The sequence below is a fragment of the Mytilus californianus genome, unplaced genomic scaffold (assembly GCF_021869535.1).
Source record: "Mytilus californianus isolate M0D057914Y unplaced genomic scaffold, xbMytCali1.0.p SCAF_4, whole genome shotgun sequence".
Classification (NCBI taxonomy): domain Eukaryota; kingdom Metazoa; phylum Mollusca; class Bivalvia; order Mytilida; family Mytilidae; genus Mytilus; species Mytilus californianus.
The window spans coordinates 19752607-19824695 of NW_026262690.1; the positions used below are offsets into that span (position 1 = coordinate 19752607).

The window sequence follows — 72089 nt, forward strand, 5'->3', positions numbered from 1 at the left end:
ACCCTGCTGACTGCCATTGGCGATTGCCAAATAAACGAATCACAAGATGTAACAAAATGGATCTTATAAATAATTTATTACTAAACAGAAAACAATAAACTTGCGGAAAAGTATATATATATATATATAATCTTCAGAAATAATTTTGTTCCAGGTTGTTGCATTCTACTCACTTGCTGTCAGTTCGTGTTCTCTCTGTGGAATAAGCATAGGTTATACAATAGCAGGGTTAGTTGCGTGCAGTGGAAAGGACATGCAAACCTGCGGACATCATCACAGGGCTGAAAACTACGCTAATGCATTCGGAATATTCTTTGGAGTGTTCCTACTTGTGACCAGCATTATAGTTTGCGTTATGTTTTGTTATTACAAAAAAGCATTCAAGTTCTTTTCAGCCAATGACCGCCTAGAACAAATGCAATATTTGATAAGCCAACAACAACAGCACATAACATCTCTGAGTAATTCTCTAAGTCCGCCTGCTGGACAGACCCTACCTGTTGGATATGGAACATACACACCATCTGCTCCTCCACCCCCATATACTGAAAAGCAAAATGTCTAATGAAATAGTATGCCAACAGCATTTCTGCTTTTATTTCAAAATTTTCTCTAAAGGATTTCATCTATATGTAAGGGTACTAGTAATTTGTAACTAAGACAAATTCTCATTGTGACATTTTGAAAACGCAGAGGAGACGGTGTGACTAGATTCCTAGTACTTAAAAATAATAATGGTTGTAAATTCATCAAATAACATCCTTTTGTACATGTACACAAAGCCTATATTGGGATAACCGTCGATTCGTTTGGTTTACAGCAAGACTAACAGTTTCGTAAATTTGTGGTCTAACTTAAAAAAAGATATACTTTGCTAAAATGTACTTTATATCATGCTGCTTTCAAAAATTTTCAATAATGTAATAAAATGTATGAGTCACGAACGTTATTTTCAATCTATAGGTTGTGCAAAATGTTCATATGTTGTTAAGAAATTACTATGAATAAATATAACTTGTAGACCTTCTTGTCGATGTCTTCACTTCTATATTTTGTTTTGATATCTCCAAAACGTTATTTTGCGAACTTACATATTGAACTGTGCAGTTGATGACAAACTATGTTTTCTAACAACAAAGTTATAGGTGAATTAAAAGGGAGGGGATATAAACGTGCTAGAAAAGTTATAGGTGAATTAAAAGGGAGGGGAAATAAACGTGCAAGAAACAGAATGCATTCTGGAAAATACTTCAATCATGGAAAGAAAACTGAAATCAGGACCTTCCAAAATGATTTATATTTACATTTATTTGAAAGAGAAAAACCATACTTCCCCGGTATGATTGGATTTCTATTTGCAGATGATCACAAATAAATCAAAATGGTTTCTGTTGGGTTCATATATTGCAATGTACGACAGTGTGTGTTATATTTGATTGCCATGACCGGTAAGAGATTCTAATAAGACTGACATTACTAGGATTCAATTTGTTTGTATATACAATGTAAATATAAAATACATGTATAGCATTAGTTTCACATATTTTGATTTTTTTTTTGTAGCTCACAATGAACGAAAATGGTCTTCTAATTGAAAACAACAAAAAAAAAAATAATAATATAATTATATTTTCCCAAACGAAACGCAGGTAAGTTTAATAGAAAGTTTCAAAACATTTCTTACGTGTATTGGAGTTATTAGACAATTATTACCAGATTATCCATGGATTATAAGTTCTGTAAACAGTAACTGTTATATGCTTGTTTGTCAAATAGAACCGGCATTTAAAACTTTAGTAGCACTAACATTACTATTGGCTTTACAAACTGTGGTAGGGTACTACGAATCTGTTCAAAATGCAAACACAGTAAGACTACAGTGTACTAGATGAATATGTGCCTCGAAGTGCCGACTTAGAACTTTTGAGAGTTGGGGACTTTAAGAGATAAGGTACAAAATGAAAGTCCGTCGCGTGTCCACGCAACTTGGTTAATGATAATCTAAATAAACGTAATATTTTTTTTATAAAAAGGCGACGACTCGCTGCTTACATGTTTAGTTCCGTTTCTATAAATTTTGAACTATTGTCATGTATTTCTGAGATCCAGTCGATGTTTTTATTATCTTCTTTAATACTGTTTCTTTCTTTTTAACTTGCTACTTAATTCATAAGGGTTGCTCTTTTTAACCTGCTACTTAATTCATAAAGGGTTGCTCTTTTTAACTTGCTACCTTATTCATAAGGGGTTGCTCTTTTTTACCTGCTATCTAATTCATTAGTATTTGCTCTTTTTTACCTGCTATCTAATTCATAGGGGTGGATCTTTTTTACCTGCTAACTAATTCATAAGGGGTCGCTCTTTTTAACCTGCTACTTATATCTTAAGGGGTTGCTCTTTTTTAACCTGCTACCTTTTCATAAATGGTGGATCTTTTTAACCTGCCCCCTAATTCTTAAGGAGTGGATCTTTTTAACCTGCTACCTAATTCATAAGGGATTGCTGTTTACACTGATTGGGTGCATGATTACACATATACATGTACAGTAGATGTTTGTATGTTGGTCTTACTTGTGGATCAGTTTTATTTTATGCTTTCATGTCTTATTTCAACAGAATTTTGTATTTAAAAATTTAATTTAAATATAATTATGTAAAAACTTACATAAAAAGCAACAACTGTGACGTATCTAACGGTGTTGCAGTCATTTGAGAAGCAACAAAAGTGAAGTAATATGTATATATAGAATACATAATATATTATAATCCTTGAAAATGCCTTTGGTCCACACGTTTGATTTGGGCTGATCCTAATAATTTGAAAATAAATTCCATTTGGAATTATGACTTTTTGAATATTCAACTGTGGTTAAAATTTCATAACCTTAAATACTTTGGATTTAGTGTGTGTGTGTGTGTGTGTGTGTGTGTGTGTGTGTGTGTGTGTGTGTAGTTCATAAAATGTTGTAACCTAAAGATTTAACCTGCTAACTGTTGTTTATCGGTTACGACGTATATGAGAAAGGATTAGAATGTCATTGACACATCAATTCACCCAAATACATAAAATACACGATTTCCAATGACAGACGAGTGTTCATATTAATAATTAAACCACCTACCATTCATATCTTGAGGGGTATGGGGTTTTTATAAATAAATTTCAAGAAGGAAAATGAGAAAAAAAATTAGGGAAAAACTAAATTTAACTCTTTTTTTTTTAGTTTTAAAAAATGAATCTTATTCGTGTTTGTTAATTAAAAAATGGCTTTATCTTGATTGAAGTCGGAAAGAAAATCTGAGAGAAAAAAAAATGCCTAACAGTAGACTCTTTTAAAATTAGGTTGCAATTTGTGTCTATGCAACTTGTAAATCAACTCAACCGAGGTTACACAAGAACCTCTTTCAACGTTCATTATGTGTGTAACCTCGTAACCAAACGATTGTAAGTTATTAACAATTTTTGTACGTTTATAAATAGTAACCTATGAAGCACTTGTCTGGTTACATTTATGTGTACACGTCTTTTTTAAAGTTATTAACTATCTGTTATTTGATCTATATATGATCATTTAAATCCATTGTGTCTTTGTTTAAATAACCCCGAAACGTATACCAAATGTGCAATTTGTAGTTTAAATTAATGAATATCCATAATGGCGGCAGTAAGTTTTTAACTATATTATTGTAATACAAGGTAAAACATTACTGTTTTCCTTTTTATGTATATTTTTATGATGTCAAATAAAAATTAACCGTTTACATTTTGCTCAGTTTTATTTAATGTTTTTTGTATTATTAATGAAATATTGAAGAAAAAAAAACATACTTAGTAGTTGAGACCAGAAGTACTCGAACTAATTTCATTTTGAAAGAGGTACATGTAAAACCTTTTGCCTTCCTTTACGGACAAAACGAAGTTTTTAAAACCATTTATACTTACAATATAAAAAACTCTACATAATACACTTAAACATTTTTTATTAACCATATTACATATTTCGATGACGTTAAATGTCATTCAGTTCCGGATATTTTGGTTGTAGATCAAATAGAAAATTGACATGCCTTTGTAAAAATAAATCAGGGAAAAAAATCTTAAAACAAAAATAAATTAAAATGTTTCTGAAAGGCGAACCATGTAATGAGCATGCGAAACAAATACATTGTGTAACTACCAAAATCTGAAAGTAGCAGTTTCGAGTTATCTTTAGGCATGTTCAGTTTGTTCAGGAAAACGTCAAAATGTTGTTAAAACCCTAAATCTATAATACTGTGAATCTTAATAAAGTTTGAAAGACTTATTTCTTTTGAAATTGCACGACATACCAATGTAATATTTGCGAACGCCAGGTAGTTACAGAATTCCAAAAACGGTTTTCCGGTGTTTGTGTGATATTGCTCTTCCTGTGTTTACGATTTATCATATTGCATTTTAATGTGTTTGTCAATAAATAGACAATATCTCAAGTATTACGTTTGCGTATTGATATACGGGGATCTTCTTCCTTACGGAAGAAGTCCTCGCAACAAAGAGGTTTATGTAACTATACTTCCTTGTTAGAGAACTAATAACATAAAACCTTTATAAGGATTAGTCTGTTTATTTGTAGCACATTATTATTAGAGGTTGTCCTTGTTATGATAATAAGAACATGTGGTGTGATAACCAATGAGAAAACTATTCATTACCAACTATTGAAACGGTACTGCCTTCGATGAGCAGAACTTACACTGTATAGTAACCTATAAAAGGTCACAACTTGGGACAGGCACATACATAATGTGTCCGGGTAAAACATGTTTGCGAGTGTTCATACCTCCCCCAACCTGCCCCCCCCCCCCCCCCCCGGGACATTGGTGTAACATCACAAAATAAGAACAAACTGTAAAAATCAGTTGGAATGGTCTTGCCCCATCAGATTGACACGAAGCACAAAAACCAACTAACAAAATAAAAACCATAGCCAAAATATGAAAGAATCACTCTAAGTATACTGACAGTTGCCAAAAGCTAGTTTAAAACCTATTACTCATGTTTTCGTTTTCCAAGACTAAAATATCAATTAGTACACATAAAATAGTTTAGTATGAAGACTTCATAAACAACATTGAAAAGCATAACCTTGAGCAATCTCCTGCTATGATTACGCGATTCTAACGAATTTATTGTTTTTTAATTGTTTTAGTAGACTGTTTTGCCAAATATGTAGTCTTTTTAGCTTTTGTTTTTAACAGACTTTTATAAAGAGGCCAAAACAAACTTTTGTCCATAACGTTCGAGATTGAACCAATGGCCCCCACCCCTTGTCATTTTGTTTCGCCGCCAATGAATAAAGTAACAATCAGTTACGCTACGATGTCTATAATTGACACTTAAGTAAATAGTGAAAACCGTAAAGATTGCATGCTCACAAGGTATTTACCTTTCAAAAGCTCTTAAATTCAAATTTAAAGAAATAGATACAGTATTATGCTATTTCCATTTTTTTATTTGTATATCACGATAAGATGTAATTCAAATATATTCGTGTACCAATAAGAAATTAATACATAATTTGAATGATTCTAGCAACCACCACCCTATGGCGCACCTCCTGGTGAACCTCCAGGTGGATATGGTCCTCCACCTGCAGGATATGGCCCACCTCCACCCGGACAACCTCCAGGTGGATATGGTCCTCCACCAGGAGGATATGGTCCGCCAGCAGGAGGATATGGTCCTCCACCTGGTGGATATGGACCACCTCCTCCAGGATATGGACATCCGGGACCCGGATATGGATATGGAGGTAGGTAACATTTTCATTAAATTCTAGATTTAAGTTTGAGGTTTATTTATAGACGTTTTTCACATCCCGGGTGATCCCCAATTATCGCGACAAAACAAATGAAATAACTTTATACTCTTATTTTGTATGGGGTACATGGACTCGCGAAGCTCGCTTTAACAGTTTCAATTCATACAGAACATCGACTTTAACAGTGCTTGTTTGTTTTCAAGGGGGGTTCGTTTTCCCCTTGCTACGGGTGTGATAAATCTATAGGCGCAATATTCTTGTATCAAACATTACTACAAAACTTGTTCTATGAACTATTCCACTGCTGTTTATATTTTTATAAATTGTCTCACATTCGGCTTTGTTTCGATATAATATTCCTGATTTGTTTACTTATTATCCAACGGTAGTTTAATCAAGATATCATCGCCGATGGATATCTTTACACCGAAAGATCACTGGTTTTCAGTCGTTCTCTGTCGATATATTATACAAAAGCCATTCTTATTTCTAAACAATATCCAATAACTATAAAAAGAAAAACACATCTATGATATAAAAATAAGGAGATGAGGTATGATTGCCAATGAGACAACTATCCACCAAAGTTCAAATGAAGTGGATGTAAGCAATTATAGGTAACCTGTATATATAGATTGCCAATGAGACAACTATCCAACAGAGATATAAGGACGATGGTGTAGACAACAAAGGGTTACCATACGTCATATACCGTATAGTGAGCTTTTATAGTATGTGTAGTATATCATTTGATAACTCAGTTTTGTTTTTATTTGGTTTCAACCCAGTTTTGAATCATAACTATGAAAACTTTGCAATTAGTTCCAAAAGTTTTTTTTCATATTTAATAAATATAAAGGGATGTTATAATTCATTTCATACTTGATATATATAAAGGTATGATATAATTTATTTTATACTTGATATATATAAAGGGGGATGATATAATTGTTATTATTTCAGCTCCTCCTCCTATGCAGCAGCAACAACAACAACAAACAACGGTAGTGATGGCTGGAGGTCCATCCCAAACTGTTATACACCAAACCAGGAAGGAAAAGTATGCAATATCATACTGATATTTCTGTATCATTCAAACTCTTTACCTTTCAAAAGTTTGTTTTATGATGGTTTTCCTTTATATGTGAAAAGTGCCATTGTTTTTTCTCGTCCCGCTATAGTCTAGTAATTACATCAATTTCACTTTCAAACCATTTCATAAAATGGAACATCTTACATATATCGTTTGATAACTGATAATTTCTATCATTTTTAAGTTTTGATAAGAACTTAAATTAGGATGTATAGAATGGTAGCATTGCCTGCAACATGTCCAGTGGCAATTATTTCACAGTTCATAAATTCGGGACGAGAAGAAAATATGCGATAATTATGTAAGTTCTGGAAAGTTGATAGATCTGGAGGTAATAATAATTTTTTGTGTGGCTTAAACTAGATAACAATAGAATCTTAAGCAAAAGATAAAAAACGGACTTATCCGAAAGTGTTCTTCAAGATGTTGTTCAAATATAGACATCGAACTTAGTGTCATATCCTATGTCGTTGTGTAAATATGTACCGACAAATTTGATTTTTCTGTCGTAGATTCAGTACAATAACACACCATTTTTATATTTTTTTACTGAACATATTTTTTTCAATGTATATCATTTCGATCTTCAATTTATGTATATATGCCAATATCAAAGTCAATGTATCGACTTAAAGCTTCCCAGCAGATGTAAGTTCATATACTAAAAACTTGATTTTGATTCTGTTGTAGATTTTCCGATCAAATATGTCTGAACTGCGTTATAACATTGTTTTTCCCATTTTGGATAATTATCTGGATAATAATGGTAAGAAAATTTTCATTTAAACATGTGTGTACTAGTGAATTTGTTGCGGGTAACTTATAAATATTGTTGCTTTGTGTGGATGATAACGTTTCCTGGTCGCTACATTATGTAAGCAGCCTGTTGTTCAGTGGTTGTCGTTTGTCGGTGTGGTTCATACGTGTTTCTCGTTTCTCGTTTTTTATATAGATTAGACCGTTGGTTTTCCTGTTTGAATTGTTTTACACTAGTCTTTTTGGGGCCCTTTATAGCTTCGGTGTGAGCCAAGGCTCCGTGTTGAAGGCCGTACTTTGACCTATAATTGTTTACTTTTTACACATTGTGACTTGGATGGATAGTTGTCTCATTGGCACTCAAATCACATCTTCTTATTTATATATAGTAAAATAGTTACTAATCTTTGAAAATAGTGTATAGTTACAAATATGTATGTATTTAGGAAGATGTGAAGTAAAAGTCAATGAGACAGTAATCCAACAACACAACTCCGAAAAAAATAACATCTGAGTAAACGATAACCATACTGATTTCCAACATAATTTGTCATTTTCATTTTTGAATGCATACAGAGTGAAGAATAAGGGCCTAGTATTATTGTCGGTTTTACGATGAAATAAAACGACGAAAAAACATATACATTGTGATAGAATAGAATTACTGCCGATAGACGATTCATATTTATAGCAGATGACAGAAACACATAAAACTGCATTTAACATTTAACAGTTTTGTATAATGATTTGATTTTGCAGTGGCAATTTTCTAAAGATGACTGTTTATTGAAGTAAAAGTAGTTTTATTTTCTTCGATGCATTTTACACATTGTATTGCTCACATATATGAAGTGAAAGTTATTTTTATGTAGGCAAGTCTCAAATGTAAAGAACGTAAACGGATTAGTTAGAAGTGAGCTTTCCTGTAATTGAATCATGGATCTATAAACAGCGAGATACATGTGAGCTTTTCTGTAATTGAATCATGATCTATAAACACCGGTTCTATAAACAGCGAGCTACATGAATTAAGCAGTTTTTGTAAATAATTGTTTCATATAGTTTAAAAAGTTTTGTTTGTATTTTTCAGTGTATTGTTGAGTGAAGTAAACAAAGAAGAGGACCTTGCACAACTTTAAATGTTATATCTGAATGTATTTTCACTGTTGACAGATTTTTTATATAGTCAGTTACTATATTTTTATTTGTTATTTTCCCCATAGCTTTTCATACTATGTTCAACAGATTTTCATCGTTTATATTTTGAACACTCATACACTCTGTAAACCTCGCCTGTTAAAGTTTGAAAATTTAGCTATCCCGGTTGGATAAATATCGTCGGCATCAAGGAGGTGGTACGGCAGAATAGATATATACTTTACAGTTTGCTCATTTTAATGGTTATCAAAAAATCAAACACAAATTATATAAAATAAAAGTATCCTATACATATTTCTTTTAGACTTTTCCATACGGTTGTGTTGATTTACATCTTGTCATATTTGAAATACACCTGACTTTTGTTGAATTCTCTAAATATACTGCCTAAATTTACCCTAAGGAACTTACTTTAAATAAGTCAAATAGAAATACCAATAACTATCCTTTCCTAGATTTAGATATTTCAGTTTTACACGGAAAAATCTACACAAACTTTTACGAAAAAAGAATTTTCGTTCCCTATTGTTAATTTTCCTTTTTTCTTCTTTCAGTACAAAGTCGGACTCTCTTTGAGTGTAAACTGATTTTTGCCTCTTTTGGAATGCTATGTTCTGTTGGCTCCTTTTTACGGTGTTTATATATCACTACAAACCAGTAAAAGTTTGAAATGGGCACTATTTGTACTTATGAGAGTGAATGAGCCTTTGGTATCTTTCGCCATTCTTTTACTGACGTGGTTCCTGTTTTTTGGGGGACACGGTTTGGTTAATATGGTTTTCTAGCAATCAACCTTCCCTCTTTCTGAAACTCGTTCAATTGAAGTTCAAAAGATTCACAACAGTACTAATAAACAAAAACAACAAAATCATTGCTGTACAGTTATGAACACTAACGGTCCTAAACCCTGCCGATACTTATATGTCTTCATTGCGCTTAATCGGTTGATCGGGTACTGATTGACATTAATGTCTCGGAAAATATTATCTATTTATTAGTTGTTATTGGCTTTATGCTAGCTTTCAGAAACTGTGAGTTGCTTACATCCATGCCCGTTAGTTTCTGATGGATATTTGTATCAATGGCAATCATACCACTACTTGTTATTTTCATCCCTAACGTACATATATTGCGTTTACCACAATATATCATCACATGTACTATGTATAAACATGTAGTTCTCTTCTTGACAAACTTATTTCTTCATACGTATGTGGTGGACCCAATTCTAAATATTGCCTTTCTATGCTCGAGTCACTGTCACTTTTACTGCTATCGTTTACTGGTGTTATATAGTCTTCTGCCTCTGTTTCGCTAGGAACGCTTTGGATTTCCTCATATTCGGGGTTTTCAATGTTTTGCTGAGGCAAGTCTGATAAATCTGAAGACCTGTATGGAAATTAAAATTAGTGGAAAAGTGGCTATTTATGCACATTACACTTATATTTATTATATATAGCGCTTAAGAGGTATATGGCATGCGCATATGCCGTAACGTCTTTAGCTTGCACCCTCACCTTTTAAATCTATTATTTAATTTGAAGTTCATAGCACGTTAATTAATCCTCATGTGATAATCAGTATAAAATTTAATTAGATCTGAAAAAATGTATATGTTATTTCGTTAATGTTACCGTTTTTCTTTCGGTTATTTTCAAAGAGTGCAGTGGTCAAATACTTAATGCTCATCTAGACAAAAGGATCAAAGTGCACTTTTCTCATGACTTGGCCCCAGTCACCTTTCAATTGTTTGGAAACTTCTTCTACTCCTAAACAAAATAGCTAATTGGAAGCAAAGGATGTAAAGAAAGCATTAAAATGACACTCTATGTTGCGTCTGAAGCACTTTTCTGGATTAAATTTTACTTTCACCAGGACTGCCCAAACCTCAGACAATTGAGAGCTAAGGGTGTATAACTAGTTTAGCTTATGACAAAATTGGACTTAAACGAATAGCAAAATCTAGAGTTCACTTTGCCGGAGGGAATTGATCCTTAGTTTCTAACTGATTTACCGGGTAATGAAATTGAGACACCTACTTTGAACAACCTATAGCATTTAAGATACGCTGCGCTCAAGTTATTGTAAATATCTTTTGAATTACCTTTGACGTTCTTGATACTGTAATGCTCCCAAGGACATAGCTGAGTGTTGATCTTCAAAGAAAAGAATAACATATACTTAAACAATCAAATCACGTAATGATTTTGGCGGCAAATTTGAAAGTGTTATCTTTTTTATATGTACATAAGAATTATAATTTCTTTAAAAAAAGGGCGATTGAAGAATCTAATCCTAATTGAGTATATTTCATAAAGTTCGTATCATTTTAAGATAATCTTTAAGAATCATGATGTATTGCTCGCTAGTTTTGGAAATATGGTCCATAAAGCGGGAAAAGTGCTACATCAACTCTAATTTTAAGATAACCTTAGCTGTATTTGGCAAAACCTTTCGTAATTGTGGGTCCTCAATGCTCTTCAACGTCGTACTTTATTTGGCCTTCTTAACTTTTTTAATTTTCGCGTCACTGACGAGTCTATTGTAGACGAAACGCGCGTCTGGCGAACACAATTTATAGCCTTATATCGATGATGAGTTTATTGGGCTCTAACTTCTCGATAAACATTATTTACTTTATAAGTTCATTATATCGGAAAGGACGGCTTATCATGTGGAGAAAATTGCCATTTTTAATGAACAAACCCAGTGTCGTCCATAAGTCACTTGTAAATCTATTTGAATCAAGCTCATATGCGATCGGTAGATTCATTGTTTTAATATACATTTAATTGCAACTCAATATTGAAAGAAAATTGCAACAGTAAAATAAAAAAATGAGCGATCTAACAAACATATTGATTATATGAAAAATTATAGCTAAATATTGAAAAAAAGAAAACAATTAAAAAAAAAATAAAACGATATACAACATATAGCATTCAAAAACAAATTGCCACTTTGCTATAGTGGTTTTATTGTATGTATTTTTATGCACGTTTTAGTAATCTATTGTAGTATCTTGATGTTTTTAGATATTTGTAGAATTATATTCTAAGGCAGATTTTTCTCTGTTAACTTGATTAACAACTTTAATACACTATGGACAATTTAAAAATGTTCATATATTATGTAGAAACATATCTTTTGTTAAAAACTGTATGGTGCCCTCTTGTTGTCTTTTGGCTGGGTAGCTGTCTCATTGACGTATACCCCACATCTCATTGTATTCCTATCAAGTGGTCCAGAAGGATCAGCACTACGTTCCGCTCAATTGTTAGTATAACGCCTGTTGAAATCCATTTAGAAGTAATAAGCTGCGATAAGGCATATACACTTAGACCACTTCATATAAAAACTGTATATGCTATGTACAAAAAATAGATATCACAAAATACAATACAAATAAATCAATTGATACTTATGGCTAAATCTGTGTACGTATGACTTTGTGCCGAAGTTTACTAACACACATGCAGCACATATACCAATGTGTGGGATGTCCCTTACATAGACTGATAAAAGATTTCCCCAAATTTGGAAAAAATGAGTGCCCTTATATAAAAAGGATAACACATTTAACTATAGAGGTTTATCTACAAACTCAAATTTGTATATTTGTAATTCAATATAATAGTCTGGAAAATATTCAGCGCTCAAATATTTTACCTGTTCGCTTGTGGATCTGATTAATTCGTATTTGGTTTTTAATGAAGACTGTCACAACAATAAAAAGAATAACGAGAACGACACCGCAAATCATTATATAAATCTGATCATTTGTCAGCGGTTCTAAAATAAAAAAAATAGAAAGATACACGTATAAATACATAAACACCGAAAAAGTAAATGATTATTATACAAACTATCAACTGTAAAAACATGGATCATTTTGTGTTTTCATTTATATACATGCAGTTATATTGCATCTTTCAAAAAGGACACAAGTAACTTCATAATAGTGAAAGAGATCGACTAACAACAAATACAGCGACTTTTTAACTTCTAAGAATAATATTAATTTTGATAAGTCTAGTCTAGTATATATAAAGTGTGGAAAAGATAGGCAAAGTTACCAAAGGAACATGTAAACTCATAAGTCGAAAATAAACCTACAACGCCATGGCAAAAAAAGAAAAGGACCAAAAGACAAACGACAGCATACAGAACACAACACAAAAAACAAAAGACTGAGCAACACTAACCCCACCAAACACCGGGGGTGACCTCAGGTGCTCCGGAAGGGTAAGCAGATCCTGCACCAAATATGGCACTCGTCGTGGAAAGTTCCATACATAGTTTCTTTACGTCAGCATTATTATTTACAAATTCTATTTTCAATTGCAAAATTTCCATTATTCAGAAATAAGAAATATGATTATAAAGAAACAAATAAATGAGTGTTTATTCTTTACCGTCGAAATCAAACATATCATACTGGGTCTAAAATATAACTTAAAGGGGGATTAGCTGTCAAATTCATTACCATCGATTTCATTAAACTCTTTAATTTGATTTATAACCTACTAAAATATTTTCAAGAGTTACAAAATTATATATGAAACGATAAACAATGCATGCAATCGTAATAACGTATCAGCATTTCGTGCGGATTTTAGGACTAAACGCCATCTTATCAACCATCGAGATGAAATCCAAATACAGCCGATGATCCTTGGACCCGATAATAACAACATATGAAAATAAATAGACGGATAAGCACGTGCAATTATAACGACAATTTGTTAAGGTTTCTTTAATTTCGTATCATGTCATCAAAACATGTTAATCATCGTCTGCTTGTTTTACAAAATTGAGCCAAACTGGATTATTATTTCAAAATTCCGCTTTTACAATTGTTTGGAAAACAAATAATTATACTTCATTTATTTTTTTAAATCGTAGCTATTGTCCATTTAAAACGTTCCATGAAAGGGTATATATAATATAATACAAGGAAGGTAAATTTTAGAAAGGAAGAAACAAAACAAAAAATCAACTGAGCATTAAATCATTGTTATCAATATGATCAAGGGAAATAAATATAATTATATAAAACAGATAAACAATCGAGTGAGTATCCAATCATAGTATTTACCAGTTGATGTATGTGTAGGTTCGTCTGTATATCCAGTAGGTCTTAGTGAACTTGTGTTGTTCTTTGATAAAGTTGGCGTCTGAATTATTTTTGTGATGGTGTTACCGTCTTTGAATGAACCTATCAACAGCCGTTTGTCAAATAGAACATCCATATATCCATACTCATTTGTAACTACACAACTAAACTGACTGTCATATGATATTGGTTCTTCTAGTAATAGACTTGTGGAAAATCCATCGACATTCACTTCTGTGTCAGATATTTTAAGAGCAATGATTGTCCTCATGAAGGAACTTCTATTATGATGAAGACGTTCATCGTTTTCTAGCCAAACTATGGAAATGGGTTCTGGAACTGAATAAAACTTTACACTAATCAATACACTGTCTCCTGTCTGAAGGTCTACATTCTGAGATGCAAGTATTGGAGATCCTGAAACAAAGAATAACAGTAATCTATAACAAGTATATTCAATATTCTTGTCGATTAGTAAATATAATTTAAAATAATACTTAATATTTGAACACTGATTGCAGATAATACCACTTTTAAAGTATACTAGTATTCGGGAATTTAATTTCCATAGATTGGTGATTTCTTAGAAATGTGAAGTACAGGTTATATTAATAAAATTTCAGAGGTCAGATGTTTAATGTTCGAACTCATTTTGATATATCAGCTTCATATATGGGACATTGGCTTCGTATATGCACATTTAGACTTTCCACAACCTACTGGCAAATAGGAATACTGGCATTACTTCTTATATGCCGCAACAGTTCCTGTACTGACTGTATTAATCATATTCCTTAATATTTTCAATGTTTTTACATGTATGCAGATATATTCTATTTCTCTATTTAACAAATTTTTAGATAAAATTTATCAAAGTTGATTATGCCATTATCCTTGACAGTCATATGTTTTAATTAAATAATTTCAATTGTACAGAACAATCATAACAGCTTTTAATATTTGAAGTATGCAAACCTTTAAGATGACATCATTTATCCTTTGAGAGATACCATACGTAAACGTGTATTTGTTATAATCATTACAGTTTTAAAAAATACTAATACAACACTTTCGGTAGAAAAAAAGTATAACAAAAAAAACAACAAGGCTAATTAAAAAAAGGGGAAGTCCATAAAAACTGAAAAAAATCAAACGCTATCAATCAACGCATCAAGCGAAAAAAACTGTCATATTCTGGACTTGGTACAGTAACTTTTCGCAGAAAACGGTGTGTTAAATCTGGTTTAATAGCTAGCTACACCTCCAACTTGTATGACAGTGGTTTATAATTCCGGTTATATTGACAAAATTGGGTGAGCAACCCAAACATACATAATAGGTTAATATGACAATAATTGGGATCAAGCAGCCAAAACTGTGTAAACATACATCACAGACATAAAACACAACTGACTAAAAAAGTAAAACAAACAAACAAATAAATCTAACAAAGACGCCAACAAAAAAAGGTGTAGGAGTAGGTAGTAAATTTGACAAAGAAGCTAACAAAAAGTGTTTGTCGTTGATAATAAATTGACAAAGACCGTCGATAAAAAAATTTTTGTCCTTGATATTACATACCGTATATAGTATAATACACTTTCTCGATAAAGTAAAAAATAAGTAAAATATAAATACAATGTTAAACAAAATAGAAAGAACACTGTTAAAACCCTCTTGTGTCCGAATCACACCTCAGGACCCACCTGCACCACGAATGCCTAAAGAAAAAAAAACCCGATGGCGGGGTGCATATATACCGAGTAACGTCAGAAGTCATACGACCAAACAGAAACATAATATAAGGAAGACAAATAACGGGAAAACTAAAGTAAAATAAAACACACATAGTTTCAGCACCTAGAATCTATAACTCAAGACCATCTTGTATTCGTTTTTTTAATCTTGAGTATATTAAATTAAAATATATTTGTGAATAACAGATGAGTTTCATTTTTGCACCATAAAGAGGGAGAAAAATCAAGGAGGTATTCAAAACCTATTAGACGAAGAATGTAAGTTGATTAAATTAATTGTCCGAATTATAACGCAATTATAATTATGTTTAATAAAATTAAAAGACAACTTATTAATAATTGTTTTGTTTCTTTAAGTCGACTTTTGAGTTTTCGTAAACTGCATAGACTATAAACTGCATAGCCCCATATCAATACCATGGCATACCTCTAATATCTATGTCCTCATAGCTGGCTTAAGTTAATCAGTAAAAGTAAGCAAAAAAAAAGTAGAAAGATTTTCTTACCAAAAACAGCAACGGTTGCTGGGTATGTTGATGAATAAATCTTATTTTTGGAACTCCAGGTACAGGTATAATCTCCAATGTCTCGAAAATCACAGAAGGCTATTGTCAACGTTGATTTGTTTCCCCGGGAAATTCCAGATCGCTCTTGTAGCTTGTTGCCTTTAATTGAATGTAGCCACAGACTTGTCCAATTGGATGAATGATTTAAATTTAAAAAGCATTGCAGTTCAATCGTAGACGAAACATTACAGTTGATTTTTAATGGACGAATGCTAACAACCCGAGCTAAAAGAAAAGTATAAGATATGGTGTCGTAGGCATTAAAAACAAACATAATATTTTTGTTATTTAGAGGGGGAAAAAACATTTAAGATTATCTTTTATTTTGAATTTTATTAATAAAGGCAACAGTAGTATACCGCTGTTCGAAACTCATAAATCGATAGAGATAAAAACAAATCCGGGTTACAAACTAAAACTGAGGGAAACGCATCAAATATAAGAGAACAACGACACAACATTAAAATGTAACACACACAGAAACGAACTATAATATAACAATGGCCATTTTCCTGACTTGGTACAGGACATTTTAAGAAAAAAATGGTGGGTAAGCCTTTTTTTGCAACCAAACACCATTGAAAATGATACGATCAAATGAAAAGTATGTTTAAAACCTCTCGAAACATAAAAATCTTTAAAGAAAAACATCTAGTCTACTTAATATAAACCTATATAGATAATAAAAAAGGGTCGTGCGGCTGAACTGACATCATTAAACATTCGATATTAATCCAGTATCATAACTAATGAACAACAATTATTATAGAATAAACGAGGTAAAATCTGACTTACAGACTAGATTTATTTTGATATCTAAACTGCCATATGGATTTCTTGCTCTCATCCCATACAACCCGAACTGACTTTCCTTTTGAAGCATAATTGTTGATGAAACTGCAAAAACATCTCGCCTGATTGCTGTGACTTTTATGTTGGCAAGCTTTCCACCTTTAGTTTTCGTCCAAGCGCAGTCTGGTCTAGGAAAGCTCTGAATCACTATCTCTACAGGAGTTGGACGATTGATAACGGCTTCAAAAGATTGAGAGTCGCTTTCACTTTTCTGCAGATAAGGTTTATCTGAAAGGGTTTGACAAATCCGTATTAAAGTTAATTTCGATAGCGTAGAAAACTTAGGATCATAATAATTTTGATCTGATTTAATGTTTTATAATGAAAATGCGTCCAATATGAATAGACGAACATGACCATTGTTTCAAGCTATTTTCACTTTCATGTTAAGATTCATATCAACGGTTATGATTCAAAGTTTATAAACATTGAACATATTACATTTGAAAACAAAAACATAAAAATATTAGTTGTAATAAGGTTTCGTAGGCTCAGTTGGCATGATTATTGACAATGCTAGAAGGTGTGCAAACTCAGTCATATCTTCGTGTAATTTGCAGATGTTCACATAATATTATTATTAGAAAAATTAAGAATTTTCTACCGTAGGAATAGATTACCTTAGCTGTATATGGCAGAACCTTTCGGAATTTTGGATCTTCAATGCTCCTCAACTTCGGACTGGATTTGGCCTCTTTAACTTTTAGATTCGAGTGTCACTGATAAGTCTTTTGTACACGAAACGCGCGTCTGGCGTAACAAATCATAAGCCTAGTGTATTTGATAAGTTTTTTATTCACACTTTTATACAGTTTAAAATTCATCTTGTTACGGTTTTGCTGGCAATACACTTTGCTCAATAATGTAAACATTTTTTTTTCGTTTTGTCAAAATATGCATGCTGTTATTGTATGAAACATATTTACATCAAACTTGAATATATCTTACATTTCACTGTGATGTGAATTTTTGCTTGTTCTGTTCCAACTCGATTCGTTGCTCGGCAACTGTATTGTCCAAATTGATTCCTGTTTACCTTATCTATATACAGTACATCACTGTTCTCTTCCGGAATAATATTCCCCTCGAATAGCCATTGTATCTTTACAGGGTAGGTGTTTGTTTCAGTAAAACAAAAGATATTCAGACTCGATTCTTCCTCCATAACCGATGAAGGTTCAGCTCTCGTATGTACTAGAGGCAACACTGGTATATAGAAATAAAACTTTTTAGATATTGAATGTTTGCAAGTTACAAAGTAGTCGAAAATTATTGTAAAACTACATGGATCAGACTACGAGTCTGTAATCTACTTGCATACGCGTATACCACTACCTGATAAATATTTTTCAACAATAGCTGTCGATATTTGGACAACAGAAATTAATGCGATGTTTTTATTATTGCGAAAACTGCGATAGGGTTATAATCGCAATAATTTAAACTCGCATTTTCAACTTTTTTATAAGAATTAAACAGGACTTTTCTCAATATCGCAAAAATTAAAATCGCATTTTAGTCTTAAATTACGAAATCGCAATAATAAATGCACGCAATAATTTCTGAATTTACAGTATTCTGTTTTAAAAAGAGTTTTTTTTTTAATTATAACAAACGCTTGATAAACATGAACTTACTCTTAGTTTTACAAATTATTCTATTTAGTAAGATTTTGAATTTCGCATATCATAAGTTAAGATAAATGAGCTAGACGACTCCGTCTTTCGGATTAATTTTCCAGTTTTCGTGGCGATATTCTTCTGTACCCTGCTTATTGAGTGAACATTGGTTAGATACGTATGTTTCTATGATTAAATACACAATATATATATATATATATATAAGTCTATAAAAAAGACCAAGCAGCAAATTTATTATGTACCGGATCGTCTAGAATAGACGATACTGCGCAGATAAGGAAAAAATTATATAAGTCTTAAGATTTGCACAACGGTTCTAATATAAGATGGTAATATACGAAGATAATGTTATAAAATCGTGTTGACAAATATTTCGGCTTAACAAATAGCCTTCGTCAGTGTCGATAGTTTTAACAATACTAATTGTAAAATGTGTAAAAATATTGATATAACTTTTCATAAAAAACTTTCGCCGACAATTTCGATTAAAAAGAACGACCATTTTTATTCAAAACGTTCAGAAATATTTTCACGAGTCGCACAGGTGCTTCCTTTACTATGTACTGCGCATGCGTGAAAGTAATCCAAGTCAGTTTTGGTCTATTGATTTCAATCTCAAATCTAGAACATCATAATTTACAACAAATCTCGATACTCAAATATACGTGACTGTGTATATGTATATCCCAAAATGAGTGTAAAATAAAACTGTTAGTATTTCTTATTGATGCCGTTTGGATGATGTACATTTAGTTCCTTTATCCAAAAGCTTTCCCGAGCCTGTCGCTGGGCATGACTCCAGTGAATGTTCTGTTCAATCACTAGGATTTTCATGCGGTTAAAGTCATCAAGTTTGTGACCCAATTGTCTGAAATCCTGGGAAACTGGGAGAAGTGGCTTCTAAGAGATATCACTCCTATGGCCATTGAGGCGTTTGTGGAAAGGCTGCTTTGACTCACCAACATATTGGAGGCCACAAACCGAACATTCTAGAATGTAAATAACATTCATACTTTTGCAGGTAACATTGCAAAATATCCTATAGCTATTTTCGGTTGCCTTACTGTGAAAATTTGATGAGTGATGCATCTGTAGGCAGCATTTGCAGCGTTTTTCATAACACGAGCGGCATTCTCCAGAAGTACTTCTATTATCAGACACTTCAGCCCGCACCAGCAGGTTCCGCAGACTATTGGGTTGCCTAAAAGCTATCATGGGAGGCTCGGAAAAAATCTTGGATAGTTTGGAATTCTTTTCAACTGTTTTCCAATGCTCACGAATGACACCAGAGCTGTTTTTGAGAGATGGGTGGTAAGTAAGAACATTTTTTTATTTTTTATTCTAACAGTTTACTCCTTGAAATAGTTTCCGCTTTCTGAAAACTTTTTTGGATAGTTCTGTGTTTGTAGCCCCTTCTCTTCAAGCTGGTTTCGAGTTGACTTAGTCGTTTTTTAGTTGTTTCTGTGTTGGAACAAATTCGCTTGACTCTGAGTGCCTGACTGTACGGGATGCTCTTAGTACAATGAGCAGGATGGCAACTTTTAGGGGACATATATTGGTGAGTGTCAGTAGGCTTAGAATATAGATCTGTGGATATGATGCTATCTGCGAGTGAGTTGGATTTCAGATTAAAATCAATAGACCAAAACTGACCTGGATTACTGAGCTATTTTTACACATACAATTAGTATTGTAAAAACTATCGACACTGACGAAGGCTATTTGTTAAGCCGAAATATTTGTCAACACGATTTTATAACATCATCTTCGTATACTACCATCTTATATTAGTACCGTTGTGCAAATCTTAAGACCTATATATATATATATATATTAGGGATGTCAACGAGTACTCCAGTACTCGAGTATCGCTCGGTAGTACCGAGTATCAAATACCAAAATGATACTCGACTAATCGGTTTCCTGTTAAAATGTTGTTGCCTTCTTAAAGAAATAATATTTTTATTAAGAGCGCCTCCCGGGAAATTAAATATTAATCAAAATTGGTCAAAATTAAAATACGTTTGAACTTTCAAATGCTTGCGTTTAATTGTCATTTAAAATTCCTCCGAACATAGGTAGGCTATGAACAAGAGCACCTTTCCAATGCTTACACTTTTAGCTAATCGTGTCTTAGTCATTCCACCCCCTCTGTACCGTCAGAGCAAATATTTTCATCAGCAGGACGGTTAGTTACGTAACAAAGTTGAGAAATCGACTCGTCACAGAAAAAGTTGAGAAGATAATATTTCTAAACAAGAACAAATTCGTAGCAGCCTGTGTCGACCCTCAGAAAATGGTTAAAGGCATCAGTAAGTTCTAATCATCACCCCTTTGTTGATCATTAAATGTGTTTTTTTACGATTCCCAAATACTATTGTTTGAGTAATCATTTTTCTATAGATGTTTATTTATTAATTGATTAGATCATTGCAAGTTTACATAATTAGTACATGTGGTAACTGAGCTATTAATTATGGTGTAAAATTTCTTGGACTATTATCTAGTCTTGGGTAATAATATTGAGGGTTTTACGACCATGAAACAACGTCCCACAATACGAAAAATGGGTATAATTTTGTGTTTTCATTTTGTAGATGTTTTTCCGAGCGAGTACTCGAGTATCGCTCGGTAAATCCAACGAGTACTCGATTAGTAAATCTTCACCGAGTTGACATCCCTAATATATATATATATATATATATATAGTCTATAAGAATCTACCAACCAGTAAACTTAATAGGTATTGGATCATCAAAATTGACAATACTACACAAACAGGGAAAATTATATGAGTCTAAAAGATTGTGTAACAATACCGATAAATAGATGGAAAACAAAACACTAAAAAGTGTTGAATATCATCGCACAAAGATGGCAAAACTGAACAGATGATATAAATTATACAATAATTGCAAATATTTCGGCTCAACAAATGGCCTTCCTCAGTGTTAAAAGTTTTAACAATACTGATATATAATGTATAAGGTGTAACCATAGATCAATAATAATACAGGTAAGTTTTGGTCGATTGATTTTAATCCAAAATCCTGAATATCATAATATAAACATTAGACTGTAAATTTAATTATTTCTTTCTATAGATGTTACACAATCTTTTAGACTCATATACAAGTCTAAATTGAAAACAACGTTCAAACCTATGATTGCGTTGGATAAAAACCGCAATTTTTATACGTGTGCATGCAAAAACAAATTTCTTGTTAGAGGGGTCTAAATACAGCACAAACAACATTTTCCAAAAGACCAAAAAAGTGAAAAAGTATATTTTAACAAAACGCATTTGACTAACAGGTCGAACAACAAATGTTCTTAAACCCTGCTGACTGCCATTGGCGATTGCCAAATAAACGGATCACAAGGTGTAATAAATGGATCTTAATTAAAAATTTAATACCAAACAGAAAACAATAAACTTGCGGCAAAGATGGTATACCGCAAACAAAGGTGCAAAGATTTTTGTACACCATATCCGGATTTCGACAATTAATGTCTCTTCAGTGATGTTAGGAATCGAAACAGTATTTGGAAGGCCGTGTAATTTACCTCAATTTAGGATAGACTCTCGAATTTTGAGGAGTCATATATATATATATAACCAGACTAAAAGGGTACAACATTACCAAAAAATGACAATAAACGAACAAATGTAACTATAAATATTTCGGATAACAGATATCCTTCATCAGTATGAGCACGATGTAAAATAAATCAGATCAATCTATTCTGATTATTAAACTATAGCAATCTTGAATTCTATACAATAAAAAAAGTGAAACAGTAATTAGAGATATGAACTGGCACAACTCTAAAATTCCAAAATGACGTCAGTTAAGATGTTACAACAACTGCGTGTAAATACATCCCCCCCCCCCCCCCCCAAAAAAAAAATAAAAAACAGCACTGATCGATATAAGTTGGTAAAATATGTCAAACAGAGGCTTTTATCATCCAAATAAATAGCAGTTTTATAATGAAAAGAAAAAATAATAGTAAATTTGGGATAAGGTTAAAAAAATGGACGTGGATGCGTACTTGTACATCCCTAATAAATGAAAAGAACCCTGGTATTTAGACTAGTAAAATTCAAAAAATTCCAAAAGAATCCTTAAAACTGTAAGGGTCAAGTAAGGAAGCCGGAGTAACTGGAAACAAATGATGTCAGGAAAATGAGTGATGGTAGGGAAAAAGAGTGACTCATTTTATGTTTTTTCATTAATGCCCTCTGAGGAAACTGTCCTTAGCTTTCTTATCCAAAACCATTCCCGAGCAAGTCTTTCGGCCCTTGACCAACCCTCGTTGTGGTCTATGATTGTGATTGTAGGGTTTTTGATATCAGCTTGTGCGTGCCCAGGTGATCTCAAATGACGACTTACGGGGAGGTCGGGCTTGCAGGTGTAGTCACTTCGATGACCATTCATGCGTTTGTTGAATGGCTGTTCTGTCTCGCCAATATACTGCATGCCACATCGACACTGAAGAAGGTATACAACATTCTGTGTTTTGCAAGTTACATTACAAAATATAGTGTACACAGACCCAGTGGAGTGGCAAGTAAATGTTTGAGTATTCAGTACTAGTATTTGTTGGCAAGTCAGACATCGTCTGTTACCACACGACTTGCACCATCCTGCAGTTGAACAGCTTTTATTAGAAGAGACGTCAGCTTTCACAAATAAGTCTTTCAGACTTGCTGGTCTCCGAAAAGCTAAGACAGGAGGATTGGGAAAGATCTTGGACAATTTTGGGTGCTTGGCAATAGTTTGCCAATTGGCACGGATCAAACGTGAAAGGTTAGTAAAGGCGGGATTGTATGTTAAAACAAACGGAACTATTTTGCTGCGCCTCTTCTGTTTGTACTGTAATAGGTCATTGCGGCTGTTGTTATTAGCACGCGCAAATCCCTTATCTATTGTCCAATTTCTTATATATATATATATATAAAATGACTGAATAATAGCCAACGATAAATCTTACGGGGCGATGGATCATATAAATATGATACAGTACACTACAAAATATAATATATAACCAGTCTAAAAGGGTACAACATCACCAAAAAATGACAATAAACGAACAAATGTAACTATAAATATTTCGGATAACAGATATCCTTCATCAATATGAGCACGATGTAAAATGAATCAGATAAATCTATTCTGATTATTAAACTATAGCAATCTTGAATTCTATACAATAAAAAAAGTGAAACAGTTTCACCCGAACATCATATGTAGAGACGCTTATAGTAATTATAGATATGAACTGGCACAACTTTAAAATTCCAAAATGACGTCAGTTAAGATGTTACAACAACTGCGTGTAAATACATCCCCCCCCCCCCCCCCAAAAAAAAAATAAAAAACATTACTGATCGATATAAGTTGGTAAAATATGTCAAACAGAGGCTTTTATCATCCAAATAAATAGCACTTTTATAATGAAAAGAAAAAATAATAGTAAATTTGGGATAAGGTTAAAAAAATGGACGTGGATGCGTACTTGTACATCCCTAATAAATGAAAAGAACCCTGGTATTTAAACTAGTAAAATTCAAAAAATTCCAAAAGAATCCTTAAAACTGTAAGGGTCAAGTAAGGAAGCCGGAGTAACTGGAAACAAATGATGTCAGGAAAATGAGTGATGGTAGGGAAAAAGAGTGACTCATTCTATGTTTTTTCATTAATGCCCTCTGAGGAAACTGTCCTTAGCTTTCTTATCCAAAACCTTTCCCGAGCAAGTCTTTCGGCCCTTGAACAACCCTCGTTGTGGTCTATGATTGTGATTGTAGGGTTTTTGAGATCAGCTTGTGCGTGCCCAGGTGATCTCAAATGACGACTTACGGGGAGGTCGGGCTTGCAGGTGTAGTCACTTCGATGATCATTCATGCGTTTGTTGAATGGCTGTTCTGTCTCGCCAATATACTGCATGCCACATCGACACTGAAGAAGGTATACAACATTCTGTGTTTTGTAAGTAACATTACAAAATATAGTGTACACAGACCCAGTGGAGTGGCAAGTAAATGTTTGAGTATTCAGTACTAGTATTTGTTGGCAAGTCAGACATCGTCTGTTACCACACGACTTGCACCATCCTGCAGTTGAACAGCTTTTATTAGAAGAGACGTCAGCTTTCACAAATAAGTCTTTCAGACTTGCTGGTCTCCGAAAAGCTAAGACAGGAGGATTGGGAAAGATCTTGGACAATTTTGGGTGCTTGGCAATAGTTTGCCAATTGGCACGGATCAAACGTGAAAGGTTAGTAAAGGCGGGATTGTATGTTAAAACAAACGGAACTATTTTGCTGCGCCTCTTCTGTTTGTACTGTAATAGGTCATTGCGGCTGTTGTTATTATCACGCGCAAATCCCTTATCTATTGTCCAATTTTTTATATATATATATAAAAGGACTGAATAATAGCCAACGATAAATCTTACGGGGCGATGGATCATATAAATATGATACAGTACACTACAAAATATAATATATAACCAGTCTAAAAGGGTACAACATCACCAAAAAATGACAATAAACGAACAAATGTAACTATAAATATTTCGGATAACAGATATCCTTCATCAATATGAGCACGATGTAAAATGAATCAGATAAATCTATTCTGATTATTAAACTATAGCAATCTTGAATTCTATACAATAAAAAAAGTGAAACAGTTTCACCCGAACATCATATGTAGAGACGCTAATAGTAATTATAGATATGAACTGGCACAACTTTAAAATTCCAAAATGACGTCAGTTAAGATGTTACAACAACTGCGTGTAAATACATCCCCCCCCCCCCCCAAAAAAAAAAATAAAAAACATTACTGATCGATATAAGTTGGTAAAATATGTCAAACAGAGGCTTTTATCATCCAAATAAATAGCACTTTTATAATGAAAAGAAAAAATAATAGTAAATTTGGGATAAGGTTAAAAAAATGGACGTGGATGCGTACTTGTACATCCCTAATAAATGAAAAGAACCCTGGTATTTAAACTAGTAAAATTCAAAAAATTCCAAAAGAATCCTTAAAACTGTAAGGGTCAAGTAAGGAAGCCGGAGTAACTGGAAACAAATGATGTCAGGAAAATGAGTGATGGTAGGGAAAAAGAGTGACTCATTCTATGTTTTTTCATTAATGCCCTCTGAGGAAACTGTCCTTAGCTTTCTTATCCAAAACCTTTCCCGAGCAAGTCTTTCGGCCCTTGAACAACCCTCGTTGTGGTCTATGATTGTGATTGTAGGGTTTTTGAGATCAGCTTGTGCGTGCCCAGGTGATCTCAAATGACGACTTACGGGGAGGTCGGGCTTGCAGGTGTAGTCACTTCGATGATCATTCATGCGTTTGTTGAATGGCTGTTCTGTCTCGCCAATATACTGCATGCCACATCGACACTGAAGAAGGTATACAACATTCTGTGTTTTGTAAGTAACATTACAAAATATAGTGTACACAGACCCAGTGGAGTGGCAAGTAAATGTTTGAGTATTCAGTACTAGTATTTGTTGGCAAGTCAGACATCGTCTGTTACCACACGACTTGCACCATCCTGCAGTTGAACAGCTTTTATTAGAAGAGACGTCAGCTTTCACAAATAAGTCTTTCAGACTTGCTGGTCTCCGAAAAGCTAAGACAGGAGGATTGGGAAAGATCTTGGACAATTTTGGGTGCTTGGCAATAGTTTGCCAATTGGCACGGATCAAACGTGAAAGGTTAGTAAAGGCGGGATTGTATGTTAAAACAAACGGAACTATTTTGCTGCGCCTCTTCTGTTTGTACTGTAATAGGTCATTGCGGCTGTTGTTATTATCACGCGCAAATCCCTTATCTATTGTCCAATTTTTTATATATATATATAAAAGGACTGAATAATAGCCAACGATAAATCTTACGGGGCGATGGATCATATAAATATGATACAGTACACTACAAAATATAATATATAACCAGTCTAAAAGGGTACAACATCACCAAAAAATGACAATAAACGAACAAATGTAACTATAAATATTTCGGATAACAGATATCCTTCATCAATATGAGCACGATGTAAAATGAATCAGATAAATCTATTCTGATTATTAAACTATAGCAATCTTGAATTCTATACAATAAAAAAAGTGAAACAGTTTCACCCGAACATCATATGTAGAGACGCTAATAGTAATTATAGATATGAACTGGCACAACTTTAAAATTCCAAAATGACGTCAGTTAAGATGTTACAACAACTGCGTGTAAATACATTCCCAAAAGAACAGCACTGATCGATATAAGCTGGTAAAATATGACAAACAGAGGCTGCGTATTTATCATTCCAAATAAATAGCAGTTTTATAATGAAAAGAAAAAATAATAGTAAATTTGGGCTAAGGTTAAAAGTTGGACGTGGATGCGTACTTGTATATCCCTACCAAATGAAAAGAACCCTGGTATTTAAACTAGTAAAAATTCAAAAAATCCAAAAGAATCCTTAAAACTGTAAGAGTCAAGTAAGGAAGCCGGAGTAACTGGAAATAAATGATGTCAGGAAAATGAGTGATGGTAGGGAAAATGAGTGACTCATTCTATGTTTTTTCATTTATGCCCTCTGGGGAAACTGTCCTTAGCTTTCTTATCCAAAACCTTTCCCGAGCAAGTCTTTCGGCCCTTGACCAACCCTCGTTGTGGTCTATGATTGTGATTGTAAGGTTTTTGAGATCAGCTTGGGCGTGCCCAGGTGATCTTAAATGACGACTTACGGGGAGGTCGGGCTTGCAGGTGTAGTCACTTCGATGACCATTCATGCGTTTGTTGAAAGGCTGTTCTGTCTCGCCAATATACTGCATGCCACATCGACACTGAAGAAGGTATACAACATTCTGTGTTTTGCAAGTTATATCTGTTATCCGAAATATTTATAGTTACATTTGTTCGTTTATTGTCATTTTTTGGTGATGTTGTACCCTTTTAGACTGGTTATATATTATATTTTGTAGTGTACTGTATCATATTTATATGATCCATCGCCCCGTAAGATTTATCGTTGGCTATTATTCAGTCATTTAATATTTTTACCTTTTTTGTAGTCTGCATTGAGTGTGTTCACTCGATCCGATATTCTTACTGCATATTCCACCATGCATTTGCAATTTTATTTTAAGAAATTAAGATCTTTTACTATCAAAATTATCAAAACAGAACATCATATTTCAAATTTAGAAATCTACATTGATCAAAGAATTATTCCGAAAGGGTTAGTTTTAAAAGCTTCGCCACTTACAACAGGAGAAAAGTCAAACAGATTTTTCCATAGATGGAATAACATTCTATACAACAGTTCTTTTAGTCTGATGGATCTTTTACGCCTAGAAGCAATTCATCAAGTAAATTATTTATATAAACTTCGTGATAACTTGCACTGCCGATCTCGTGAACAATTGTCTGATCTTGAACTTGACGAAATTCAAGTACGTCTTGGTGATATCAAACGTATTGAATCACATAAGCTCCACGTCAAACAGATTAACAAATTTAAACGTGATGGTGTGCAAATTAATCACCCTTTAATCAGACCTTCAAAAAATTCAAATAAAAATAAAAAGCCTCGCAACCGTAGATTTCGAAGAAAAAGTCAAATTCCGGTCAATTCCAACAACACGGTTGTCAATTTATCAACAGTCTCTTTAACTGAGGACGAAATTAAAGTCTTATCTAAGGGTTTGAATTTTTGCCCTACTCCCAGTAACATAGATAATATGAAACTGGAAGATGACCTTAATAACTTTGCCAGAACCCTCAGAATCAAAGAATATTTTGGTAACAAGGATAATGAGGAAGACTCAGACACGTCTGACTCGGAGGAAGAAATCAGAATTCCGCATTTTAAAAAGAAGAGTTCATGGATTCCTAAACCTAGTAAATCTGCTACACTGGAAGATGTTATCGATAAAATCAAATCGGATGTTGTTCATCTAGCTAGCAACAAGTACTCGTCATTTTATAACACCTCTTCTGACGAGAAAAAAGCCATACAATCGCTGAGAAACCGAGATGATATTGTGATAAAACCAGCAGACAAGGGAAGTGCCGTTGTGATAATGGACAAAACTAACTACATCGCGGAAGCAGAGCGTCAGCTCTCTGATGAGAGATTTTATAAGAAGATTGACTATGACCCTACTTCCGAGTTTAGTTCCAAAATTATTACTGCGTTACAAACCATGCACGATGACTGTCACATAGATGAGGATACAATCGGATATTTAAAACCAGAGAACGCCAAGCCTGGTCGATTGTATCTTCTTCCCTAAATACACAAGGTTAACAACCCTGGTAGACCCATTGTATCCGCAAACGGCCACCCGACTGAGAAAATCTCGGAATTCGTAGACTTTCATTTAAGATCTCATGTAGAAAATCTTCCTTCTCATATTCAAGACACAACAGATTATCTTCGTAAAATGGAATCCATGAACCCTCTTCCTCCGGAAACCCTCCTTGTCACTTTAGATGTCACCTCATTGTATACCAACATACCTCATGATGACGGAATACAATCGTGTAAGGAAATATGGGACTCTCGCAACACCTTAGAACCACCTACCGAATGTTTAGTCCAGCTGCTCACTCTGGTTCTGAAATGCAACAATTTCACCTTTAATGGTGAAAATTACCTTCAGATAAACGGGACAGCGATGGGGACGAAAATGGCACCGTCGTACGCCAATATTTTCATGGGAAAATTAGAGAAACAAATTATTTCAACATCTTTATCCAAACCTCTATCTTGGTTCCGTTTCATCGATGATGTTGACATGAAATGGATTGAATCCCAACAAAAATTGGATGATTTTATCAGGCATGCAAACAACGCACACCAGTCAATTAAATTTACATATGAAATTTCCGACTCCAAAATATCTTTCTTAGACACTACTACATCTATTAAGGACGGTGGCATATCAACAGATCTCTACTGTAAACCTACAGATAAACATCAGTACCTTTCTCCCCAAAGCTGTCACCCCAAACACTGTACAAAAAGTATCCCGTACAGTCAAGCTCTCAGAGTAAAGCGGATTTGCTCCTCTGAGGAGGCTGTCACTAAAAGGTTACAGGAACTTCGCGGTTTTTTTACCAAACGAGGTTATAAGAAATTGGACATAGATAAGGGATTTGCGCGTGCTAATAACAACAGCCGCAATGACCTATTACAGTACAAACAGAAGAGGCGCAACAAAATAGTTCCGTTTGTTTTAACATACAATCCCGCCTTCACTAACCTTTCACGTTTGATCCGTGCCAATTGGCAAACTATTGCCGATCACCCAAAATTATCCAAGATCTTTCCCAATCCTCCTGTCTTAGCTTTTCGGAGACCAGCAAGTCTGAAAGACTTATTTGTGAGAGCTGACGTCTCCTCTAATAAAAGCTGTTCAACTGCAGGATGGTGCAAGTCGTGTGGTAACAGACGATGTCTGACTTGCCAACAAATACTGAATACTCAAACATTTACTTGCCACTCCACTGGGTCTGTGTACACTATATTTTGTAATGTAACTTGCAAAACACAGAATGTTGTATACCTTCTTCAGTGTCGATGTGGCATGCAGTATATTGGCGAGACAGAACAGCCTTTCAACAAACGCATGAATGGTCATCGAAGTGACTACACCTGCAAGCCCGACCTCCCCGTAAGTCGTCATTTGAGATCACCTGGGCACGCCCAAGCTGATCTCAAAAACCTTACAATCACAATCATAGACCACAACGATGGTTGTTCAAGGGCCGAAAGACTTGCTCGGGAAAGGTTTTGGATAAGAAAGCTAAGGACAGTTTCCCCAGAGGGCATAAATGAAAAAACATAGAATGAGTCACTCATTTTCCCTACCATCACTCATTTTCCTGACATCATTTGTTTCCAGTTACTCCGGCTTCCTTTACTGACTCTCACAGTTTTAAGGATTCTTTTGGAATTTTGGAATTTTTACTAGTTTAAATATCAGGGTTCTTTTCATTTGGTAGGGATATACAAGTACGCATCCACGTCCAACTTTTAACCTTAGCCCAAATTTACTATTATTTTTTCTTTTCATTATAAAACTGCTATTTATTTGGAATGATAAATACGCAGCCTCTGTTTGTCATAGTTTACCAGCTTATATCGATCAGTGCTGTTCTTTTGGGAATGTATTTACACGCAGTTGTTGTAACATCTTAACTAACGTCATTTTGGAATTTTAAAGTTGTGCCAGTTCATATCTATAATTACTTTTTTCATTTTAGGCATGTCTTTTGAGTCGTTTTTTGGAAATTTTAAAAATTTATTAGCGTCTCTACATATGATGTTCGGGTGAAACTGTTTCACTTTTTTTATTGTATAGAATTCAAGATTGCTATAGTTTAATAATCAGAATAGATTTATCTGATTCATTTTACATCGTGCTCATATTGATGAAGGATATCTGTTATCCGAAATATTTATAGTTACATTTGTTCGTTTATTGTCATTGTTTGGTGATGTTGTACCCTTTTAGACTGGTTATATATATATATATTCATCTCTAGATTGGTTGTAGTATCACAAACTCTGAAACAGTAATACCGTTGCTCTGCTTAACTTACACAATACTTCTACGTAGCAAAGACGACGTTAACACTGTTTGGGAGTTTGGTAGTTTCGTTCATGTATACCTCACAACACCTTTTATTGATATAAACTAGTTTTATATGTAGGATGTGCATGTTGGTGGACAAGAAAAATTCATAATTTTATGCCATCATCTATAATATGGCATTAACTGAAATACAAAAATACGTACAATTTAAATAAATTGTTCTGTTCATCTCAAGCTGATCATAACTATTCTCGGCTATACATGTTAGAGTTGTCATGTGATCAGACCGGCTACTATTTATTACCGTAGACATATAAGTTGTGTTGTAGCATGCCTTAGTTTTTAATACTATATATTCATCTTGCACCCATGTCAATGTCCCTGGTGGATTACCACACTCAACTTCACATTCTACTTCAATTTCTGAGCCTTCGCTTGCATAAATATAATTTGAAGAATTCGACGTGGTTATCTGCATGTATGCAGGTGACTCTAAAAATATTTCAAATTGTAGAATTATATCTTGTAAAACATATTGGAAGTCTGTAAACACAGTAAAATGTGATAACAATAGATAAACGATATCAATAGAACATTTAATTTGTTGCCTTTAATGCTCAGGCTCAAATTGATATGACTTATACAGTTTCTTGATAGGAATAAGTAAAATTGAAAAAGTAAGTTCTGAAAAACTTCAAAACAAAACGTGTAAAATTTACTTGAATTGTTTTTTAATTAAAATATCTTAGCAAAACCTAGAATACTATGTTTTCAACACATAACCACGCCGGCCACACACAAACAGCGAACCAATTTGTCGCCAATCTTTAATTTATCAGCAAAACATACCTATTAAGGCTGCATAGAACTCCTGTTCAACAGCTAAACCATCGATGACAGTATCACATTGGAATATACCGCTGCAATCTTCTGTGCAGTTCATAATTCGGAGAATGTATTGACCTTTGACAGAATCCTCAGTCACAGTTAATTGATGTTGGTTATAAATGTTCTTATTGACTTTGTCATCTATACTGTAAATGATGAGGTTTGGTGGACCTCTCCAAACTACTGGTTTTGAGGCTGACTTGAAAGGACAGTTAAAAGTTAAAGATGACCCAATTTTTACATATTTAACATCTTCTGTTGTTTCTGTGCAAAATAATAACCAAGAAGGACTTATGAAAAGATGCTTCATTTGCATCTTTATAATGTAACATTTCAAACAGCTGCTTGAAATGACAGGAAATGCATAGGATTGTAAATAGAGGAAGCTAATATTAGTACTTCATCCTTAATAAGACGACAGTTATGCTTGTAATTAAAATATCAAACTTCTTCACGGACGCCATGATGGTTTGGTTCACCTTAATGGAATATTTGTGTCGAAAAGCGGAGTTGACGATGGGTATGTTCGACTTGTCATAACCATAATTCCGTCCTTATCGTCGATTGTGACATAAACGAATGCGAATTATAATCGTACTTTTACTTGCATGGCAACACGATGGGTACCACATGTGGAGGAGGAAATGCTTATCCATCCGGAACACATGCGATCACCACGGATATCATCGGGATTTGTATTGTTCTATCGTTCGTTTTCTGTGAAATATTTTGTTACTGTTGTTTGCCATATCGTCGTTTTTATTTTTGGCCATGATGTTATCTGTTTTTATTAGACTTATGATTTTCGATTGCTCCTTTGGGATTTTCACTCTCTTTTAACTCTTTTAAAAAAATATAAAATCTAAATCTTCCACAAATTGTCTGTCTCTTTAATCTCTCCTAATCTGACTTACAATATCATTCTATAAAAAGGCACTATTTATACAGCATTCTACGAAAATAATTTTATTAATTTCATTGAAAATCTCGATTTTTAGTGTGAAGTTGTTTGTAAAATAAAATGAGATACAAAACTTACTAGATATTGATTATATTTAGAATAAAAAAGTATACCTAAAGGTGAACAAAATGAGATACAAAACTTACCAGACATATTCGATCCGATAAGAAACAATACGATACATAGGCATGTATATACCAGTACTCTTTCAGTAAACAGCTTCATTACTTCAACTGCATAAAATAGTCATTGGACAGAATAATATGTGGGCAATGCAAGATAGCAGGACGGTGCTTTTGTTTTGTCAAGATTTAGTACATTTATATTTCCTGTGATCAATTGTTTTGTAGTTCCGTTTTATTTAACGTACAAAATGTTTTCAATTTTATTTCACCGGAATCTATATATATATATATATATCGATCTCAATTGACAGTTTCCTCTCTCGTATTTGTTTGTTGTGTTACTATTTTAATAATCTAACTATCATTGAAAGAATAAGTAGACATTCGAACCTTATTTTCAAAAACAGACTTAATTGTGTGTTATGTCTAAATAATGTAAAAAAAAAATTAAGTTCAATCTAAAAGCTTAAGTAGTCCTATAACGTACATGTATCAAAAGATGAAACAAAGTTTTAGAACTCAAAATAAAGTCTCCAACAAAGAAAATGTCCAGTTCTAAATCGCTTTGAACAACGTGCTTTTATACAAAACAGAGACTGCTGAAAGTCTTCATTTTTATTGTTAAATGAATAAATGAATGGACTGGTCGATGAATATGTTTGTGTTTTTAATACGTCGAGTTGCAAATATTTAGGACGAATAATGTGTTATGAATAGGCATCCTGCTTTGCAATTAACCGAAACTCTGTGTCGAATTTTAACGTACTCGTTCATAAGGTAACGGTGTGCGGAATTAAATCCTACCCGGACATTTTATTCTGACTCCGAGCTGATGAGTCTTTGTTCTTACTCCGAAATCGTCTAGATGTAAATATTCCATATATATATTCAGGAGGAGAAAAAATTAACAGCAAGTGAATCACTATACCATTTAAAAGTTTTGCAGGTATATTTATGTAGCATATTTGTCCTCAAATTTATCTTTTATAGTTTTGAATCTTCGTTTGCTTTATAATCGATTTTGCTACTAATATTATTATTTTTTTTTCATGCTGAAGTTTATAAATTTCTTTTCTCAATTCTCTAGGTTAAATTATTTTTTACCTCTAAACTTATTTTTCTCATATATTGGAAATGATGTATATCAGAGAAAAGCTTTTATTGCTGATCTTCATCTCGAAGTCTCTTCTGCATGGAGCAAAAACTCACTTGACATACAATTAAAACATGTACGGTATCAATTTTACTTCACAAGATATGCATTTCGAAAGAGAATGTCTCTTCAGTTATGCTCGAAGCCAAAATAATTGAAAATTTAAAACCTAATACAAACGTCAAGAGCAAAAGTTAAGTTAAATGCGGGTAAGGAACCACAGCTTTGCATGAGGGAGATGCATATTTTTACAATGAAATGAATTCCCATTTTCTATATCTGTATTAAATCCACGAATTGTGACAAATTATCCAAGAAATTATTGCTTTGAAAGCAACATTTATCAAGTTATCATTAATCTTGTCTTCCGTCAAGATTTGATCCATCGATTGAGAGATAAAGAGATTTTTAAGGATTCAAAGTCAGATTGAAAACTTGATTTTCTTGATAGAGGGTTGCTGCTCACAAGGAAGCTATTAAACCAAGAGTTCCAAGTGGTGAAGTTGAAATCATCCCTTCGTAAATTTTTCGGACGCAATCACGAGTTGACCGTTGTGGAATATCTGTTTCACAGATGACGACGGATATGTTCCAGTTGTGGTATCTATAATCTCGTCCCCTTCCCCCGAATGTGACCTACCGAATTAGACATATCACCGGGTTTGTACTTACACGAGCAACACGACGGGAGTCACATGTGGAGCAGGATCAGCTTACCCTTCCGGAGCACCTGAAATCACCCCCAGTTTTTGGTGGGGTTCGTGTTGCTTAGTCTTTGGTTTTCTATGTTGTTTTGTGTACTGTTGTTTGTCTGTTTGTCTTTTTCTTTTTTTAGCCATGGCGTTGTCAGTTTATTTTCGAGTTTGAATGTCCCTTTTGTATTCTTCGCCTCTCTTTTATTTCTAATCTTGTTCCATTGAAATAAAGGGTCAACATTGCTACAACTATTTTGTTTCATTAATGGACAAATTGTTCATTGTTTAACAACAATTCTTTACTTTAATTAGCAGGTCTCTATAACCAATTTCGCCAGGATGCTTCAATACTTGGTGGACAACATAGTTGATACGTTTTGTGGTGCTCTTCCCTAGTTATTCCATTATTCGTTTAAGCCAGCATAATATACAATAAGGACTACAAATGAAGAATGAATAGAAGCTGGTGTTATACTTTAGCTTCAAGTTCCGCTTACTGAATTATTCAAAGATTGAACATTGCATTTAAAAAGAGGGGATCACATATAGTTAGATCTTCCTGATGTTTTGACTTACATCTTTAGAACCACAGTACTGAAGAAATGGTGATAAATTCAATAAAACTGACCTTTCATCGCAAACAATTATAAACAATGCTTGTTTTAAAACCTGAGATTAGAATTTAAACAAAAGACGGCCAACGATCCGTTTTCTTAATATCTATCATGTGCTAACAAACATGTATACATGTATGTAGAATTACTCTGTGAATTGCAACTTACTCATAATATATGAATATAGGAAGTTTGCTTATGAAATCTCCTCGTTTTATTAGTAATTAACAAGACAGGGTGGAACCTTAGTGTTACTGTATAGCACTTAGGGGCATTGTTAACAACTATTAGTGCAATAAAATATCTAAAATTGATTGAGAAAAAAAAAACACAACAGTTCTTGTCGGTTGAAGCAAAAGAGATGGCAGAAAATTTTACAATGTGACCTTTCCATTCGTATTTACCAACACCCCAGCAGTACCAACATTTAAACTGTCTTAATAATAGTTTTCATATCCAAGTCATATTTCTTCCAAAAACAAGTGTTCCTTATAAATTGGTGATATGTATAGTTCAAACTTCACAATTAACAAATGATAAATCACTTGAATTCGGTGGTAAATGAATTTTTATTTTCTGCTTTTCCTTTATGCTAGAAACCTTTCACTTGCAAAGGTTACAAATATGCAAAAAAAATATTATTTTGAAGAGATGTACTGCAATTTGAAGAAACATTTAAGCTAATTGGTGTGGTGAAAAGACAAAACCTATCGAATGTAAACTGTAATACATTTTACCGGTACTAAAAAATCAACATGTTACTTTGAATGTACAGACTTTGATATAAAAATGTAGCACACAAATTTTATTGGTAAACTTTATTAACACTCTTACTTGCCTTCATATTCCAAATGCTGATGCATGTAGCATGGAAAAGGTCCTGATTATTGTTCAAAAACTATTGATGCAATAGTAACATTATATCCTGCTTGACAGCTTATGCATCAAAAAGAATTAACAAAATACAGAATACTTATGTTTTTGAAATATTTTATTTTATCAAAAGTACCTCCGTATTATAAAATGTAAGGAGTCCACCATGATTTGGTTGACTGTTATGGAATATATCTGTCTCAGATGACTGCAGATATAATCCACTTGTCACTTTATCATCTCGATTGTGATATTATTGTTGATTTTACGTCTTTGACTGGCTTTACAGCCAGCGCACAATCAGCTCGGTGTCCTTGGGGGCTTTTGGTGAGCTTTTAATACGATGTTGCTATTGTCAAAAGTTGGTCAGGCAGGAGGCGGCCATTTTGGTTTTACGTAAGTTGTATTTGGTTTCTTTACTATTTTGAGTCGGTTAACTGCACCTCACAACGGCTATTTTCAGGGCCAAGTAGATTAGAAGGCAGTCCGCTAACCATGTCGCTGTATTAGGAAGGTATGCGCACGTCTGTTCGGCTGTAATGACTGAGGTGAATGGATGAGTGATGTAATTGTGAAAGTTGACGTTATTGAATGCGACTTATCATTGACTCATACTTGCAATGAGTAACACGACGTTGTCCATAGTAGAGCTTGAACGTCTTACCCTTCAGGATTACCGACGTTCACCCCTGACTTTTATTCGGATTCCTTTAAGTTAAAAATAATTGCAATTAGCCTATATATAAAAAGGTTTAAAACTTGAAGATTGAAGATTTATTAGATATGTCATATATATCAAATAAAATATAACCATTACATAAAGTTTATAACCTATACAAATAGATTCTAAGCTTGAACTTTTATAGTCATAAAAATTACATTATTTATAAGAAATAATTAGTATATACACATACTACTTTTGCATATATAATTAACCAACACTATATACATGATATATATGTAGACACTGTGACATAATTGTATACGATTTTATAATGTGTAAAAGTATAGAGGCTATAACCATTTCCTGTAAAAAATATAGCATAAAAATTGGATATTAAATCAGTAATTGCTGATATATATACATATACTTCTAAATTTACAACAGATAAGATAATTTTACTATCTTTTACATCCCAATTAACATAAAATTGTACAGTGTTTGTTTTCTTAAAAAAGGTAAGACTAAAAAAATTGTATCTTTCATTTTCAAAACAAAAGTGCTTTTAAACAGATACAGATGATAATTTAATTAACCAATCAATGTTTCCTTTGAAGGTCAGATTAATTACAATGTAATTATTATAACATAATAAACAAACTAAACAATAAACTTGTAAGACAATAATGGTTCATCAGAACAATAATTGGTTTTATTGTATAAACACTTTTATTAAATCATAAAATAGAGATACAAATAATAGTATTCATCACAATACTATTCATATTACATATATCACAAATGCGATTGTGACGAACTATTCCCAAAACCGACCTTCCTCAATTTTCAATCTATGGATGAGGAATCTTTAATTTAAAAAAAAAACTTTTCAGAGTCATAAGAAAGTTCACCAAAATATTCTTCAAACTTATGAGAATATTTAGATATTCGATAATTAAGACTTTAAGCAGTATTTAATACATTTCAATATTATGTCTGCTTAAACTGATCACACAATCTTTGTTTAAACATACTAGACAAACCTAATTAGATTTTGGTTTTAAACATAAAAGACAAGCCTACATTTTTAGATACAGATACACTACGATGTATGTTATAGCCAGTATTCAGAAGAAAAAAAACCCCATTGCAATCCAAGAATTCCATTTAAAAAGGAAAAAAATGCTTTACATGCATGTTGTACAATACAGCAGGTATATTCAACTTTCTACTTAACTTAAATATGCTATACAAAGCATTTCTAACTTTCTTCCTATAAAAGCAGAAAGAACCATATGACATAAATACAATATCTAGATATGTAAAGAAACTACAATATTAATAACTTTTACCTTTGTAAGTAAATACTGGATTAACATTATCTTAACGATTTTTTTTTAAACTTACAATCTTAGTTTTGGAGCATGCACCACAACCATATATGCTTTGCTCCCTTGGTATGTTTTGAGACAAGAATCGACACCTATATCAAAATAAACGTTACATTTGTGCTTCGATTAAAATTATGTAAACATGTACATAGCGTAATTTGATTCCTTTGACTCTGTCTCGGTAGATAGCTCTTGAGCATTGATGCATTTTTAAAATTTTGAACCAGTTCAAAAAGACAATACAAAATTCCATTTATTTTTAATTATCGTTTATACATGTACAAACACTGGTTGTTCGGATTTTAAAACCAGTTTAAAAGCATAGCTGCAGTTTCTGGCAAAATATTTCTTTAACAACAAACCTAAAATTAATAAAAAAAAAATCATTAGTGCCTTATATAAGGTAAACTGACGTGTACTATAAACTTCTAAAATATTGTATACATATCTTAATTCATAGGTTCATATTGTCAGAGGCAGTAAGCATATGTCACCCTTATCTTTTGACTGCGTTGCTGTCTCATTGACGTTTACTCGTATTTATTTTTATTTAAATGCACAAAGGTGAAATATGATCAGAAGATATACCATGTTCAAATATTAAATTCTTGCCTCTGCATTTTAATATTAGGTAACTATTTTAATATAATTCTGAGAAAAATAGAATTGAAATTATGATATATAAATCATACTTTTTTGTTACATGTAATTTTATTAAAACATAAGAGTGATACGTTATATACAAGACTGAGCCTTTTGGAAAACTTGTAAGCTAATGTGGCAGTTATACTTACCTATGAGTAATACAATAAATACCAGCGTTATACTGATTATCACAGTAACTATTAAGACGGAATTATCTCCATGTCTATCTTTAAGGCATCGGTGGGTCCAACCTAAAACATATTGTAGAATTTCTTTAAATATTAAATCAAATTTTCAAAGACTACAGAACAATATTCACACAAACCTTTACCCCATCTGTATAGAAATGTCAATATAAGGGTGAGTACAGAAAATACTATGAGAGAGACCGAAAGATTATTACAATTACTGTATGGAAACTTTTAAAACTTTTGACCTGTTTCATTTGTTTTTCATACATAATAAATTATAAAACTAGTACATGCTATCTCTAAAATGTGCTTTAAATATCTTTATGCAGCTGTTTGTTTAATAAAGAAAATGAGTAATATTCGGACGGAGAAACATTTTGATAAAATGCAGTTTGTATTCTTTAAAAAAAAACAGAAAACAAAAAACAAAAAACAAAAAAAAAACAAATACTGTATTCTTGAGCTCGGAATATATTCTTATTTAAGCAGGAAAAAAAAAAAACAATTTAGTTGTAAACTTCAAAATTTACAATCTTGGATCTTCTCCACATTTTTGAAGGGACTTATGTGCTCAGGATGCCGTACATCTTATAATTAGTTAGTGTGCCTAAATATAATAAACACATCGAAGAATTGACTGTCCAATATATGGCCCAAACTGCGAACCAAATCTGACGCAAAAATAACCCAATATATGGTTTGTTGTAAATAAAGCACTGACAGAAAAGTACATTTATATTTGAAATATAACCATTATGTTAATAAATATTTGAATGAAAGGATATACCTCTATGAGGCAACAACCAAACAAAATGAAAATAATGCCACTTAGAAGTTCAAAATTCGGTCTTCAAGAAAAGACAAGTGTCTTATTAACCTTGTTGCCCGAGATCTAAACCTCCCACTTTTGAATTCGATCAGTTGTAGATCTATATAAAAAAAGTTCATCATAGTTGAATAGGATTATTATCTTTATCAATTTTAAAGAAACAAATGTGTGTGTGTGTGTGTGTTCTGCAAAACAAATTGACGTAATGTATTATCTTACTATCAAAAGGCCAGATACGATTTGGTGTCTATCAGTTCAGAGGATACTAGAAGAGAAAGGCAAAAGACACTAAAGGGGTAGTCAAACTAATAAGTCGAACACATACTGAATGCCATGTCAAAAAATGAAAAACGATCAAAGACAAACAGTTTACAACACACAACATAGAAAACTTAAGACTGAGCAACACGAACCCCACCAAAAACCTGGGGTGGATTCATGTGCCCAGGAAAGGTAAGCATATCCTGCTGCACATGTGTCACCCGTCGTGTTGCTAATGCAAGTACAAACGCAGTGATTAGTCTAATTTTGGTAGGTCACATTCGATGAAAAGAGGACTTGATTATGGTTAAGACAATTGGAACACATACGTCATGTTGGCGTATACGTCGTGATGGCGTCCGTAAAATTTTCGAAGGGATGATTAACATGCAAAACAGCTTCCGCAGTCAAAGTATACTTTAGTTTTCTGTTTTAAGCTTTTTATTGGATTTGATGCTCTCAAATATTTTTATATATTTTGCTGTTCAAACGTTTGGTCAACCACTGATTTGATGCCACTGCTGGTGGACGGTTCGCTCTCGATGATATCACAAGCTGACATGAAATATCATTGCTATATATAAAGAACGTGGCAATTTTGTACAGTATACTGTGAATTCATTGTAATTAATAGTCAGGTTTTGATCTGCCTGTATTTCGTGGTAATATCTTAATCACGAATTTTAGTGTTTAACAGAGTACATATAACATCTGAATACTTAATTTGTCAAAATAACGAAGTCAATTATATAAAAAGATACTATCTTACCACAATCTCCGAAGATAAGTTTAAGACTCGACTTATCTGCTGATTGCGGGACAATACTCAGGCTTTATTTGATGTTTATATGAAATTTACTCGATTCATTTTATTCTTTCTGTGTTGTTACATTTCACCCATGCCGTCTTAGTTTAAAATAAGTGAACTGACTGGGAATTTTATGACATTATGGAATTTTGAAAAGTTTTGAGCAGGAAACAATCAAAACACGTTTTGATCAACTAACAACCAAACAGTCATAACAAAAATTGCTTAAAATGTTAACCTTCTTAGAGTAAAATTTCCTACAAATCTACTTTAAGCTCTTTTTATATAATCAAATTACTGACATTACTTACTATTATTAGATGAAGGTAAGTCAATGGATACTGTTTCCTGTCCTAAAGCACAATACGCGCTGATGTTTTTTTCGCACATATCTTCGCTTATACTGAAAGTCATTTTTACGTTGAAAAGTTTCCCTTTTTCTTCTAAAGAAACGTTACCATTAATTTTCTCCTTCTATAAAGAAAATAAGAAAAATGATATTATAACTGTGCAAGTACCATTTCATTTACTTTGAGTTTCGACTTAGTAGATTTAAGCGAATGTATTAATTATTCGATATATTGGATTTACACCCATAGTTCCCATGATTAAACATATTATTCAGTAAGAAAACATGAAAAAATAATACTTATTATAATTAATTAATAAATAAACTTATTATAATAAGTAAGAAATATCAACGCTTTCATTACAGGGTTTCTATCTTAAACGATGCTTGAAGGTCTTATTCAGCAGACTAAACATTTGATATGAATAAGATACACCGATCAGAAGCGACACCATAAAATGTACCCTCTGATCCATATCTTAACCTTTTTCATTTAAAATTCTTAAAAGAACAATGAACTTCATTTGAATAATACAAAGTCTGTCAATATTTGTCCTTCAATCCTATCAATTACAAATTACGATGAATAATCATATGCATCATCATTGACTGCTAAACAATGACATCCTGGTTTGTTCATATCCAACAATTCAAGTTGAAAAACATGACATTGTGTTACCTTTATTATTATTACTATTATTCGTCTGAAAAACGCTATTTATAGACAAAACACAATCTTCTGAGGTAGTAAACTCTGCATGCAGTCTCCTGGGTAAGTGTCTAAATTGTCACTTTCTTTGTCAAAGAAATTTCAAGCGTGTGATGATGTCGTCAGGAAAATAATACCCCGAAACTTGTCAGCCAGCTTGACCTTTTTTTTAATTTATACAATTTAGATCGTATCTTTTCGGAATATGATTTTGCCGTAGTATTACAAGACATAACACGCCAGACCCTTAGATACAAAATATTCTAAAGATGAAATTTTGACTAGTCCCGAGATATAGAAATAGCCCAATTACATGAATATTAGTAACGATTACAATATTTGTAACGCATACACTGGTCTTTCGAGGACAACTTATACTTAAGTACCCTAGCCTTCGTGAATGTATGTTGTACTAATTAGCTCTCCCTAGTACAGTTTACTATCTTTTTCTGATCCCCAGAGCTCACAAAAGGACAAAATACCAAACCTTAATTTATGTTGAATTTTTCATTATTTAAAAGATATGAATTTCCTACAAGATTACACCTTGCAAATTATTCGTTCATTGATTTCTCTGTTATTTTGTCACTAATCAAAATTGATTAAAAGCTTATCCGATCCCGTCATATTGATAAACGCTTTTGTTCAGGAGAGAAATAAAGTGAAAATTTTACAATGTGTTTACCATTCATATTGATTGATACTATGATGTTAATGTGTAGTTATTAGAAATATTAGTTTTATATATTTGATATTGTTGTTCCTGTTGTGTTAAATCTTTCTTATTTTATGAAATCTTTTTTATTGTTAACGATAGTATTATTTTTTTTTATAAATCGTGTAATAAGAAAATAATTGTTTACCTTTGATGAGAAAAAACAATCTGGTCTGGGGTACAGATTTCGTATTCCTAATAAAACTGTGATCATTCCATTTTCTCTTGTAATATTTATAGCAGTTTCTTTGCTTGAAGGTTTCACTGAAAAGAAATAATGTATGATATGTATTCTTTGCCTTTAAATTACCATATAATGCAATCACTATAGCGATATGTCCACAAGAGATTTCGACAATGCATATACAAGTGTTTATGGGTGGTATCTGGGTATACTTATTCCGCAGATATACAAGTGTTTGAACAACAAACTCACTAGCAAATGAATTTTAGTCTTAAAAAGTCATTTTGATATTAACATCATCTGAAAAGTCAGAACAAATAATTATTCAGCCATGTTTAGTCTTTCGTTCAATACTATAAATTCTGTACTATTCAAACAATTCTTTTGCAGTAAATTCAATACTGTTCAGTAGCTTTTCAGACAATTCAGTATGATGTTGATGTGGGCAGGTAAAAAACAAATAACAACAGTCTGAACAGATCTAAATTGACTACAAGCAAATTGTCTGAACAAAACTGAATTTGTTACAGTGGACCAGTCTGAAAATTTACTGAAAAACTTCATAAGTGATGATTTACACTTTTAAGAGCTGTTCAGATCAAATTGACCGTTTCAGATCAAAATTGGTTAACTAAGGACAGGAATCGGTTAGTTTTTTTCAGTAAGAGAAAGATGTATTACAAAAATGTTAAAACCCAAGCCCTGCACAGTTTTCTTGAGCATTACATTAATACAACAACACAGTTCGAGGCAGATGAAAAGTCTATGATTATCTTTCTGAACATTCAGAACCAGTCCAAGGTTGAAAAAAATGTCAACTCGAAGTGTACGATTCGTTCAAATGTGACCACTGGAATTCTAAAATTCACAAAGGGCAACTAGAAAAAGTAAATAAAGTATTCATCAATGTGAATTATGTCGTTCATATTTTCTTCTAGTCTTCATACTTGTACTGCAAATACATAAAGAAATAAAGAAGTTGACTTACTAACAAAACTTTCTTCTTTCAGTTCTAACTTCTTTTCAAGGAAGATAAACCCCGATTCACATTTATAGTTGATGTTAACATCTGTCATATCAACATTGATAATTGTCAGCCTATAGTACGTAATGTTTCCTCTTGGTTCTACCGATGCCGAATATTTCATTGGATTCGATGGGCTATTTCCCGTTGCCACTATCATTGCATTTGGATCTCTTACCCATGCCATGTGACTAATATCTGGATTTTGAATAATACAACAGAGAGTAGCATTACTCCCGAATACTGCTGGATGTGTCTGCAGACTCCAAGTTACTACAAAAAATATTGTTATTATTTTAAGAGAAGTTCAAGAAGTGTGCAAGTATTTATTTATCTTTGATGGCAAATGACCAGTGGATAATTCTGATGCACAATTACCTTTTTGTTTCTTTAAAATGAAGACTAAGCATTTTTGCGCCTGTCCCAAGTCAGGAGCCTCTGGCCTTTGTTAGTCTTGTATGTTTTTTAATTTTAGTTCATTTATTTGTTTTGGAGTTTAGTGTGACGTCCATTTTCACTGAACTAGCACACAATTTTATTTAGGGGCCAGCTGAGGACCACCTCCGGGTGCGGGATTTTCTCGCTGCATTGAAGATCCATTGGTGGCCTTCGGCTGTTGTCTGCTCTTTGGTCGGGTTGTTGTCTCTTTGACATATTCCCATTTCCATTCTCAATTTTATAACCAAACTTCTGTAAAATACTGCACAGAAACTAAAATTTAAGCAAAAAAACTTAACAACCAAAACTTGCAAGAACTAGGGTGCTTTGGCAAATCAATGGTTCTAGATCCACGAGTGACACTCGAAATATTTAAGAAACTTGTAGTTTTAGAAGACCTCGAAATAATATGCTTTTATCCTATTTTTTAAATTGACATTATATCAAACAAATGTCAGCAATATACAATCAAATTCTTTTTGTTTTATTTATTTTTCTCGTTCTTCTTTGTGGGCGTTCATTTATGTCAGTTCATTACTTCAATCAAAATTAATATTTAGTAATTGCAAGCTTCTTGTCAATATATTCGTGCTCAACATAACTGAAATGTTTAATTCGACAATGATGAATCCAAATGAGCATTACCTTTAGTTGAAAGTTCATTACTTGCTCCTCCTGCCAAAGGTATTCCATATATTACAAGCAATAAAATAACTTTTTCGAAATGGTTCCTATCCCTGGAATATAAAATCAAAAATCAAATCTGCCTTATCAAGATAGAGGTTTTTATGTTTTTGGTTTTCTTTATCTCTTATTCCACTTAAATCTTGAAAGAAATTACATCGAATTCAATACCTTTTGTGTTACTATTCAATAAGCTATGATATGATTAAATTTGATTTGCTTAATTTTTCGGAAATGAAATGTTTTAGTTCATTGTCGAATATTTCGTCCTAAATATAATATTACCTTGGGGTATGTACGGTTTTCGAACGGGATCGTTCAACTTGATGGAAATTGTTGCCTAAAAATAGATAAAAATAAATAAGTTATTACAGTTACCTTTTTATACTGCTTTTTACATCTTGTGAAGGTTTTATCTTTTCAAATATCTATTTTTGCAGACAAAAGGCTGTTGCTGATATATCTGATATCTTAAAAAATTACACATTAACATTGAACATTTTGCGTTTCAACTATTTAAAAAGTACAATACATAAATTTTTATTCCTATAGAATTGTCTGATATAAAAATTATAATTGAAAGAAAGTATATATACGGTTACAAATTCAGAGCTATTCATATATAAAAAGACTTGTCAATATTTTAAAGCTCACCATTTGGACAAATGCTGATCAGTGAAGGCATTTTAATGTTTTTGTCAGTAGTAGGGATGTCCTTTTTGAACTTCTTAATTACTGTTGATTTCGTATTATCTAAACTATCTCGGATAGCTTTTATTTCAACAATTTCATTTATGTTGTTAGACGTTGCTTCTTGAATTTCGACAACTGCGTTTGTGGTACTACCATTATCTCCTTTGTCGTCTTGATCATCAAATAATTTGGTGTCTTTTAAATTATCTTCGATTCCCATTTCATTCACTGCTTTTGTATGATCGATATCCTTTATATTGCCACCAACTGGTCTTTTATCATTGATATTTTCTTTTTGTCGCCTTGGAATTATCTCTTCTTTTTTTTCTTCCTCTTGCATTTTATTCATATCGTTTGAACCCCCAACATCACCACATTTTTCGTTTTTTTCTGAGTTCCAACATGCTGTTTCTTCACCATCAACATCATCACCTGTTTCTAGGATTTCACCAACTGCCTTTTTACAGTTAGTATCATCATTTTTTTCTGCGATTTCAATACCTACATTTTCACCATCAAAATCATTATTATGTCGTTGGCTTTTACCAGCTGTCTCTTCATTCTTTTCTACAGATTCACATGATACCTTTTTTCTATCTATGTGATCATCATTTCTTAATATTTTATCATCTGCCTTATAATCGCCAATATCAACATGTTTTCCTTGGATTTCTTTAAGAGGCGTCTTAGCTTCAAGTTCATCTTCTTCCTCTGTATTTTCACCACCAATGTTAATATATTCTTCTTTTACCTTAGCAGCTAGCCTTTCGCCATTAAAATCATCGGATTTACCCAGAATTTCATCGACCCTTTGACAAACAAGTTCATTGGTTTTTCCTCGGATGTCAACAACTGCCATTTCATCATTGAAATAGTCTTCTGTTTCTAATATATCACCAACTGCCTTTTCACCAACAATTTCATTTTCTTTCAACGAATTTTCTAACCATACTTTTGCACCAACCATATCACCAACCTTTCTTTGCATTTTACCAATTACCCTTTTACCATCAGAGTTACCGTCTATACATTGGCCTCCAACAACTGATTTTCTACTGTTTATACCATCTTCATTTTGTTGACTGTTATCAGATGCATGTTTACTCTCAATATTATATTTTCCTTTTTGGACCTCAACAACTAATTCTTTATCATCAATATCAATAATAACGAGACCTTGTTCTTTTTCTTGCATTTCGTCATCTTCCTTTTTATATTCAATATAATCTTTGCTCTCCTTGGAAAGAATTGCATAATTCACCTTTCTATGTATATGGTCTTCTTTGGGGTTCTCAATATCTGAATAATTAAAACAAACCAAGTATGGTAATCATCAGCATATTTTGTCAATATACAATGTCAGTAAACAGTTGTTCCATAGATGTCAAGGAATCTTAACCTTATTATAATATGTAAACTTAGTGTGTATGTAGCATTAACAGAATTGAAGCGCATTTTCTCCTGAACTTTGTAACTTTATTGGGTTATTGATATATATTTTATTTTTACATATTTTGTAAATGCATGCAAATATTAATTTTAAAGATAGTTTGTCAAGTAGTATATCAATTACAATAATAAAGGCAAAAATTTAACTACTTAATGTATACAAAAAAGGAATAAAATTTCAAGGAAAAAGGAAATGTGTCTGATCACTTTGTTTTTATCCTTTAGCGTAATTTTTGTGTGTAAATGTTTTTAAATTGCATCATTCTTTACAATTCTCTAATCATTGTTCAACTGTGGGTATATTTATTCTTAATTAAAAACCTTTTACCTGAAACAAATAAAAATTGTCCTTGTTGGCTTGCGTTCGTGCAGGTATCCACTTCATTGACCAGATTCATCTCAACCATTTCCAATTTTACGATAAACACTATTGTAGCTGTTACAACAATCCCCAATTTTACGATAGACATTATTGTAGCTGTTATAACCATCCCTATTTTCACGATTATCCAAACCAATGTTATAGTATCTGTCTTCCAAAGGAAAAGCTGCATGTCGAATGATTTTCGTGAAATCATCTGCATTTCCCAAAATATGCTACAATTTTGTTTCTTGTCATGGATAATGTCAGTTCTTGTGTCTTCCTCGCAGCCATCTGGATCTTCTCGGTTACTGCTACCGTCAAATGCATTTTCGTTAATATTTTTTATCTCAAATCCAACTGCTGTATCTTGGGTTTCGTAAAAACAATCTCTTTTTAACCAGGTTTCGTAAAGACAATTTGCCTTTCCAACGTTTATGTCAGAAACACCTATAGCTTCATGTATTATGCCCCTTGATTTTCGCTGTTTGGCCTCACAACCATCGGGTCTTCCGCGACTGTCGTGAATGTTACCATAGCCATTTCTTTTCGTTAAGTTTTTGCCATAACCATTTGGACGCAGGATGTTTTTGTCAAAATCAGAACCATTTAGCATTCCATCAACATCTGAATTTCCACTGTGACCTAGTAAACGTGTTTTTGGTTAACTTTTTAAAAAGTATAATATAATAAGTAAATATACCGAATGTTTGTGTAAGAATCAAATAACTGGACCTTTAGATACCATGCATGATATGGTCTAAGCCTTTGACATTTACAACTTACATATTAAGCCGGAGATGATATAAACACATCCCACGAAAATAACAAAAAGACAGCTAGACGGCAAATTTTGTTTGCAACAATATACACGTTGAATATTCCATATATCAATGTCAAATTATTGCCGATTAGACGGGTGATGAATACATTTAATAGACAATACGAATCATCTTACTTGAACATCAAATATGAAAATATACAAAACATTAAGTTAACATAGACAGTAGTTGACGCGTTTTTAAAAGTGGAAAAGGGACCTTTACGTGTAGCTGTTTAACTCGGTTACATCAAAAGCATGAAAATTAAATGACGTAAATATACATGAGGAAATGAACAATCCCTTGCATGTATTTGGCCAGATGTACAATTGTCGAAGAGTCACAATTTTAACAGTCAAATTGAAGAGTATGTATGGGTTATGTCCAAAAATCGCAACTATAACACATTGTTTTAACTAACAAGTGGAATGTTGAACTAAAAAATAAAACATATCGACATATCAAATAAACTATATGGCAAAATGATCATAATGAGTAACTTAATCTTATCGCAAAAAGACTTTTATGGTTTGTACCTTTGCTGTTGTTCAAAAAATCATTGGTTTCTACGAGGAACGATATAAAATCACTGTCACAATTGTTTTCTTGTCCATTTATTTCGTGGTATTCCTTCGATTGGGAATCTAAAAACAAAAGAAAACAACATGAAACAAAGTCATTCCTTTATAACAATAGGGATAAGAACAAAAGTATTAACAAATATACCGAACTCCGATGTAAACACAAAAAGGGAAAATCTACAAAACCCGACAAAATAAAACGCTCGACAACATTAACCAACAGACCGAATGAAAAACAACTGTCATATTAGTTATTTAGAAGGAATGAATCCAAAATGAAAAGGGTTGGTGAACTAAAACTTGATTTTTGTACCGAAAATCATTAACAGTATCTCTATCTATCTTCATTAGTTGAAGAGTCTCATTCTCATCTTTTATATTCTGGAGGAATATGTAAGACAGGAGGAGAAAACTGTCTTCAAGCTCATAAAAGTCCAACGTTGAATGACTCTCCTATTAGAATGGATTTTCTCACATTATTCTACTTGATTTAAGTGTTATCAGGATGTTTAAGGTATATTTAGTTGATTGTGGGTTCGACCCCGGCCGGGTCAATGAAAAATTTTGCAAACTGGTAGCTTTTCAGCTAAGATCGCGGCATGAGAGTTATGCAAAAATTGGTTGGCTCGGTGTCAGAATACTGTGTCCGGTTATAGGGTGAAATGTCTTCCTTCGGAATATTGAAAAAATTTGGCACCGTGTGCAGGTCAAGAATGCAAAGCAGTTTGTATTTTCATATAACAATTTACCTCTTTTTGTCCTGATATGTATTTAACATTTTCCACTGGACGTTCAACATTCAGACTAGTGAAATATCACAGAGAAACACACATAATTTACTTTAAAAAACATATCTTTCGGTGGAGTAATTTATTTCTAGATGCGCATTTCAACAATTAGTGTCTCTTCAGTGATGATCGGGGCCAAAATATTTGAAAGTCAAAACCCTATAACAAACGATGAAGAACTAATAAAATAAAAAAGATCAAAAAGTAGGCCAACTCGGCCAAGGAATCAGAGCTATGTATGAGGCAGATGCACACATTAATATGAAATGATATAAGTAAGATATATTAACTATTAAACAGTGCATATCAATCTTATTGCATCAAGACAGTAATGATTCGAACCTTCGGTGATGTTTAAAACTTCATTACTGCTGTCTTCATCGATGGATGATACGAAATCGCTGTCTTCATTTCCAGATATTTCTACGTCATCTTTCGACTTGGAATCTAAATTTTGATAAAAATGCATACAAAACTTTGCCTGAATTATAATACTTATAATAATGATTAATAATTTAACTTGATTAAAAAAAAGCATCAAAAATGGAAAAGCTGGAAAAGGGACAATCAAAAACTATAAGTTAACTCGAAAGCCCTAAAAGGGTAAACCGTTCCTACCAGAGCATCCAAGTCCGGTTATTCGTGTTTTTCGATATTTATTTTTCTGTGTCGTGCTTTGTGGTCTTGTTTGTCCTCTCTTCGTTTTTCATCGACTTACAGTTTTTGATAGCCTCCTCGGTATTTTCTTCTATACTCAGTTTAGAATAATATGATTTCTTCTTTGAAAAATTGAATTATATGTTGAACGCATAATTAATTATGATAGCTTTGTATATACTCTCTCTGTCTCAGTTTTTTTTATATTCAGTGTAGACAGTAAATTTAATATCAAGAGCAGTATTGAAAGTATAATGGTAAAATCTTATTTTAAAAATCAGTAATACTGTCTGATATGAATTTGATTATGATAGATTTCTTCGTCCAAAATTTTGTTCAGGAGTATTCAAACAGTTACCCATAGCAGTAGAATATATTTTCGAAGAAGAATAATTTTTTATTCATTACTAGATGATAAACCTACAAAATGTCCATTATATATTTAAAATTAAATGTATTTAGTGAAAAGCAGTTTTTTATATGCAAGTACATTATATGTTACCATAAAAAAGTTTGAAATTTATGTCGCAGCAATAACAATAAATGCAGTCCACAATTAGGGACCACCCAGTTAAGGTATAATTATTAAATTCAATAGATTACCTCTGTCCGTTCTTGTATTCTCTGATTGTAATGAATTTCTAAAAATATAAAAGCAAACTTAACCATTTGATTTAGATTTCAAAATGAATCGGAATTAAAAAAAAACCTTTTTTTTTACATTTTCAGGTAATGCTATTTCTACAAAAAAGGTAAGATTTGCCTTAAAATATTTTTTTCTGGGTGTCTGAATAGTGTGGCCTATTGGCAAATGTTGTGATTACTAGTACCCTGTTGCTCCGAAATAATATTGCATCTTATAATTGTAGAGATTGATATTGACACTCTTATTTGCAGTTTTGAACAGAACTAAACATTTTCTTTTTTTTTTTGTCTCTGTATTTGAATTCTGTATTCATATTTGGTCTTGCAACATATATTTTTCTGCACGACTGATGACTTGTTGCATGAGATCCTATCGAAAATACAGAGGCAAAATTCTTTTTTATGTAAGTATTGATACATTACTTTTTCTACAGAAATACTCAAACTGGTGCTAGATGTTGTCTAGTATTTGTTGTAAGGTATAAGCCCTTGTTCCTTGTTGAAGGTCTCACTATGAATTTGTAATGAAGAACATTTTTCTAAGCTTTAAGGTTTTGTCAAGTGCGTTTATGGATTTCAACTTACGTATACGTATGAACAACTATAGTATTAATATTTTTGTCATCTGGAACCATGCTGTATGTTGTTTATTTCTCCATGCAAATATCAAATCTGTAGAAAATAATATTAGCTGTCAATACAGAGATATATTTTGCAGGTGGAACGTAATCACAAATTTAAACAATTTTTTATGTCGTCGCCATCGCCGCCGGAAACAGAAGGCTTAGTCTCGTTTTCGCGACTTTTGTCAAAGATGAAACAATAGAAATAGTCACAGATGATAGATACAGATATTTTCTATTAAAATCAACAAAAACACTATTAAATTGTATGATTAAGAAGTGCTTTTCTAGATTTACCTTCATCAGGACCGCTTAAACCAAACATTTGGACGCAAAGGATGTATAAGACCCGAAACACTTGAAGAGCTGTATCACCAAAACATACAGGCTTGTGAACAATCGTGAACTAAAAATGTACTTTACTGACATCATTTTCATGATATCTAAATTATTTCTTTATATACAATGTACAACTATTTCAGAAACCAAACCGTATACACTTCTGATAAAAAACAAACTATTATTTGTAGTGTTCCTAAAGGACATGACATGAATCCCTCATTTCTTTTTCTTGTAGTATTTAGATGGGATGACGGGGAACGTTCGTTACCTTACTTTTAAAGTTAAAATAAGATTGAAAAGTAAATTGAAGACAGACTCCATATTTGAAGAATCTTCTATACAATCTAGACAATGCAATAAATAAGTTCAATATCTTCATTCCAGTTTTTATGTATTTTATCAAGAAACGATTTGTTTATGGTGAATTAACTGCAAAAAGGGATAATTATTTTTAGTGAAAGTTCTTTTCATATTAGATTTCGACAAGTTTTATTCAGACTATCCTGTTCTAGATTAAGACTAAACAAATTTACTACGTCATAGCGACATGTTCCACAACGCTATATTATTGAGGAACAAAATTGTCTGTAGATTACATTATAAAGTGTATTTCAAGCTAATATTTGATGCTGTTGTTCAATGGCAGAAAAAAGAGTCCCATTCTCTAATAAAATAAGTTGAATCAAAATAACAGTACAAAATGTACAATGTGGTCAATTACACATGATGCAATATAAAACAATCGTATCAAGTAGGATGCATTTCGGGCGCAAGAAGTTTTTACAGTGTTGTTTACATTTTGTTTACCCTTATTTTTTACTTAAGTTGTACTTTATCGAGAAAGTGTAAACTATATACTGTATGTACTATCAAATACAAAAACTTTTTTGTTGGCGTCTTTGTCAAATTTACTATCACCTATAAAAACATTTTTGTTGGCGTCTTTTTTAGATTTATCTTTTGCTTGTTTGAAATTTTTAATCAGTTTTGTTGTATGTCTGTGATGTATGTTTACACAGGTAAGACTGCTGGATCCTAATTTAACCTATTATCTCTAATTGTGTTGGTCACCCAATTTTGTCAATACTTAAAGACCTAAGCAACGACCATTCATCTTTTAGGAATCAAGTTTTTTAAAATATTTTTTTTTTATTTTAAAAGTACTTGAAAAGAAGTAATTTCATTCAGAATGGAAGCGGAACAAAGATTTTAATTCCATAGAAAATAGGAACAAAAAATACGATGTTAAAATGTTTCAAAAAAGAAATCTCGTTCCAGTATGTTATTAAAACAATAGTTTGTTGTTTTAATAAAGGCCGATTCCCCCCTTCTCCCATTAAAAGGTATGGCTGATTATGTTTTCCTTTACTTGATAAAACTGTTATCTTATCTGTATTTACACCAAGATGTCGTTAAATGAAATTGGTTAGCCTTCATTTATCATGCTTTTCAATAACATATGATCAAATCGCTGAAAGACCTCCTAAATTATTGAAAACTATCATTCTGCATTGACAATAATATCTTGGTGTAAATTAGATACATCCATTCGGGCTAACACTCTCAAGGTGTATATATACATGCTATGACTTATAGATGTTAGGCCTTTGCACTCAGTATACCCATCTGGTTTATTTTTAACCTTGGACTTTTTATACTATTTATAGATGATTAAATATTGGGGATTTTCACCTGATTGTGTCGATATGGCAGAAAACAATAAATCACTAGTTTTTCGAACACCTTTTAATTTTTTTCGACTTTTTATTGTAACTAATAGTTAAACGATTTATCGATTATATTCCCAACATTCAAACATCTGAATATATATGTTAGGCCTTCGCACTCTGGTTTATTTTTAACTTTTGATTTTTTTTTATTTATAAATGTTTAAATATTGGGGATTTTCACCTGATTGTATAGATATGGAAGAAAACAATATTGTTGGTTTTTAAATTATTATTTTTTCGAACGCCTAATAATTTTTAGCGACTTTAATTGTAACTTATATTTAAACGATTTATTGATTTTATCAAACACAAAAAGACTTTAATTGAATCATCAACTGCCTATAAGACATTCTTTCTTCTGACACAACAGTAAATTTTACAAATTGTTCTTTTTTTTTTATTCATTTCATCTAACAGATCCCAGATAATAAACTAAATGCAATCACATTTGTTGTGTTCAACTTGTGCACACACACACACACAAACACGAACAACACGCTAACATACGGAGAAGAACAGAACAAAATAAGCCAGAAAAAAACAAAAAACAAAAAATTAAAATTGAAAAAAAAACTAAAGAACAAAATAACATAAACAAATTCAATGAAGTTTTTCCTGCTTTTGTTTCAATAAGACTACAGGAAATGCATTAGTCGATATATGAATATTTATAGTTCCGCGTGTTGTAAATAAGGAAGTAAATGTTTCCGGCATTTTTAAGTATGCATTTTAAAATACAGATAATATTATTTCCTTTACTATTCACAAAATGGTACTTACATTGTATAAAAGCTGACAGCCTGCAAGAAGTTTCAACTCGCGTGATCAAAATCTCAGATTATTTAGGTATTCTCCCAGAAGACAAGGTATATAACTCTTCGTGAACTATAAAGTCCGGTAGATTTAAATATGATAAATAAACATTTAATGTGATTGCCATATTTCAATAATGAAAAATTTGGAGAAGACGTTACTAAGTTGAAAAACTTGTGTCTAATCCATTTGTCATTTTTGAACAATAAAATATGTTTAAACTAATAATGAAAATCCGTTATTGACCTGTGGAATCATGATCAACTGCTGTTTAGGATCATTTTGGGATGTTAAGCGCATGATATCCCTTCAAGTAAAGGAAAGAGTAAGGCTACTGTATAAGAATGGAAGATAGTTCGGAGTTTGCAATTTTTTGAGAAAACTTTTTTTATATTTTCTTTTCTTTTTTGGTTTCGTTGTGGAGCGGGTAGTATTGAACTACTCATTTTCCTCACCCTAACAAACTAATAAATCGGTCATCATTTCTACTGTACGGTCGCGTGTTCTTTTAGCAGATTTTCAGCTGAAATATACAACAGGTAGAATATACCAGACTCAAGCTAGCGAACAATAAGCCAGCGAACAATAAGGTGTATCAAGCTAGCGAACAATAAGCCAGCGAACAATAAGAAATACGCGCCAAACTGATCTTGCCTAAAAACCGAAGACTTGCAATAACATGAAACGTTCTTTGAAATCTGATAACAATCATTTCCAGTAGGAAGACGAAATGCAATACATTTTCAAAAAGACTATTAATAGAAAACTGTTTACCGGTATTTATTTATTTATTTATTTATTTATATATTCAAGACAACATAATTGTTCTTGACCACAGGACATCTCTTGTAGGATTTTCAAAATTCCTTTTAGGTTCTCCTCTCCCTTTTTTGATTACCTTTGAGTAGAAACGGTTTGTCTTTATAATCATGATAATAGTGAATAAATAAAAAAATTAGACCATACTTAACTAGTGTAAAGATAAAATTAAATCCACATGCTTATATTCTTTTTAAAAGAAAACAAAATACCGATTTTGGAACGTAAAGTACAGAATTTTGCAGTTAGAATTATAAGTTGAAATAAAAGCTAATAAATATCCACAGTTTTCGTTAGGAATGATTGAAAACTGGCAATTTATTTATTACATTTCAATAGGAAATGTGTTTTATGTGACAATGACACACGTGACACGATATCTTAATGGATATAAAGATTTTAGCTACTTTAACAGACAAAATTTTCAAATCAAAGCTTTTCAAGGAGGCATATTCAAAAAAAAATCGGGAAACAGATGGAAAAACCGAAATCAGAAGAACAATTTCTTTACACTGATTTAAATTAACAAGAAAAGGATGCAATCACAACAATACCAACTATTTCATTTTAACATTGGAATTTTAATCGGGGAAACGGTCCAAAGTTGGGGTAGGGTGACCCAACCCCCTCCCTTCTTTAATTCATAAAAAAGTCCCTACGGCAAAGCTTTTGTCCACACTAGGTACAAATGATAGGCAATTGCCTAAGGTTGCCTGGACCCAAAGACCCAGGTGGGTAAAGTTACGGTACTTTTTGAATTGAGGTCCAAAGTTGGGGTAGGGTGACCCAACCCCCTCCCTTCTTTAATTCATAAAAAAGTTCCTACGGCAAAGCTTTTGTCCACACTAGGTACAAATGATAGGCAATTGCCTAAGGTTGCCTGGACCCAAAGACCCAGGTGGGTAAAGTTACGGAACTTTTTGAATTGAGGTCCAAAGTTGGGGTAGGGTGACCCAACCCCCTCCCTTCTTTAATTCATAAAAAAGTCCCTACGGCAAAGCTTTTGTCCACACTAGGTACAAATGATAGGCAATTGCCTAAGGTTGCCTGGACCCAAAGACCCAGGTGGGTAAAGTTACGGAACTTTTTGAATTGAGGTCCAAAGTTGGGGTAGGGTGACCCAACCCCCTCCCTTCTTTAATTCATAAAAAAGTCCCTACGGCAAAGCTTTTGTCCACACTAGGTACAAATGATAGGCAATTGCCTAAGGTTGCCTGGACCCAAAGACCCAGGTGGGTAAAGTTACGGAACTTTTTGAATTGAGGTCCAAAGTTGGGGTAGGGTGACCCAACCCCCTCCCTTCTTTAATTCATAAAAAAGTCCCTACGGCAAAGCTTTTGTCCACACTAGGTACAAATGATAGGCAATTGCCTAAGGTTGCCTGGACCCAAAGACCCAGGTGGGTAAAGTTACGGAACTTTTTGAATTGAGGTCCAAAGTTGGGGTAGGGTGACCCAACCCCCTCCCTTCTTTAATTCATAAAAAAGTCCCTACGGCAAAGCTTTTGTCCACACTAGGTACAAATGATAGGCAATTGCCTAAGGTTGCCTGGACCCAAAGACCCAGGTGGGTAAAGTTACGGAACTTTTTGAATTGAGGTCCAAAGTTGGAGTAGGGTGAGCCAACCCCCTCCCTTCTTTAATTCATAAAAAAGTCCCTACGGCAAAGCTTTTGTCCACACTAGGTACAAATGATAGGCAATTGCCTAAGGTTGCCTGGACCCAAAGACCCAGGTGGGTAAAGTTACGGAACTTTTTGAATTGAGGTCCAAAGTTGGGGTAGGGTGACCCAACACCCTCCCTTCTTTAATTCATAAAAAAGTCCCTACGGCAAAGCTTTTGTCCACACTAGGTACACATGATAGGCAATTGCCTAAGGTTGCCTGGACCCAAAGACCCAGGTGGGTAAAGTTACGGAACTTTTTGAATTGAGGTCCAAAGTTGGGGTAGGGTGACCCAACCCCCTCCCTTCTTTAATTCATAAAAAAGTCCCTACGGCAAAGCTTTTGTCCACACTAGGTACAAATGATAGGCAATTGCCTAAGGTTGCCTGGACCCAAAGACCCAGGTGGGTAAAGTTACGGAACTTTTTGAATTGAGGTCCAAAGTTGGGGTAGGGTGACCCAACCCCCTCCCTTCTTTAATTCATAAAAAAGTCCCTACGGCAAAGCTTTTGTCCACACTAGGTACAAATGATAGGCAATTGCCTAAGGTTGCCTGGACCCAAAGACCCAGGTGGGTAAAGTTACGGAACTTTTTGAATTGAGGTCCAAAGTTGGGGTAGGGTGACCCAACCCCCTCCCTTCTTTAATTCATAAAAAAGTCCCTACGGCAAAGCTTTTGTCCACACTAGGTACACATGATAGGCAATTGCTTAAGGTTGCCTGGACCCAAAGACCCAGGTGGGTAAAGTTACGGAACTTTTTGAATTGAGGTCCAAAGTTGGGGTAGGGTGACCCAACCCCTCCCTTCTTTAATTCATAAAAAAGTCCCTACGGCAAAGCTTTTGTCCACACTAGGTACAAATGATAGGCAATTGCCTAAGGTTGCCTGGACCCAAAGACCCAGGTGGGTAAAGTTACGGAACTTTTTGAATTGAGGTCCAAAGTTGGGGTAGGGTGACCCAACCCCCTCCCTTCTTTAATTCATAAAAAAGTCCCTACGGCAAAGCTTTTGTCCACACTAGGTACAAATGATAGGCAATTGCCTAAGGTTGCCTGGACCCAAAGACCCAGGTGGGTAAAGTTACGGAACTTTTTGAATTGAGGTCCAAAGTTGGGGTAGGGTGACCCAACCCCCTCCCTTCTTTAATTCATAAAAAAGTCCCTACGGCAAAGCTTTTGTCCACACTAGGTACAAATGATAGGCAATTGCCTAAGGTTGCCTGGACCCAAAGACCCAGGTGGGTAAAGTTACGGAACTTTTTGAATTGAGGTCCAAAGTTGGGGTAGGGTGACCCAACCCCCTCCCTTCTTTAATTCATAAAAAAGTCCCTACGGCAAAGCTTTTGTCCACACTAGGTACACATGATAGGCAATTGCCTAAGGTTGCCTGGACCCAAAGACCCAGGTGGGTAAAGTTACGGAACTTTTTGAATTGAGGTCCAAAGTTGGGGTAGGGTGACCCAACCCCCTCCCTTCTTTAATTCATAAAAAAGTCCCTACGGCAAAGCTTTTGTCCACACTAGGTACAAATGATAGGCAATTGCCTAAGGTTGCCTGGACCCAAAGACCCAGGTGGGTAAAGTTACGGAACTTTTTGAATTGAGGTCCAAAGTTGGGGTAGGGTGACCCAACCCCCTCCCTTCTTTAATTCATAAAAAAGTCCCTACGGCAAAGCTTTTGTCCACACTAGGTACAAATGATAGGCAATTGCCTAAGGTTGCCTGGACCCAAAGACCCAGGTGGGTAAAGTTACGGAACTTTTTGAATTGAGGTCCAAAGTTGGGGTAGGGTGACCCAACCCCCTCCCTTCTTTAATTCATAAAAAAGTCCCTACGGCAAAGCTTTTGTCCACACTAGGTACACATGATAGGCAATTGCTTAAGGTTGCCTGGACCCAAAGACCCAGGTGGGTAAAGTTACGGAACTTTTTGAATTGAGGTCCAAAGTTGGGGTAGGGTGACCCAACCCCTCCCTTCTTTAATTCATAAAAAAGTCCCTACGGCAAAGCTTTTGTCCACACTAGGTACAAATGATAGGCAATTGCCTAAGGTTGCCTGGACCCAAAGACCCAGGTGGGTAAAGTTACGGAACTTTTTGAATTGAGGTCCAAAGTTGGGGTAGGGTGACCCAACCCCCTCCCTTCTTTAATTCATAAAAAAGTCCCTACGGCAAAGCTTTTGTCCACACTAGGTACAAATGATAGGCAATTGCCTAAGGTTGCCTGGACCCAAAGACCCAGGTGGGTAAAGTTACGGAACTTTTTGAATTGAGGTCCAAAGTTGGGGTAGGGTGACCCAACCCCCTCCCTTCTTTAATTCATTAAAAAGACCCTACGGCAAAGCTTTTGTCCACACTAGGTACAAATGATAGGCAATTGCCTAAGGTTGCCTGGACCCAAAGACCCAGGTGGGTAAAGTTACGGAACTTTTTGAATTGAGGTCCAAAGTTGAGGTAGGGTGACCCAACCCCCTCCCTTCTTTAATTCATAAAAAAGGCCCTACGGCAAAGCTTTTGTCCACACTAGGTACAAATGATAGGCAATTGCCTAAGGTTGCCTGGACCCAAAGACCCAGGTGGGTAAAGTTACGGAACTTTCTGAATTGAGGTCCAAAGTTGGGGTAGGGTGACCCAACCCCCTCCCTTCTTTAATTCATAAAAAAGTCCCTACGGCAAAGCTTTTGTCCACACTAGGTACAAATGATAGGCAATTGCCTAAGGTTGCCTGGACCCAAAGACCCAGGTGGGTAAAGTTACGGAACTTTTTGAATTGAGGTCCAAAGTTGGGGTAGGGTGACCCAACCCCCTCCCTTCTTTAATTCATAAAAAAGTCCCTACGGCAAAGCTTTTGTCCACACTAGGTACAATTGATAGGCAATTGCCTAAGGTTGCCTGGACCCAAAGACCCAGATGGGTAAAGTTACGGAACTTTTTGAATTGAGGTCCAAAGTTGGGGTAGGGTGACCCAACACCCTCCCTTCTTTAATTCATAAAAAAGTCCCTACGGCAAAGCTTTTGTCCACACTAGGTACAAATGATAGGCAATTGCCTAAGGTTGCCTGGACCCAAAGACCCAGGTGGGTAAAGTTACGGAACTTTTTGAATTGAGGTCCAAAGTTGGGGTAGGGTGACCCAACCCCCTCCCTTCTTTAATTCATAAAAAAGTCCCTACGGCAAAGCTTTTGTCCACACTAGGTACAAATGATAGGCAATTGCCTAAGGTTGCCTGGACCCAAAGACCCAGGTGGGTAAAGTTACGGAACTTTTTGAATTGAGGTCCAAAGTTGGGGTAGGGTGACCCAACCCCCTCCCTTCTTTAATTCATAAAAAAGTCCCTACGGCAAAGCTTTTGTCCACACTAGGTACAAATGATAGGCAATTGCCTAAGGTTGCCTGGACCCAAAGACCCAGGTGGGTAAAGTTACGGAACTTTTTGAATTGAGGTCCAAAGTTGGGGTAGGGTGACCCAACCCCCTCCCTTCTTTAATTCATAAAAAAGTCCCTACGGCAAAGCTTTTGTCCACACTAGGTACAAATGATAGGCAATTGCCTAAGGTTGCCTGGACCCAAAGACCCAGGTGGGTAAAGTTACGGAACTTTTTGAATTGAGGTCCAAAGTTGGGGTAGGGTGACCCAACCCCCTCCCTTCTTTAATTCATAAAAAAGTCCCTACGGCAAAGCTTTTGTCCACACTAGGTACAAATGATAGGCAATTGCCTAAGGTTGCCTGGACCCAAAGACCCAGGTGGGTAAAGTTACGGAACTTTTTGAATTGAGGTCCAAAGTTGGGGTAGGGTGACCCAACCCCCTCCCTTCTTTAATTCATAAAAAAGTCCCTACGGCAAAGCTTTTGTCCACACTAGGTACACATGATAGGCAATTGCTTAAGGTTGCCTGGACCCAAAGACCCAGGTGGGTAAAGTTACGGAACTTTTTGAATTGAGGTCCAAAGTTGGGGTAGGGTGACCCAACCCCTCCCTTCTTTAATTCATAAAAAAGTCCCTACGGCAAAGCTTTTGTCCACACTAGGTACAAATGATAGGCAATTGCCTAAGGTTGCCTGGACCCAAAGACCCAGGTGGGTAAAGTTACGGAACTTTTTGAATTGAGGTCCAAAGTTGGGGTAGGGTGACCCAACCCCCTCCCTTCTTTAATTCATAAAAAAGTCCCTACGGCAAAGCTTTTGTCCACACTAGGTACAAATGATAGGCAATTGCCTAAGGTTGCCTGGACCCAAAGACCCAGGTGGGTAAAGTTACGGAACTTTTTGAATTGAGGTCCAAAGTTGAGGTAGGGTGACCCAACCCCCTCCCTTCTTTAATTCATAAAAAAGGCCCTACGGCAAAGCTTTTGTCCACACTAGGTACAAATGATAGGCAATTGCCTAAGGTTGCCTGGACCCAAAGACCCAGGTGGGTAAAGTTACGGAACTTTCTGAATTGAGGTCCAAAGTTGGGGTAGGGTGACCCAACCCCCTCCCTTCTTTAATTCATAAAAAAGTCCCTACGGCAAAGCTTTTGTCCACACTAGGTACAAATGATAGGCAATTGCCTAAGGTTGCCTGGACCCAAAGACCCAGGTGGGTAAAGTTACGGAACTTTTTGAATTGAGGTCCAAAGTTGGGGTAGGGTGACCCAACCCCCTCCCTTCTTTAATTCATAAAAAAGTCCCTACGGCAAAGCTTTTGTCCACACTAGGTACAATTGATAGGCAATTGCCTAAGGTTGCCTGGACCCAAAGACCCAGATGGGTAAAGTTACGGAACTTTTTGAATTGAGGTCCAAAGTTGGGGTAGGGTGACCCAACCCCCTCCCTTCTTTAATTCATAAAAAAGTCCCTACGGCAAAGCTTTTGTCCACACTAGGTACAAATGATAGGCAATTGCCTAAGGTTGCCTGGACCCAAAGACCCAGGTGGGTAAAGTTACGGAACTTTTTGAATTGAGGTCCAAAGTTGGAGTAGGGTGAGCCAACCCCCTCCCTTCTTTAATTCATAAAAAAGTCCCTACGGCAAAGCTTTTGTCCACACTAGGTACAAATGATAGGCAATTGCCTAAGGTTGCCTGGACCCAAAGACCCAGGTGGGTAAAGTTACGGAACTTTTTGAATTGAGGTCCAAAGTTGGGGTAGGGTGACCCAACCCCCTCCCTTCTTTAATTCATAAAAAAGACCCTACGGCAAAGCTTTTGTCCACACTAGGTACAAATGATAGGCAATTGCCTAAGGTTGCCTGGACCCAAAGACCCAGGTGGGTAAAGTTACGGAACTTTTTGAATTGAGGTCCAAAGTTGAGGTAGGGTGACCCAACCCCCTCCCTTCTTTAATTCATAAAAAAGGCCCTACGGCAAAGCTTTTGTCCACACTAGGTACAAATGATAGGCAATTGCCTAAGGTTGCCTGGACCCAAAGACCCAGGTGGGTAAAGTTACGGAACTTTCTGAATTGAGGTCCAAAGTTGGGGTAGGGTGACCCAACCCCCTCCCTTCTTTAATTCATAAAAAAGTCCCTACGGCAAAGCTTTTGTCCACACTAGGTACAAATGATAGGCAATTGCCTAAGGTTGCCTGGACCCAAAGACCCAGGTGGGTAAAGTTACGGAACTTTTTGAATTGAGGTCCAAAGTTGGGGTAGGGTGACCCAACCCCCTCCCTTCTTTAATTCATAAAAAAGTCCCTACGGCAAAGCTTTTGTCCACACTAGGTACAATTGATAGGCAATTGCCTAAGGTTGCCTGGACCCAAAGACCCAGATGGGTAAAGTTACGGAACTTTCTGAATTGAGGTCCAAAGTTGGGGTAGGGTGACCCAACACCCTCCCTTCTTTAATTCATAAAAAAGTCCCTACGGCAAAGCTTTTGTCCACACTAGGTACAAATGATAGGCAATTGCCTAAGGTTGCCTGGACCCAAAGACCCAGGTGGGTAAAGTTACGGAACTTTTTGAATTGAGGTCCAAAGTTGGGGTAGGGTGACCCAACCCCCTCCCTTCTTTAATTCATAAAAAAGGCCCTACGGCAAAGCTTTTGTCCACACTAGGTACAAATGATAGGCAATTGCCTAAGGTTGCCTGGACCCAAAGACCCAGGTGGGTAAAGTTACGGAACTTTTTGAATTGAGGTCCAAAGTTGGGGTAGGGTGACCCAACCCCCTCCCTTCTTTAATTCATAAAAAAGGCCCTACGGCAAAGCTTTTGTCCACACTAGGTACAAATGATAGGCAATTGCCTAAGGTTGCCTGGACCCAAAGACCCAGGTGGGTAAAGTTACGGAACTTTTTGAATTGAGGTCCAAAGTTGGGGTAGGGTGACCCAACCCCCTCCCTTCTTTAATTCATAAAAAAGGCCCTACGGCAAAGCTTTTGTCCACACTAGGTACAAATGATAGGCAATTGCCTAAGGTTGCCTGGACCCAAAGACCCAGGTGGGTGAAGTTACGGAACTTTTTGAATTGAGGTCCAAAGTTGGGGTAGGGTGACCCAACCCCCTCCCTTCTTTAATTCATAAAAAAGTCCCTACGGCAAAGCTTTTGTCCACACTAGGTACAAATGATAGGCAATTGCCTAAGGTTGCCTGGACCCAAAGACCCAGGTGGGTGAAGTTACGGAACTTTTTGAATTGAGGTCCAAAGTTGGGGTAGGGTGACCCAACCCCCTCCCTTCTTTAATTCATAAAAAAGGCCCTACGGCAAAGCTTTTGTCCACACTAGGTACAAATGATAGGCAATTGCCTAAGGTTGCCTGGACCCAAAGACCCAGGTGGGTAAAGTTACGGAACTTTTTGAATTGAGGTCCAAAGTTGGGGTAGGGTGACCCAACCCCCTCCCTTCTTTAATTCATAAAAAAGGCCCTACGGCAAAGCTTTTGTCCACACTAGGTACAAATGATAGGCAATTGCCTAAGGTTGCCTGGACCCAAAGACCCAGGTGGGTAAAGTTACGGAACTTTTTGAATTGAGGTCCAAAGTTGGGGTAGGGTGACCCAACCCCCTCCCTTCTTTAATTCATAAAAAAGGCCCTACGGCAAAGCTTTTGTCCACACTAGGTACAAATGATAGGCAATTGCCTAAGGTTGCCTGGACCCAAAGACCCAGGTGGGTAAAGTTACGGAACTTTTTGAATTGAGGTCCAAAGTTGGGGTAGGGTGACCCAACCCCCTCCCTTCTTTAATTCATAAAAAAGGCCCTACGGCAAAGCTTTTGTCCACACTAGGTACAAATGATAGGCAATTGCCTAAGGTTGCCTGGACCCAAAGACCCAGGTGGGTGAAGTTACGGAACTTTTTGAATTGAGGTCCAAAGTTGGGGTAGGGTGACCCAACCCCCTCCCTTCTTTAATTCATAAAAAAGTCCCTACGGCAAAGCTTTTGTCCACACTAGGTACAAATGATAGGCAATTGCCTAAGGTTGCCTGGACCCAAAGACCCAGGTGGGTGAAGTTACGGAACTTTTTGAATTGAGGTCCAAAGTTGGGGTAGGGTGACCCAACCCCCTCCCTTCTTTAATTCATAAAAAAGGCCCTACGGCAAAGCTTTTGTCCACACTAGGTACAAATGATAGGCAATTGCCTAAGGTTGCCTGGACCCAAAGACCCAGGTGGGTAAAGTTACGGAACTTTTTGAATTGAGGTCCAAAGTTGGGGTAGGGTGACCCAACCCCCTCCCTTCTTTAATTCATAAAAAAGGCCCTACGGCAAAGCTTTTGTCCACACTAGGTACAAATGATAGGCAATTGCCTAAGGTTGCCTGGACCCAAAGACCCAGGTGGGTAAAGTTACGGAACTTTTTGAATTGAGGTCCAAAGTTGGGGTAGGGTGACCCAACCCCCTCCCTTCTTTAATTCATAAAAAAGGCCCTACGGCAAAGCTTTTGTCCACACTAGGTACAAATGATAGGCAATTGCCTAAGGTTGCCTGGACCCAAAGACCCAGGTGGGTAAAGTTACGGAACTTTTTGAATTGAGGTCCAAAGTTGGGGTAGGGTGACCCAACCCCCTCCCTTCTTTAATTCATAAAAAAGGCCCTACGGCAAAGCTTTTGTCCACACTAGGTACAAATGATAGGCAATTGCCTAAGGTTGCCTGGACCCAAAGACCCAGGTGGGTGAAGTTACGGAACTTTTTGAATTGAGGTCCAAAGTTGGGGTAGGGTGACCCAACCCCCTCCCTTCTTTAATTCATAAAAAAGTCCCTACGGCAAAGCTTTTGTCCACACTAGGTACAAATGATAGGCAATTGCCTAAGGTTGCCTGGACCCAAAGACCCAGGTGGGTGAAGTTACGGAACTTTTTGAATTGAGGTCCAAAGTTGGGGTAGGGTGACCCAACCCCCTCCCTTCTTTAATTCATAAAAAAGGCCCTACGGCAAAGCTTTTGTCCACACTAGGTACAAATGATAGGCAATTGCCTAAGGTTGCCTGGACCCAAAGACCCAGGTGGGTAAAGTTACGGAACTTTTTGAATTGAGGTCCAAAGTTGGGGTAGGGTGACCCAACCCCCTCCCTTCTTTAATTCATAAAAAAGGCCCTACGGCAAAGCTTTTGTCCACACTAGGTACAAATGATAGGCAATTGCCTAAGGTTGCCTGGACCCAAAGACCCAGGTGGGTAAAGTTACGGAACTTTTTGAATTGAGGTCCAAAGTTGGGGTAGGGTGACCCAACCCCCTCCCTTCTTTAATTCATAAAAAAGGCCCTACGGCAAAGCTTTTGTCCACACTAGGTACAAATGATAGGCAATTGCCTAAGGTTGCCTGGACCCAAAGACCCAGGTGGGTAAAGTTACGGAACTTTTTGAATTGAGGTCCAAAGTTGGGGTAGGGTGACCCAACCCCCTCCCTTCTTTAATTCATAAAAAAGGCCCTACGGCAAAGCTTTTGTCCACACTAGGTACAAATGATAGGCAATTGCCTAAGGTTGCCTGGACCCAAAGACCCAGGTGGGTGAAGTTACGGAACTTTTTGAATTGAGGTCCAAAGTTGGGGTAGGGTGACCCAACCCCCTCCCTTCTTTAATTCATAAAAAAGTCCCTACGGCAAAGCTTTTGTCCACACTAGGTACAAATGATAGGCAATTGCCTAAGGTTGCCTGGACCCAAAGACCCAGGTGGGTGAAGTTACGGAACTTTTTGAATTGAGGTCCAAAGTTGGGGTAGGGTGACCCAACCCCCTCCCTTCTTTAATTCATAAAAAAGGCCCTACGGCAAAGCTTTTGTCCACACTAGGTACAAATGATAGGCAATTGCCTAAGGTTGCCTGGACCCAAAGACCCAGGTGGGTAAAGTTACGGAACTTTTTGAATTGAGGTCCAAAGTTGGGGTAGGGTGACCCAACCCCCTCCCTTCTTTAATTCATAAAAAAGGCCCTACGGCAAAGCTTTTGTCCACACTAGGTACAAATGATAGGCAATTGCCTAAGGTTGCCTGGACCCAAAGACCCAGGTGGGTAAAGTTACGGAACTTTTTGAATTGAGGTCCAAAGTTGGGGTAGGGTGACCCAACCCCCTCCCTTCTTTAATTCATAAAAAAGGCCCTACGGCAAAGCTTTTGTCCACACTAGGTACAAATGATAGGCAATTGCCTAAGGTTGCCTGGACCCAAAGACCCAGGTGGGTAAAGTTACGGAACTTTTTGAATTGAGGTCCAAAGTTGGGGTAGGGTGACCCAACCCCCTCCCTTCTTTAATTCATAAAAAAGGCCCTACGGCAAAGCTTTTGTCCACACTAGGTACAAATGATAGGCAATTGCCTAAGGTTGCCTGGACCCAAAGACCCAGGTGGGTAAAGTTACGGAACTTTTTGAATTGAGGTCCAAAGTTGGGGTAGGGTGACCCAACCCCCTCCCTTCTTTAATTCATAAAAAAGGCCCTACGGCAAAGCTTTTGTCCACACTAGGTACAAATGATAGGCAATTGCCTAAGGTTGCCTGGACCCAAAGACCCAGGTGGGTGAAGTTACGGAACTTTTTGAATTGAGGTCCAAAGTTGGGGTAGGGTGACCCAACCCCCTCCCTTCTTTAATTCATAAAAAAGTCCCTACGGCAAAGCTTTTGTCCACACTAGGTACAAATGATAGGCAATTGCCTAAGGTTGCCTGGACCCAAAGACCCAGGTGGGTGAAGTTACGGAACTTTTTGAATTGAGGTCCAAAGTTGGGGTAGGGTGACCCAACCCCCTCCCTTCTTTAATTCATAAAAAAGGCCCTACGGCAAAGCTTTTGTCCACACTAGGTACAAATGATAGGCAATTGCCTAAGGTTGCCTGGACCCAAAGACCCAGGTGGGTAAAGTTACGGAACTTTTTGAATTGAGGTCCAAAGTTGGGGTAGGGTGACCCAACCCCCTCCCTTCTTTAATTCATAAAAAAGGCCCTACGGCAAAGCTTTTGTCCACACTAGGTACAAATGATAGGCAATTGCCTAAGGTTGCCTGGACCCAAAGACCCAGGTGGGTAAAGTTACGGAACTTTTTGAATTGAGGTCCAAAGTTGGGGTAGGGTGACCCAACCCCCTCCCTTCTTTAATTCATAAAAAAGGCCCTACGGCAAAGCTTTTGTCCACACTAGGTACAAATGATAGGCAATTGCCTAAGGTTGCCTGGACCCAAAGACCCAGGTGGGTAAAGTTACGGAACTTTTTGAATTGAGGTCCAAAGTTGGGGTAGGGTGACCCAACCCCCTCCCTTCTTTAATTCATAAAAAAGGCCCTACGGCAAAGCTTTTGTCCACACTAGGTACAAATGATAGGCAATTGCCTAAGGTTGCCTGGACCCAAAGACCCAGGTGGGTAAAGTTACGGAACTTTTTGAATTGAGGTCCAAAGTTGGGGTAGGGTGACCCAACCCCCTCCCTTCTTTAATTCATAAAAAAGGCCCTACGGCAAAGCTTTTGTCCACACTAGGTACAAATGATAGGCAATTGCCTAAGGTTGCCTGGACCCAAAGACCCAGGTGGGTAAAGTTACGGAACTTTTTGAATTGAGGTCCAAAGTTGGGGTAGGGTGACCCAACCCCCTCCCTTCTTTAATTCATAAAAAAGGCCCTACGGCAAAGCTTTTGTCCACACTAGGTACAAATGATAGGCAATTGCCTAAGGTTGCCTGGACCCAAAGACCCAGGTGGGTGAAGTTACGGAACTTTTTGAATTGAGGTCCAAAGTTGGGGTAGGGTGACCCAACCCCCTCCCTTCTTTAATTCATAAAAAAGTCCCTACGGCAAAGCTTTTGTCCACACTAGGTACAAATGATAGGCAATTGCCTAAGGTTGCCTGGACCCAAAGACCCAGGTGGGTGAAGTTACGGAACTTTTTGAATTGAGGTCCAAAGTTGGGGTAGGGTGACCCAACCCCCTCCCTTCTTTAATTCATAAAAAAGGCCCTACGGCAAAGCTTTTGTCCACACTAGGTACAAATGATAGGCAATTGCCTAAGGTTGCCTGGACCCAAAGACCCAGGTGGGTAAAGTTACGGAACTTTTTGAATTGAGGTCCAAAGTTGGGGTAGGGTGACCCAACCCCCTCCCTTCTTTAATTCATAAAAAAGGCCCTACGGCAAAGCTTTTGTCCACACTAGGTACAAATGATAGGCAATTGCCTAAGGTTGCCTGGACCCAAAGACCCAGGTGGGTAAAGTTACGGAACTTTTTGAATTGAGGTCCAAAGTTGGGGTAGGGTGACCCAACCCCCTCCCTTCTTTAATTCATAAAAAAGGCCCTACGGCAAAGCTTTTGTCCACACTAGGTACAAATGATAGGCAATTGCCTAAGGTTGCCTGGACCCAAAGACCCAGGTGGGTAAAGTTACGGAACTTTTTGAATTGAGGTCCAAAGTTGGGGTAGGGTGACCCAACCCCCTCCCTTCTTTAATTCATAAAAAAGGCCCTACGGCAAAGCTTTTGTCCACACTAGGTACAAATGATAGGCAATTGCCTAAGGTTGCCTGGACCCAAAGACCCAGGTGGGTAAAGTTACGGAACTTTTTGAATTGAGGTCCAAAGTTGGGGTAGGGTGACCCAACCCCCTCCCTTCTTTAATTCATAAAAAAGGCCCTACGGCAAAGCTTTTGTCCACACTAGGTACAAATGATAGGCAATTGCCTAAGGTTGCCTGGACCCAAAGACCCAGGTGGGTAAAGTTACGGAACTTTTTGAATTGAGGTCCAAAGTTGGGGTAGGGTGACCCAACCCCCTCCCTTCTTTAATTCATAAAAAAGGCCCTACGGCAAAGCTTTTGTCCACACTAGGTACAAATGATAGGCAATTGCCTAAGGTTGCCTGGACCCAAAGACCCAGGTGGGTGAAGTTACGGAACTTTTTGAATTGAGGTCCAAAGTTGGGGTAGGGTGACCCAACCCCCTCCCTTCTTTAATTCATAAAAAAGTCCCTACGGCAAAGCTTTTGTCCACACTAGGTACAAATGATAGGCAATTGCCTAAGGTTGCCTGGACCCAAAGACCCAGGTGGGTGAAGTTACGGAACTTTTTGAATTGAGGTCCAAAGTTGGGGTAGGGTGACCCAACCCCCTCCCTTCTTTAATTCATAAAAAAGGCCCTACGGCAAAGCTTTTGTCCACACTAGGTACAAATGATAGGCAATTGCCTAAGGTTGCCTGGACCCAAAGACCCAGGTGGGTAAAGTTACGGAACTTTTTGAATTGAGGTCCAAAGTTGGGGTAGGGTGACCCAACCCCCTCCCTTCTTTAATTCATAAAAAAGGCCCTACGGCAAAGCTTTTGTCCACACTAGGTACAAATGATAGGCAATTGCCTAAGGTTGCCTGGACCCAAAGACCCAGGTGGGTAAAGTTACGGAACTTTTTGAATTGAGGTCCAAAGTTGGGGTTATATCACCTTTTTAATTTAATTCATAAAAAACGTTGCGCACCATACATTGATACATAATATAGTTCTCAAGCCTTTAACGAAAAGAAAAACGAAAACCGCTTTTTCAAGAAAAAATCAATTTACTTAAACACTTTTGTCTTGAAAGGTAATCATTTACATAGTTTTTACATTGTCTATACGTTTATTCTACAAAAAATGTTATTTTAGGAACTATTTGACAGGATGCCGAAAGTACGGAAAGCCATTTCACACAACACATAATTTATAGTTGAAAAGTTGATAAAATAATAGGGAATGTTGTTTACACTTTTAAATTAGGTTATTTAACAAAATATAGAAATTTATCTGCAAAAACCAGCAAAATATAAACAATCAACTGACGACAATAACTAATAAGTAGATCATAATTAGCGGATAATTTTTGTGGAAAATCTTTTGTAAAAGTAAATTGATGATGACGGCGGACGACTACGGACTACAAACAACAGACGCCAAATATTGTAAAAAGCTCACACTGAACCTTCAGACCAGGTTAACTAGAACTTTCCATTAAGCTGGACTAATAACCCCGCATCTTGGATTGGTCTTTTTCCCAGTATGGAACTGTAGATTCATTTGATATATATTTTTCTTTGATTGCGTGGGAAAAGGTGAACCAGTAGTATTGTCTCTGATTTTTTTAACCCCCACAACAACCAGTGCTGCTGTGGTTGTCCCAAATATGGTTTTGCCCCGCCCCTTAAAGCCAAATATGGGCATGTCCCGCCCCCTTATGTTATATGATATATGGGCATATACGCCCCCCTCCCCCCCATCTAATGACGTCACTGGAAGTAAGGAAGATGAATCACGACGGATGCATGTTGACCATATTTGAATGTATATATACCGCCCCCCTTTCCCCCAACCTAATGACGTCACCGGAATTAAGTATATATATATCATTTTATTCTGATATCACCTATGTTGAACAGAGGTAAGGAAGATGAATCACGACGGATGCATGTTGACCATATTTGGATATGAATATAACAGTAGGACTCACGTAGAACCATGCCAATCCCCCCTCATGAGTCATACCGAATGCACGCCCGCCATTTTTGGTCATTATGCGATCCGACCATTTCGATACCACGAGTCATCAGGATGCAAGATCAGGGCACGACGCACCACATGACAATAACATGAGTCACACCAGATGTACGTTGACCGTATTTGGTCTTGTTGTGTAGATCTGACGAGTCAGACATCCGTATGAGTAACAAAGTCGATATTGTTGGTACGTTCATTATACAAGGGCATCATGTCTCCCTTATTGGAAAATTTAAATTATCAAAAATTCAAAACTTCAAAAATCCATAAAATTCAAAATTTTATATTTTAAATATGTAACTTTTGTGAAGTTGAATCGTAAATGCGCCACCGTTATTATTTTCAAAAAAGCATAACAGAAATCTGCTGGATACGTAAAGGTAAAATTCATCCATCGTTTTGCTTCAGGCATTCTTATAGATAGGTTGATCAATGTATGCAGTGATTTTTTTTTTCGATTTTCAAAATATTTTGATTTGTTTTATTTGATTTTTTTTTTTTTATTTATTTAAAAAAAATTATGACTTTTTTTTTTTATTTCAATTTTTTTTTCTATTTTTCAAATTTTGAATTTGAATTTTTTGATTTTTTTGCATTTCAAAATTTTTAACAATTTTTGTTAAATTTTGAATTGTGT

General features: G+C 35.3%; 3 protein-coding genes across 4 annotated transcripts; 1 reads left to right on the forward strand and 2 right to left on the reverse strand.

The window, feature by feature from the left end:
* Window positions 1-3519: 3519 nt before the first annotated feature.
* Window positions 3520-9102, forward strand: LOC127737631 (postacrosomal sheath WW domain-binding protein-like). Of its 2 annotated transcripts, none has more exons than XM_052248486.1 (5): window positions 3520-3665; window positions 5573-5792; window positions 6765-6861; window positions 7585-7660; window positions 8741-9102. In XM_052248486.1, the coding sequence occupies exons 1-5, from the start codon at window positions 3657-3659 to the stop codon at window positions 8753-8755; spliced, it is 417 nt and encodes a 138-aa protein (XP_052104446.1). In that variant the 5' UTR covers window positions 3520-3656; the 3' UTR covers window positions 8756-9102. The 2 variants fall into 2 exon arrangements, 1 of the variants encoding a protein (XP_052104446.1); XR_007999723.1 differs by having other exon boundaries at window positions 3593-3697.
* LOC127737630 (hemicentin-2-like) lies at window positions 9025-33508 on the reverse strand. Its single transcript, XM_052248485.1, has 10 exons — window positions 33365-33508; window positions 32219-32521; window positions 31574-31861; window positions 18048-18305; window positions 17043-17327; window positions 16188-16472; window positions 13907-14341; window positions 12478-12600; window positions 10913-10964; window positions 9025-10197 (listed from the first exon to the last, which is right to left on the reverse strand). Exons 1-10 carry the CDS (start codon window positions 33441-33443, stop codon window positions 9969-9971), a joined length of 2337 nt encoding a protein of 778 aa, XP_052104445.1. The 5' UTR covers window positions 33444-33508; the 3' UTR covers window positions 9025-9968.
* A 3270-nt stretch (window positions 33509-36778) lies between these two features.
* On the reverse strand, window positions 36779-55112 carry LOC127737633 (uncharacterized). Its single transcript, XM_052248487.1, has 14 exons — window positions 55038-55112; window positions 52148-52234; window positions 51521-51558; window positions 50603-50707; window positions 49428-49535; window positions 48038-48715; window positions 46222-47559; window positions 45853-45907; window positions 45529-45620; window positions 44410-44718; window positions 43386-43501; window positions 41776-41938; window positions 39525-39626; window positions 36779-39092 (listed from the first exon to the last, which is right to left on the reverse strand). Exons 2-14 carry the CDS (start codon window positions 52195-52197, stop codon window positions 39001-39003), a joined length of 3246 nt encoding a protein of 1081 aa, XP_052104447.1. The 5' UTR covers window positions 52198-52234; window positions 55038-55112; the 3' UTR covers window positions 36779-39000.
* Between the last annotated feature and the right edge of the window lie 16977 nt (window positions 55113-72089).

Bases quoted from the DNA above. Each gene is read 5' to 3' on its own strand.
- LOC127737633 (XM_052248487.1), bottom strand. From the start codon at position 52,197: ATGGTTCCAGATGACAAAAATATTAATACTATAGTTGTTCATACGTAT. The intron at 45,908-46,221 runs GTGAGCTTTAAA...ATCTATTTTTAG, and splicing joins GATCAGCATTTGTCCAAATG to GCAACAATTTCCATCAAGTT. The intron at 44,719-45,528 runs GTAATGCTCATT...TATTTTTTGTAG, and splicing joins TAATGAACTTTCAACTAAAG to TAACTTGGAGTCTGCAGACA.
- LOC127737631 (XM_052248486.1), top strand. The intron at 5,793-6,764 runs GTAGGTAACATT...TTATTATTTCAG, and splicing joins ACCCGGATATGGATATGGAG to CTCCTCCTCCTATGCAGCAG. The intron at 6,862-7,584 runs GTATGCAATATC...ATTCTGTTGTAG, and splicing joins CACCAAACCAGGAAGGAAAA to ATTTTCCGATCAAATATGTC.
- LOC127737630 (XM_052248485.1), bottom strand. From the start codon at position 33,443: ATGAAGCTGTTTACTGAAAGAGTACTGGTATATACATGCCTATGTATC. The intron at 32,522-33,364 runs GTAAGTTTTGTA...TATTTTGCACAG, and splicing joins TATCGGATCGAATATGTCTG to AAACAACAGAAGATGTTAAA. The intron at 31,862-32,218 runs GTATGTTTTGCT...AAATATTTTTAG, and splicing joins GTTCTATGCAGCCTTAATAG to AGTCACCTGCATACATGCAG.